This window comes from Mobula birostris, chromosome 3 (genome assembly GCF_030028105.1).
Source record: "Mobula birostris isolate sMobBir1 chromosome 3, sMobBir1.hap1, whole genome shotgun sequence".
NCBI lineage: Eukaryota > Metazoa > Chordata > Chondrichthyes > Myliobatiformes > Myliobatidae > Mobula > Mobula birostris.
In genome coordinates, this window is record NC_092372.1 from 171,572,384 (window position 1) to 171,629,483 (window position 57,100).

At 40.0% G+C, this 57,100-nt stretch overlaps 1 protein-coding gene across 1 annotated transcript; it reads right to left on the bottom strand.

The window, feature by feature from the left end:
* Positions 1 to 15,533: 15,533 nt before the first annotated feature.
* Positions 15,534 to 47,996, bottom strand: ift57 (intraflagellar transport 57 homolog (Chlamydomonas)). Its single transcript, XM_072252016.1, has 11 exons — positions 47,709 to 47,996; positions 46,451 to 46,613; positions 40,280 to 40,398; positions 31,357 to 31,447; positions 27,279 to 27,353; positions 26,684 to 26,806; positions 24,033 to 24,104; positions 21,492 to 21,623; positions 21,347 to 21,409; positions 20,527 to 20,593; positions 15,534 to 16,814 (listed from the first exon to the last, which is right to left on the bottom strand). The coding sequence occupies exons 1-11, from the start codon at positions 47,861 to 47,863 to the stop codon at positions 16,636 to 16,638; spliced, it is 1,239 nt and encodes a 412-aa protein (XP_072108117.1). The 5' UTR covers positions 47,864 to 47,996; the 3' UTR covers positions 15,534 to 16,635.
* Between the last annotated feature and the right edge of the window lie 9,104 nt (positions 47,997 to 57,100).

The following is a 57,100-nucleotide window of genomic DNA, read 5'->3' on the forward strand; positions in this document are numbered from 1 at the left end:
TTCTAGAGCCAGGGTCGGATCAATCTTCATCTGGCATCTTGTCCACAGACATTCCAACGTGGGTGCCCCCTGAGTTGGCATCATCTGATGGGAATCCTTCAAGCACGCAAGCCTCCACACGACATTAGTGTTTTGATCCAGGTCATGGAGGCCTGCATAGACTACAAGGGGCTAAATAAGATCACTGTTAAAAAACCAGTACACTCTCCCTCTCATGAACACAGCCTGGGATTTTCTAGGGAGCTACAATATTTACCAAATTGGACCTTTATAACACCAACAACCTAATCTACGTTTGTGAGGGAGAAGAATGGAAAATGGCATTCGGCACACCTATGGGCCACCACAAATACCAGGTCATGCCTTTCGGGTTGGCAAATGCTCCAGTGGCATTTCAGGCCTTCAACAATAACATGCTCCAGGAGATGCTACACCATTTCACCTAGACGATATACACATTTTCTGAGTCTGAATTAAATTCTAGACCTTGCCCTGCACTTTGGTTGTCCACCATCCAAGCTCTCTCATTATACACAGACTTTGTCTACCACCCAGTCCTTATTAACCTTCTTGATTACTTCAAAATACTCAAAACAAATTCCTCAGACGTGATCTCCCATGCCTAAAGCCATGCTGACTATCGCTAATCAACCCGCATTTCCAAATGCACATATACCTCATCCCTCAGAATGTTGAATACTAGAAGGCAAAGGTTTCAGGTGGGAGTGGGAAGTTTAAGGGGACTTATTTTACACAGATTGGGGTAGGTGTCTGGAATGCACTGCCAGAGGTGGTAGTTGAAACACATACGTTAGTTGTTATTAAGAGAGTTTTAGATGGGGACATGAGTATGCAGGGAAAAGAGGGATGTGGACCATGTTTAAGAAGGGAGGATGACTTTAATTTGGCACAGGCATGGTAAAGAGCCTGTTCTTGTGTTGACTGTTCTGTGTTCTAACCATCTGTTTGGTGTGTTCAAAATCATTTTCAATTTCTCACTGCTGCAGTCAGATATTCACACTTGCTTCAAAAGGGCATCAAGCATACTGGTGACCAAGAAGAGTTGGGTGAGCTGCCTCAATGACTGTTGCCCAGTAGCACTGACATCTACTGTGATGAAGTACTTTGAGAGGTTGGTCATGGCTAGAGTTAGCTCCTGCCTGAGCAAGTACGTGGACCTGCTACAATTCACCTACTGTCACATTAGGTCTACAGTGAAGATAATCTCACTGGCTCTCCACTTGTCCTTGGACCACCTGAATAATAGGTCTGTTGTATATTTATTGATTACAGCGCAGAGTTCAACACCATGATCCCCTGAATATTAATCAACAATCTGGGCCTTACATCTCCTCACTGACAATGACAGGCATCTGTCAAAGATTTATGATAAGCCTACTACCCTACCCTCTCTACACCCACAACTGTGTGGTTAGGCACAACTCAAACACAATTTATAAATTTGCTGATAACGCTACTGTTGTTGGCAGAATCTCAGATGCTGATAAGCAGATATACCATTAATACCATCATTCCAAATAAACTGGTTCCTAAGCTCTAGAACCTGGGCCTTAGAACTCAGATCTACAGCTGGATCTTCAACTTCCTCACAGACAGGACCCAGGCTGTAAAAATAGGGGACAAGCTCTCCTCTACAATCACTCTGAGCACCGGTGCCAGTGCCCCACAAGGCTGTGTACTCAGCCCCCTGCTGTACTCACTGTACACCCATGATTGTGTAGCCAGGTTTCCATCAAACTCAATATATAAGTTTGCTGATGACACAAAAATTGTAGGCCGTATCTCAGGTAATGATGAGTTTGAGTACAGAGAGGAAATTAAGAATCTGGTGGCATGGTGCAAAGACAATAACCTATCCCTCAACGTCAGCAAGACGAGGGAATTGGTTGCTGACTTCAGAAGGAGTAGCGGACCGCACGACCCAATTTACATCGGTGGTGCGCAAGTGGAACAGGTCAAAAGCTTTAAGTTCCTCGGGGTCAATATCACAAATGACCTGACTTGGTCAAACCAAGCAGAGTCCACTGCCAAGAAGGCCTACCAGCTCCTTTACTTCCTGAGAAAACTAAAGAAATTTGGCCTGTCCTCTAAAACCCTCAGTAATTTTTATAGATGCACCGTAGAAAGCATTCTTCTAGGATGCATCAGAACCTGGTATGGAAGTTGTCCTGTCCAAGATCGAAAGAAGCTGCAGAAGATCGTGAACACGGCGCAGCACATCACACAAACCAATCTTCCGTCCGTGGACTCACTTTACACTGCACGTTGTCAGAGCAGTGCTGACAGGATAATCAAGGACACGATCCACCCAGCCAACACACTTTTCATCCCTCTTCCCTCTGGGAGAAAGTTCAGGAGCTTGAAGACTCGTACAGCCAGATTTGGGAACAGCTTCTTTCCAACTGTGATAAAACTGCTGAATGGATCCTGACCCAGATCTGGGCCGTACCCTCCAAATATCCAGACCTGCCTCTCGGTTTTTTTTTGCACTACCTTACTTCCCATTTTTCTATTTTCTATTTATGATTTATAATTTACATTTTTAGTATTTACTAATTTTAACTATTTTTAATATTTTTAATATTTAATATTTGTAATCCAGGGAGTGTGAAGCGCAGAATCAAATATCGCTGTGATGATTATACGTTCTAGTACCAATTGTTTGGCGACAACAAAGACTCTAGCAAATTTCTACAGATGTACTGTGAAGAGTATTCAGACTGGATGCATCACCATCTGTACTGGAGATTCCAATGCACAGAATTTAAAAATTTGAAAAGGTTGGAAACTCAGCCATCCCCTACTTGGGCACTAACCCCACTATCGAGGACATCCTCAAAAGGCGATGCCTCAAGGAGTCAGCATCATCATTAAGGACTCTCACTGTCCAGGACATGCCCTCTTCTCATAACCACCATCATGTAAGAGATACAGGAGCCTGAAGACACACGCTCAACATTTCAGGAACTGCTTCTTCCCCTCCACCATCAGATTTCTGAACAGTCCATGAACCCATGAACACTACGTCCCGATTTTGCTCTCTTTGCACTACCTATTTATTATACTTTTTCTATTTCTTTTTGTAACCTATAGTAATTTTTATGTATTTCAATGTACTGCAGCTGCAAAACAATAAATCTCATGACACATGCCAGTGATGAATCTGATTCTATTTAATATCTTTAAGCTGATGATATATTCTCAGCCTTCTCTGGTCATGAATTTCTGAAGTCACTCAACTAAAATGCTTCATCAAAATTGTTAGACTATCCATACAGGAAACATTGTGATCTATAGCACTAATAAACTACATGATATTCTGTATGTCTAGTTACAGCATGGCCTTGTTGCTCAATTGACTCTCTCCCCTCAGACATTGACAATGACAGGGCGGAGCTACGATGGTGCTAGAGACCAGCTTCTTCAAGCTCATCTGTGGAAACAGCTTAATTTCCAACTTTAATGTCTCTTTTTTTCCCTTTTCAGGGTGGATGGGGTTCTGTCAAAGTCCCTGACCTACAGCTGCACTCTAACTTTGATTCTTTATGGCAATGGTTCCCGCTCCCAGGGCCCACTGACCACCCATTTTTTGATATCCCAAGGATGTGGTCTAGAAGAAAAGCACGTCCTCGCGGTACTGAGGCCCTGCAGCCCTGGGGACGAGCCTATTCTATGCCAGTGTTGCCGACTGAAGGATTATGGGAGAAAATGGAATATCATGAACAACTGATCAGCTGTTGAAGGCCTCTGTACTCGAATCTCTCTCTCTTTCTTTCTCTCATTAGTGATGGTGAGTTTGTTACCAATTCTCAAGTCAGAGAACTCGTGGCAGAAAAAAAAGGACATGGCAGACTTTAACACCGTAAATCAGCAAGTTGTATTTTTGTCTTGTTAGTCTCCCCTCTCAATGTGTGACAACTTTATTAGAGAGAGAGAGCCTGTGGTATGTCGAATTGTTAGGTGAACGATTAATTTCTGTTGTACTGCAGATCATGGTCTTTCTTGGGGGCTTTGCTATTGCTTGCTTGGTGGGCGCGGGTGCTGAAGTGTGGGGGAGGGAAGGTTCGATGCTACGCTGCTGCTTGTGCGTGGGAGGGGGAGTAGGGGGCTTTGGGGTGGGGTTCTAATGTTTTAACTGTCATTCATTCTTTAGGGTACTCGACTGTCTTTGTGGATGGCTGTGAAGAGCAAGAAGTTCAAGCTGTATATTGTATACACTCTCTGATATTAACTGGAACTACTGAACTATGGGATGCCCTCAGGAATACCTCCACCCATCTCAATGTACACAGCATATAGCTGCAAACTCTTTCATTTTACCAGATGTAATCTGTCACGTGCACTAACTTCTTACAGAGAATATCATTCTTCCTTCTTTTGTCCTACTACTTTCTCAGCAGCAATATCCTAATCTTATTTTACAGCAGTGTCCATATGTTCTTCTCTCTGTTGCTAGACAGAAAAGAAGATCAGAACTTCCAAAGTGTTTCCTTTATTAATGGCGAGTCACATTCTACTAAAACAGTCAGTGACAGAAAATATACCAGAGGTTGTCCCCAGGTTGCAGCAGGGTTTCCCTCCAAGAACTGCTTGTAAGCTAGACAGTTCACAAGATGGAAATGCAGCCATAAACCAAGTTCCCAAGCAGCAGGAGACACTTTCAGCTCTGCAACAGCCAGCAAGCCCATCCTCTCAGACTCAATTATGTGACATGCTGTATATCGGCCAGTTGATCATGACCTGAGGAGCCTGTGCATTGTACACATAAGCACATTCTGTACATTACAGTTAATCTCCATTTTCATTAACTTTTTTTTCACTAGACAGCATAAACGTTGTGCTATGCAATATAATTTCTATGACAAGAATACACAGGTGAGAATTGGAAATAAGATTTATGAACTAATGGAGATTATGAAATGGTGACGAAGTTGAACATTATTTAGGAATTAGTAAGTGACAAAATGAGGAAACATTTTCAAAACTATTTTACACATGAATTTTCTGATTAGAACTTCTGAAATAATTGCCAGGTGAATTATTCATTTGTGTGTTTGTAAAACAGTATTGTATAGTTTTATCTTGATTATGCAAAGCCATCTTACCAACTTCTCCTTCTACACCAATGACTTCTTCTTTTAAAGCCCGTGATGATGTATCGAGTGAGCTTGGGAACATTACTTGTAATTTATTGTCATCAGCTCGCTTTGCTCTTGAACTTCTTTTATGTAAACACAGTTCAGCTTTTTTCTGACAGATATTTGCATCTAAATCTGAAATTATGAATATTATGAGTGACTCATTTAGATGCTTTAATTTAAAAATTAAAACACTACAGAGTGAAGCAATCATCAGTTCATTAGATAATCTAGATTTTTTATGCATTGATGATATGTTGCCAGGAAAGTGTAAGTGCCTGGATTCATAAGGAACATAATTTCTTGAATTACCCTAGGAAAGAAGTGTATATTATTGGACAGAGGATTTTCTGAAGGGCATGGGCAAGTTAACAATCTCCTCTTACACATTTTCTCTATGAAGAGCTGTATTAGAAGCTGTTACAGAGGAAATTTATTGAAGTTCACATTAAGAATTAGGGGAGACATTGAGACCTTTTTTAGAGCAGAACGGTTTAAAAAGCAATGTAATACATGTTGTATGTACCTTAAGAGAGTTAATTTAAGTTTATGGAGTCATAGAAAAGTACAGCACTGAAACAGGCCCTTCAGCCCATCTAGTCTTGCCTACCATTTAAACTGCATAGTCTCATTGATCTGCACCCAGACTATAGCTCTCCATATTCCTGGCATCCAAACTTCTCTTAAACATGGAAATGGAGTTCACATGCATCAATTGTGTTGACAGCTCATTCCACACTCTCCCAACCCGAGTGAAGAAGTTTCCACTAATGTTCCCCTTAAACATTTCACCCTTAACCCTTAAACCATGACCTCTAGTTGTAGTCCCACTCAACCTCAGTGGAAAACCCAATCTATACCCCTCATAATTTAGTCTATCTAATCTCCTGTCAATCTTATATGTTCCAAGGAATAAAATCATAACCTATACAATCTTTCCTTATAACTCAGCCCCAGCAACATCTTTGTAAGTTTTCTCTGTACTCTTTCAACCTTATTTACATCTTTCCGTAGGTAGGTGACCAAAACTGCCCACAATAATCCAAATTAGACAACTTCAACATTACATCCCAACTCCTGTACTCAGAACTTTAATTTATGAAAGCCAATGTGCCAAAAGCTTTCTTTATGACCCTATCTACCTGTAATACCACTTTCAATGAATAATGTACCTGTATTCCCAGATCCCTTTGTTCTACCACACTCCTCAGTGTTCTACCACTCATTGCATAAGACGTATACTGGTTTGTTCTCCCAAAGTCCAACACAGCACACTTGTCTGCATTAAATTTTGGTAGTCATTCCAAGGTTTGTATCTCAAAATTTCACTTTTGAAGACTTCCCACTTACCAAGTACACCTTTGCCAGAAAACAGCATGTCCCAATCCACACTTGCCAGAACCTTTCTGAAACCATCAAAATTGACCTTTCTCCAGTTTAGAATCTCAACCCAAGGACCAGACCTACATTTTCCATATTCACTTTGAAATTAATGGCATTATGATCACTAGATGCAAAGTGTTCCTCTACACAAACTTCTGTCACCTGCTCTGTCTTATTCCATTATAGGAGATTTAGTATCGCACACTCTGTCTTTGGGACTCCTGAACACATTTGACAAACTATCCCATCTAGTCCTTTTACAGTATGGGATTCCCAATCAGTATGTGGGAAGTTAAAATCACCTACTATAACAACTTCACTTTTCTTTCAACAGTCTATGATCTCTCTACAAATTTGTTCTTCTAAGTCCTGTGGACTGTTGGGTGGGCTATGATATAGCCCCATTAACGTGTTATACCTTTCTTATTCTTCAGTTCCACCCATAAATGCTTACCAGAGGAGTTCTCCTGTCTCGCCTGAGTTATGTTTATTGTGTTTGTCATGTACTGTGCTGCTGCTGCAAAAAGTTAATTTTCATGGTATTTATGTATGACCATGATATTAAACTTGAACTTGGGTGCAGATTTAGGATAACTAGCAAAAATATCAGAGGGGACCATGGAGAAGGTTTGTTTTCTTCCCTTCCTTGTGAGTTGCTATGACCTGGAAATTGCTGTCTGAAAAGTTAATGTAATCAATGTCAATGTTAATTCAAAATGTACTTAAAAGGGTGAACATTTCAACATTATGGAGCAAGATTATGGCAACAGGAGCAAATGAAAACTCCGCTGTCAATTAACATCAGCACAATATACTGTAAGGTTCTCCAAGTCCATAAAACATAATCTCGTGAAAGCTTTATGGATCCTTGAGCATGTGAAAGGTAAAATTTAACATCAATGGAGACCAAGCAGGGTAGCTGATTATTTGTTTACACTATTAATTGGAAAATTAACTTCAAAGAGTAAGCAGTCTATGGACTTCAATTAATTTGAGTTTAAAATACAGGAAAATGAAATATAATTGCAAAGCAACAAATGCAGAAAAGCTAAAATAAAAACAAAAAATTCTAGAACTACTCAGCGTCAGAAGATATACAAATCTAAAGTGGTAAGAGACTAATGATATCAGATGGTTACAATCTACTTATCGAAACTATTTATGCAGTTGACTTAGTGATTTCACTAGCTGTTAGAGTCAAACAGTAACCCTGGGAAAAGCGTTTGATCATCCATGTTATCCTCAGGATTCTAGAAACTTCTATGACCGTCATTCTCCTGCACTCCAGGAATTTAAGATACAGTCTGGCTAATCTCTCCCTATTACTCATGCCTGTCATCTAGACAACATCGTTGTACATCTCTTCTTCAAGCTTGATCATGTCCTTCCTATAAAAGGGTGACTAAGACTGTACAAAATACTCCAAGTGACACCTCACCTTATTTAGGATCTTCTGCTGCACCTGCCCATTTAATTTAAGGTTTGACACCATTGTTAATGTATAGATATTTGCGTTACGGTCACCTTCTGATCAGCTTGAACAGTCTGGCTATTCTCCTCTGACCACTCTTATTAACAAGGCACTTTCAGCCACAGAATTGCTGCTCACTGAATTTTTTTGTTTGTTTTTTTGCACCATTCTAGAGACCACTGTGCATGAAAACACCAGGAGGTCAGCAGTTTCTGAGATACTCAAACTACCCCATCTGGCATCGACAATCATTCCATGGTCAAAGTCACTTAGATCACATTTCTTCCTCATTCTGAAATTTGGACTGAACAACAACTAAACCTCTTCACCATGTCTATGTACTTTTGTGAATTATGTTATTGAGTAGCTGACATATGATTGGCTGATTAGATATTTGCATTAATGAACAGGTGTACAGGTGTACCTGAAAAAGTGGCCACTGAGGGTAAAACTGCAGCATAAATTCTCTACTTGCAAACTTCATGTCCTGACTGATACAGGCCAGCAGCTAATTGCCTTCTTCTGCTTCCTATCCACTTGAATATTGCTCTCAATTAACTGTGTGCCCGTACAATCAGATCCAACTGTTCCATGGAATCGAGCAAACTAATCACTCTTCTTCATTAAAAAAAAGTCTATAAGTACTTTGGTTGAAGCAGAAGAGGCGGAGATATATTTCCAGATGAAACTTGGCTGGAAGTATATCTCCCCTTGCAAGTAAAATAATAAATGCATTAATAATGTGATTACTCTGAATTTGTTGAAGTCTGTTTCTTTACATTGGAAGACCCAGCTGAATGGTACATGTCAGGCCCCAAGCATTTCGGATAAGGGTACTCAACCCGTTTTTCTTTCTTTTGTATTTGCACAGTTTGTTATCTTTTGCACATTGGTTGTGCTGCTGTGTGTGGTCTCCCATTGATTCTATTCTATTTCTGGGATTTTTTGTATATGTCCGAAAAAAAAAGAATTTTGTATATGACGACATATATGTACTTTGATAATAAATTTACTTTGAACTCAAATCTACAGCCTTACCTTCAACTATCCCTCTAGTCACCTCTTCAAAGAGCTCTAAAAGATTAGTCAGACATGAGTTGCTATGCACAAAACCATACTGATTATTATTGATCAAGCTTTGACTATCTAAGAAAAAGTAGAACTTGTCCCTCAGAACCCTCTCCAGTAACTTCCCTACAACTGAAGTTAGGCTCACCTGCCTGCCCTTGCTACCCTTCTTCAACAATGCAATAATATTAGCTCCCCCCTTGTCTTCTGGAACTTCAGCAAGTTCCAAGGAAATATTTCTAACAAGGGCCTCTGTGATTTCTTCCTTGGCTTCCCATGAGGTCCTGGGGATTTGCCTACCTTAATGTGCTACAAGGCTGCAGATACCTCCTTCCTTGTAAAATGCATCTGATCTAAAACTTCACTACCCTCATTTCTTTGACATTCACAGAACTTTCCTTGGTAAACACCGAGGAGAAATAGACATTAAAAATCTCACCCATCTCTTGTGGCTCCACACTTAGGGAGCTCTAATGCTCTATAAGAGGACCTTATCTCTCCCTAGTCATTCTTTTACTGTTAACATAACTGAGGAACCTTCAATAATTATCTTTAACCCTGCATGCAAAATCCATCTCACTCTCTCTTTTTGTCTTTCTGATTTCCTTACTAAGCCTGAGCATTTTTTTTTACATTTGTCAAGTGATTCCAGACATCCCACCCTGCAAAAACTCATTTCAGGGAGGTAGTAACATCAATTTGTGGGAGACTCCCGGAACTTCCGGGAGAGGTGGGATGCCTGCAATAGAGTAGCTCCTTAGCAGCTAGCCATCTAGTTTAAATAACGTTAGCTATGCTAATGAATGAATGATACCTGTAAAACTCACCTCAACGTCTTTTACAGTCTTAACCCACCATGGGCAATAGAAAAGTCACTGTTGCAAACAGTGCAGCGAGCAACACTGTAATTATTTTTGACCCCTATTAGGCAGGAGTACATTTTAGTGTAGTCTGAGGTGACGTACGTTTTATATTTTCTTTTTTTGGAACACTCTGCCTCTCTGACTTTTTTTGGAACTCTCTTGCTCTTGCTCTCTCGCTCGTGGTTGCTCTCTCTCGCGCTTGCTTTCTCACTCTCTCCCCCTCGCACGCTCTCATGCTCTCTCTCGTGGCCACTCGCGCTTGCTTTCTCGCTCTCTCTCTCTCACTCTTGCTTTCTTGCTCTCGCTCTCTCGTGCTTGCTCTCTCACACGCGCACTCTCACATTCTCTCTCGTGGTCACTCTCACTCGCACTTGCTTTCTTGCTCTTGTGCTCGCTCTCTCGGTCTCTCAAAAAAAACTGATTTTCGTGATATTATATATAATTTGCAGGCATCAGGGAGCCACTATTAATATGCGGGAGACTCCCGGAACTTCCGGGAGAGGTGGGATGTCTGTGATTCAATTGCGCCCAGTTGCCTAAATGAAATGTATGCTTCTTTCTTTTTCCTTACTGGTGCCTTGATATCTTTCATCAGCAGAGCTACCCTTCACCCTAACTGAAATATGATGCCCCTGGACTCTTCACATGTTCCTTTTAAAAGCTCCTCCACTGCCTACTTACTCCAATACAGGTGATGATTTCCAGATGACAAAAGAGTCAGCAGAGAAAAGGTCCAGTAATCAATAGTAGTAAATCCCCTCTGCACACTCTCCACACAACCACATTCCTCCTATAATTGGCAACCAGAACTGAACACAATATTCCAACTACAATACAAACAGTGTCTGGTAAAGTTGAAACACAACATTCAAAATTTCACATGCTATGCCATCAGCTATGAAGGCAATTGTGCCTCCTTCACCATTCCATCTACCTGTATTGCCACTTTCAGGGAACTACTGACTTGAACTCAAGGTTCCACTGATCACCCGATCATTTACTATATGTCTCTTCTCCCTATTTCACTTCTCAAAATGCATAACCTTACTAGGATAAAATTTTATCTACCAAGATTCTACCCAACTTTCCATCTGATCCCTTAGGCAACCTTCCTTACTCCACCAACTTGCATGCCAACTGCAAACTTGCTAATCGTATCTCCCACATTCACCAAGTCGTTAACATGCAGTATAGCACAAACACCAAAGGTCCTTGCAAATCTCTGCGTTACACCATTGTTGATTGATGTCTCATAAGACAAACAGCCAGTAAACACACAAAATGCTGGACGAACTCAGCAGCATCAATGAAGGTGAATAAACAGCCAATATTTCAGGCCAAGACCCTTCCTCGGAATGGAAAAGCAGGGGGAAGAAGACAGAATAAGAAGGTGGGGGGGAGGGGAAGGAGTACATGCTAACAGGTGATAAGTGAGGCCAAGTGAGGGGGAAGGTGAGTAGGTGGGGGAGGGGGGATGAAGTGAGAAACTGGGAGGTGATAGCTGGTTAAGAAGAATGAATCTGATAGGAAAGGAGAATGGGCCATTGAAGAAAGATGAAGAGGAGGGGCACCTGCGAGAGGTAATGGGCAGGTGAGGGGAAAAGGAAGAGAAAGAGGGGATCTCGAATGGGGAACTGAGAAAGAGAAGAAGCGGGGGGAGGGGGAGGAATTACCAGAAGTTAGAGAAATCAATGTTCACGCTGTCAGCTTGGCAGCTAACCATTTGGAATATGAGGTGTTGCTCCTCCAACCTGAGAATGGCCTTTTCGTGGCAGTAGAGGAGGCTATGGATCGACATGTTGGAATGAAAATGGGAAGTAGAATTAAAACAGGTGGCACCTAGGAAAACCCACCTGCTGTGGTGGATGGAGCAAGGGTGCATGACAAAGTGGTCTGCCAATCTACATTTGGTCTCACCAATATAAAGAAGGCGGCAGCAGGACCATTGTTTACAGTAGATGATGCAGGTGAAGTGGTGTTACCTCATCTGGAAGGACTGTTTGGGGCGCTGAATGGTGCTGAGGGAGGAGGTAAGTGCCACGAGGATGATCAGTGGAGAGGGAAGGGTGGACAGGGAATCATGGAGAGAGCAATCCTTGTGGAAAGTGGAGTGGGGTGGGAGGGGAAAATGTGTTTAGTAGTAGGATCCTGTTCAAGAAGGCAGAAGTTACAGAGAGTGATATGCTGGATGTAGGATGGTAGGAAAGGACAAGGAGATAGCTATCCCTGTTATGGCAGCAGGAAGACAGGAAGAATCAGGGCACGCTGTTTCATGCCTGCTGATTACGGAGCTTAGCTCCTCCAGTGTCTGCCTGACATTGGCCTGAGGTGGAATGTACATTGCCACCAGGATGTTTGCAGAAAACTCCCTCAGTAGATAAAAAGGACAACATTTGATCTCTTGATGTTCCAAGTTGGTTGAGCAGGACTGAGAGAGAACCGCCAAGTCTGTGCACCACGATGAGCTAATCATAAAGCATACTCCAGCTTCTCTATCTTTAAGGGACTGAACTGCCTGACTTTGTGAAGGATGGTGAGGCTATTGAGATGCAGCACTGTGTTTAAAATGGCAGGGGATAGCATATTTCCATGAAACAAAGTACACAGCAGTCACCGATATCCTTCTGGTATAGCAATTGTGTTCTGAGGTCTTCAATTTTACTTTCCAGAGACTGTATGTTTGCCAGCAGGGAAGTTGAAATAGTGGGGGAGGGAGGGCATCTCAAGAATCAGCATTTCAATTGTACCTGTAGCCTGCTCGGCTCCACTCTTCCATTTTCTTAAAAGGGAACCGTACTTGCAAACTGAGTCTGCAGTCCAGGATCCGTCGATTATGAGTGTTGATAGATTTTTTTTTAAACATCTTAAATCAATGTTGCTCACTGAAGTACCCATGGCTGTGACTGTGGATATTAGCTGTAGTAGTCCTGAACAGGAATATTTGATCATTCCCATTGGAGCTGCATGCAAATAGTTGCCCCTTACTGGCGCCATCTTGAAGGGATTACATGGACATTAATAAAGATCCCTCATGGAAGTTTGATCAGGAATATTAAAATGCACTGGATCCGTGATGAATTGGTAGTTTGGATTCAGAATTGTCTTGCCCATCCATAAAAGACATACAGAACTGGTGGAAGAGTTATACTGACTGGCAGGAAGGTCAAATATTAGAGGACAAAGGTTTAAGATCAGAGGATGAGCTTGAAGGGGATGGGTGGTGCAAGAATTCTTTTAAACACAGAGAGTGGCCGGTGCCTGAAGTGTTCTGCTAGGACTGATAGTGGAAGCAAATGCAATGGTAGCATTCAAGCAGCTTTCAGATAGATAGTCACATGAAAATACAGGGCATGGAGAGCCAGGGATCAGGTGCAGGCAATTTAATTTAACTTGGCATCATGCTTGATACAGATACTTTGTGACAAAGGGTCTATTCCTGTGCTACAGTCAACATAGCTTTATCAGAAGTAAACCTTACCTGAACATTTGAACATGTAACAAGGTGTGCTGATGAAGGCAAAGCAGTGGATGCCATTTATAAGGACTTTAGTAAGGCCTTTGAAAAGGACACTAGTTCAAAAGGTTAGGGCCTATGGGATTGAAAATAGGAGTCAGGTGGTGGTGGCACAGAGTTTCTGGCAATCAGGTTATATGATTAGTTGTGTCATATAAGGATTAATACTGAAATCTGTGCTGTTAGTAATATACATGAATGACTTGGATCTGGATGTGGATGACATGATTTGTAAGTTCATGAATGGCACCAAGATTGATAGAACCATTAATAGAGTGGATGATGTTCCAGGGCAGTGGATAGGTATTCATGTGTGAATGAAAATGGGTAAAATGGGAGATGAAATTTAATCTAGACAAGTGAACACCAAAGCAGTGAGGATATTATCCATGAAAGGTCAGGTGTTGGGGAACGTGGAATATTGAGTTGCACAGCTCAGCAGCAGCCTCTGAAGCCCTCGATTTCTGTGTCAACACACTGCCAAATGCAACCACATATCTGCCTGCACATAGTCTATTTCCCTCAATTCCCTGCTTTTTCATGCTTCTAAATGTCTCTTAAATATCACTATCATATCATCTTCCACCTCTTCCCAGGCAGCAAATTCCAGTCTCCAATCACTCTGTGTACAAAGAAGCCTCATAAATCTCCTGGGTCAAATGCAACTCCCTTCCTAACAGACATACCCACAACTCAAGGACAGCAGCGATTCAAGTAGGCAGGTTATCGCTACCTTCTCAATTAAATGGTAGCAAGCCCGCAAGACCCCTGAATCAATAAAACTTTTACCCTTTTACTTTAAAGCTTTACCCTCTCCAACTGGGGGGGGGGAATATTTTATCTACCTTTCCTATGCCTCTTCTAACTTTATATACTTCTGTCAGATTTTCCCCCAATCTCTGACACTGCAGAGAAAACAATTCAAATTTGTAATCCTGGCTAATACTCTCTAATTCAGACATTCTTGTGAACGTCGTCGGCACCCTCTCCAAATCCTTTGTTGTGCTGAAATAATTAAAATAGTATATTTTGATATTCCCGATGACAATTGTTTCCTTGCATCTTAAAAAGTTATATCAAAATTGTACAGTTCTGCACAGCCTAACAGCCCTAGCAGAGCTGCTGACGTCCCCCTGACCTGATTTCGCCTCTCCCATTTTTCCAATAAAAAGCAGACAAATATAACGAACAACATGCCGTACTTTTCAACAACATATTCCTGTTCAAATTCACCAAGGTTGTATGTTCAGACGGACAGGAGCTGAACATGAAATAGTTACATACCTGACGTGTGCAAAAAGAGGAACAATCCATAAACAGTCGCCGCAAAGATTATCAAAACCACAAGAGTTTCTTTTAAAACTTTTTGACTAGAAAAATGCGACTTTGAAAGGGAAAGGACAGTTATAATTTTGTGCCGTTCCCACATTTTTCCCCGGGTGGATGGGATGTCTCATCTCACCTCGCTCCGGTCTCCCACCATTTTCAGCACTTGCTGCTCCACTTAAAAGATAACATTCCACGGCCAGAACGCAGGGTGGTTCGCTGTCCGCGCAACGGCCTCCCAGCGTTAGGAACCATATTCATCTCGAACCACACGAGCTTCTGCCGTCAGTGGGAACGAACTAACTATATAGTACTGAGGTTTTAAAAAAAAGCAGAATCGAGTCCTAGCACCTGTAAATAGATATTTTTCCTCTCGCTCTGCAGCATGGATTATTGTAGATATTCCAGGTTCTTCAAATCAACCCAAGTTTTAGTATTCGGTTCAAGTGAATGAAAAGTTGCATCCGAACAGATATTCCATTTTAAGCAACCGTTGCATGTTCTATGACCGTTTCACAGGGAGATTAGATTTGGTACTGCTACACTTGCCTAAAGTGAAATAGCTCTTAATTCTTACTGCTTGGTTTTATAAAGAGCATCCTTACGGCAGTATTACGCCGGCTCTATTTCCAAGTTCAGAAGCTCAATGTGAAGAAATAACTAACAATAAACCCCACATTACAGATTTTAAAAAGCAAATTTGGATAAAATTCCATTTAAATTATTCCATGTTTTATTTGTCAACAGCCCCGGCATGAATGGAAGAACATCAAATTGCGAACTATGAAGACGTGGGGCTTCAGCTGATGATTCAAGCTATTATCAAATACATTTTACACTTTTGAATAATACTGAATACATATTGCATTTTAAATTATAATTGCAGTTTGTTACATGCTGGATTGACTTCCTGAATTTCAAGTTATATAGGTCTCCTTCACAACCAAAAAGTCTTTAATATGATTCCATTTTTGTTTAAAAGTTGGTTAACATGATATTAACATGCTGATTTCAAAAATATGCAATTGGCTCAACAGATAACATTTTATTGATAAAATAACTTTATTCAAAGATTACAAAATTGCAAATACATATTTATAAAATGCTTGCCTAAAACATCTGTAATGCTTGCAGTGTTAAATGCAAGTTAAAACTATAGTTAACTATATACAATTTCTACACAAATTTTCACTGTACAGTTACTTTATATTTAGATCAATTAAAAAACAGTCATGAAGTTAATGTTAAAGTAATAAAGATTATGGATGAAAAATGTATATTAGGGAGTGCGTCAAGAAAGTAATAGCAGAGCTCAAAAATAGAGGTTAATTTTGTAAGTCTGTATGGATTAAACACTGAATTTAAGATAAGCTTCATAATGCTTAAAGAGAGCCAGTGCTGCTGATAAATGAAAGATTAGATTTTGAGGCATTTATTGAAACTCTTTAGAAATATTTATGTTTCTTAACAAAGCTGCAATAGTTCATTGCAATTTGTTGAAAGTCATTTCAATTTTGTTTAGAAAGTGGAGTCAGTAATTGAGGAATGAGAATTTAATAAAACATTAGGAATATGAGCCTAAGAGCAAAAGACCTGCTGATAACATATGAAGTGCAAAATTTGCTGAATATTGATTTTGTAAATGAAAGGAGCTCTGGCATCATCTTAAATTGACTTTGTATTTTGCTTTTGAACATAAATCTATGTAAATATAATGTAACTGTGATTTGTTTAAATTATCTTGCTCCAACAATTCAAAACTTTTGGTTCCTCAGGTAGATCACAAAATTCAATAATTTTCCAATACAGTACTAACAGATAAAGTTATGATTTGTATATAAATATTGAAAGTCAATAACCACCTATTGTGGTTTCTGGAATATTGGTTGCATGCATGTCTCTGGTCATGTTTGACTTCTCTTTGAGTTTGGCTTGTAACAAGGTATGCTCCACAACTCCAATTCGGATATCCATTTGAGTTATCTCTTGTTTCAGCTTAGTCAAAGCTTGCTTGATTTTCACCAATGGAGCTGAAAATAAAAGTGTCAATTAATCCAAGGAATCAATCCACTTAAATTATTTATTTTATATCAGTACATAGCCTTCAGTCTTTCATCATCTTTCTCTATAAATTTCAAACATACAGCACTGTGCAAAAGTCTTAGGCACTCTAGTTAGTTAGAGTGCGTAAGGCTATTGCATAGTGCCGTAGTAACTTCATGTTTTGTTATATGGGTCTCTATTGTGGGCTGAGAATAGTAAGGGGACAGGGAGAGGGGAATTCATGGTTGGAAAAAGGGGAAGGAAGAAGAGAGGCAGCAGGAAGTATCAGAGAGACATTCTGTGAAGATCAATAAACCGTTTGGAATCGAATGACCTTGCCTAGTGTCTCAGGGCTGGATGTCTCTGCACTCACGTAATCTTTCCCACAAAATACTCTGCAGATGCTGGGGTCAAAGCAACACTCACAACACACTGGAGGAACTCAGCAGGTCGGGCAGCATTCGTGGAAACGATCAGTCAACGTTTCGGGCCAGAACCCTTCATCAGGACTGGAGACAGAAGGGGCAGAGGCCCTATAAAGAAGGTGGAGGGAGGGTGGGAAGGAGAAGGCCAGTAGGTGCCTTCCCACCCCTGGCACTCCATTTCAGGATGTATATTGTATACATTTCTCTGACATTAAACTTTACCTTTGAACCTTTGAAAAGGGCTCACGATCTGCTTGCAATCTGACAGAGATTGAGCACATTTGTAAAGAAGAATGGGGAAGAATTGCAGTGTCCAGATGTGCAAAGCTGTTAGAGATCTATCCACACAGAATCAAGGCTGTAATTGCTGCCAAAGGTGCGTCTACTAAATACCGACTTGAAGGGGTGAATACTTACACAATCAATTATCTTGTGTTTTACATTTGTAATTAATTTAGATCACTTTGTAGAGATCTGTTTTCACTTTAACATGAAGAGTCAGTGTCAAAAGAGCCACATTAAATCCACTGTGATTCATTGTTATAAGACAATAAAACATGAAAACTTCCATGGGGGGGTGTGAATACTTCTTATAAGCACTGTATCTACTATCTCAAATTTTAACAATTAATAAATAATTTGCATGTTGGTTAATGTCAGCTGGCAGTAAAATTCCAATACAAGCAATGTAAGCTCAAAGAGCACCTGCAGATTATACAGCCTACGGAAACAAAATGGTCAGGGTTGCTAAAATGTTCTTTCAAAGTTTAATAAGGTCACCTTCTTAAGTTGAAACGTTTTCAAACCTTGCAGGATTCTGAAGTTTTCTGATCTACTAATGAAGTATTACCATTGTTCAGAAGCATGGGAAAGGGGTGAGAGACAAGCAGGAGGGAGGCTGTGGTCCGGTGCTACCCAGCAGGTATATATATGCTTTCATATATGCCAGAGGCCAGATGCTCTGCAGCACCAATAAGTATGCCCACTAATGTGGGAACATTAACACTCATAAAGCAGAGCCTGACCTATAGTAATTTGGGGCCATCTTATAGAAATTAAGATGTTCCTCTGTGTATCCAATGATAGCTGGTGTATACAACAACTACTTGTGTTAAAGAAACCATGCACAGGCAACTACCATTCCGTGATTTGAAGATCAGGACTTGCAATGAGAGGACCCGATAGACATCCCAACAATGACAGAGCTGAACATTGTTCTGCTACCAGTACTGCTCAAGAACTCATCTGCTCTGATATTATCACACTTAGTGTGACATTAAGGACGTTAGCTCGCCAATTTAAAGAACAATGTGGTGAGTACACTTTTTGGAGGAACAAGCCACAAGAGGAACACGATCTTAATTGAGTGTGCTTCACAATAAAGAATAGGCTACAATGGTTTTTCATTGACTCTTTGGCTCATTCTAACACAGAACTTATACACCATAGCCATCAGAACTCATGTCTGACCCTTGACACCTTGGATAAAGTTAAAGAGAACTTCTACTCTGACCTAGACAAAATCTCAATCTACATCCCAAAGGCAGACAAACAATTTTTCTGAGCAGCTTCAGTGTCCATTTGGGGAGGGGCAAACCCCTTAGCAGAGCATGATCAGCAAGAAAGAATTAGGGACTGCTAACCTCTCTTAATAAAATGACTATAAAATGAATTATGTCATTAGTTGAATGAAGAACTGCAAAGAAGTCTACCCCACCCATTTCATGACAGGCAACGATGGCTGGATTGACCATATATTATTTGCATCAACTTGGCTCCGAAAAGGTAAGCATCAGCAGAAGTACTGTCGCAAGAAAATTAATACTGAAGCTCTTAAGGACCTGACAAAGCTGGTTATTCTTATGGTAGCTAACTTCTTGCCTATGGGAGCCGCAAAGCTCAGCAGCTGTTGTAAAGTTTGCCTTAATTGGCAAATGTTAAGTAACTTTTGGCTTCCCTATCAAAAAGAAACAGAATTGATTTGATGAAAATGATTAGGAGATTGAGGGTCTAACCAGCCACAAATATAAGGTGCTGCTTGGTTGGAAGCACCAGGTTGATTCAAGGGAATAGAAACACCCTGCAGATCCTTCACAAAGCCTGTGACCCATAAGAACATATGAAGTGAATAAGTGAATGAAGATGAAATGAATACACAAGGTTCCATCTTTATATTTACAAGAAAGAAGACAGTTTTGATTGCAGCAATTACAGAGATCCCTGCTGTCTGCTGGGAGGAACATGACAAGATCTTTCTCAACCACCTCCTCACAGTCACCAGAACAGCACTTTTGAAGTTGCAGTGTGGATTCCATTAGTCCCAAGGCACAGTGGATGTGATGCCAGACACTATACATGGTGTTCTTTGCCTACATTAAAATCTTTGCTTCCATCAATTAGGAGGCTCTGTAGGACACTCTTCTCAAATTTGTTTGCCCAGAGAAACTTGCCCAAGATGGTATTCAAGCTGAGATGTTAACGAACAGGTCTACAACAATCCGTAGTGTAAACTGGTGTCGAATAAGGCTGTGCCATTGGTCCAGTGCTCAGTTTTTCTCACTGTAATTTTGCACTTAGCTCAACTTTTCAAACTTCTCATATAAGGAAAGATAACTTTCAGAAATAATGGGAAGCAGTTCAACCAATGGCAACTAAATCCCAGGACCTAGCTTACCCAAAGCTAAGCAGTTAAACAGCAATATGCAGATGATTAATGTTTGCATGCCCAACATTGGACTACTGAGCAGACAGTGTCATTTTCAGGCCTTCAAAGGAAAAGATTCAAGAATACTCTCAAAGTTTTCCTGAACAACTGGAACATTCAGGATGGTATGGAGAATCTAAAGGCTATGTATCTGAAGCACACACAGGCCTCTGCCTACATGGCAGAAGGAGTGAACTACGTTACAAAGTACACTCCTACCTGCCAAATTGGCCATCATATGCCCTCTCTGTGAAAGAGTCTCTGGGTCCCATACTAACCTTACTAGACACTTAAGAATCTATGAAATCATAATGAAAATAAATTATGCTGGAAGATACTACTTAAGAAGATGAGCAAAGTTATTTGAAAGAACCATTGGCTGTTATCCTCACAAACATTTACATTTTTCCCCTTTAAGAAATATTGTGGAATTCACTTTTATGAGTGTCTGTTCTTGAGCATTTCATATTCTAACAAGCCTCTCAAAAATAGAATCTTCTTGCTCTTTCTATAATAATTATTTTAAATTCAGTCTGCAAGATTATTGAATAAAATCCAAGGTTTACTAACCTCCATCAGTCATACTACTTCCCTTTTCTTCCATATCTTGTTTCACTTTTTCCAATTCTTCACTTATCTTAAAGAATTGCACACACAAGATATTAAAAAAACAATCTATAGAAATACCTTCATTATTTGAGATGCATTAATATTTTTCAAAATGATTAAAAAGAGCAAAATATAAAGCATATACTTTATTTGCCTAGAAGGACTGGAAATTCTTAACTATTAAATTATCCAACCTTAGCACCACATTTTGTCAATTCATGTATTCTTAGTGTGGTCATCCAAACAGCCATAATGGTACAAATTTTATATGCATTCAAATAAATATTTAGTAGACTAAATGAAAATAAGTAACAGATGTAACAACACCTTAAACATTTCACAATTATAGATAAGTGGTAATGAAAAAATATTGGTCGTCTTTCTTAAGGAGCAATTCAGCAAACAAGAATCTTGTCACTGAACACACATTTTTCAACGTATGATGCTGTGTCATGATCAGGAATTGGAACTCTTAACAGATTTTTTCTGCTTAATTAAGAGCACTGAGAAAAAGAAACATAATGCTGAAAATCACTTCCACCGAGGTATATTTGGGAAGCAGGAGTAAGCCATTCTGCCCTTCCTATCTAGTCTGCCATTCAATGAGATATTGCCTGATGTGTTACCACTTACCATGTCCCTTATTTATTTGCTTGAGTAATATCATGTGTAAAAGCATCATTCTAAACTAAATGAAAGGTATTTGAAGTTGAATGGCTGGAGTAAGTAACTTTTTGATTCAAAAAAATGCAAATATTATTGCAATTGATAGAATTTCTACCTCAGACAGAAGTTTGGTTCGTTCTGTTACTCCTCCACTTCCTTGTTGATATCGGTCTTTGGCCTAGAAGGAAATGAGATTCTTTAAGCAAATATTATCAAGAATTCAAAGTTAAAAATTGATATTAATTAGACTTGTAGGTTACCTCACTTAGTTGAGCCTGAGTAGCTCGAAAATCTTGAATCAAATTCTCCAACTGGTTGTTGATATATTTCTCTCTGCTGCTGACTTTTTCCAGAGTTCGACTAATCTCATCCTGAAGTTTATCCAAGTAGCTCTCCAAATATACAGAATATTTAGCAATTAGATATTAAAAAATAAAAAAACTGCAGAATTAGCAAATAAAGCAAGTAACCATTACAAATGGACAAGTGGCCTGCAACATTTGCTTGCATAATCTTGACCTGGTATTTAAGGTATTTTGGTATTTGGTATTTTTGGCCGTGAAAGAGATACCAAGACGGTGTTTTGCCTCCCAAGTGCTAGCTTCAAGGATGCCTCAGAGTGGCTGCTGAATATTCTCAAGAGGGAGGGTGAACAGTCAGAGGTTCCATTGGCACGACTGACACAGGCAGAAATGGAGAAGAGATCCTATGCAGTGAGTATAGGGAGTTGGGAAAGAGGCTAAAGAGCAGTACCTCCAAGTTGTAATCTCTGGATTGCTCTCAATACCACGTGGTAGTCAAGGCAGGAATAGTATGACCATACAGATGAATAAGTGGTTGCGGAGCTGGCGCAGGGCACAGGGTTTCAGCTTTTTGGTTCATTTGGATCTCTTTTGGGGAAGGGATGACCTGTAGAAAAAGGACAGGTTACACCTGAACCTGAGGGGTGCAGCAGGTTTGCTAGAACTGTTGGGGAAGATTTAAACCTGGGGTCCCAAACTGGGGTCCATGAACCCCTCGGTTAATGGTAGGAGTCTAGGGCATAAAGAAAGTTGGGAACCCCTCGTTTAAACTAATTTGGCAGAGTGATGGGAACTGGAGTGACAGGTCTGAGAATAGGGCAGTTGGTATACAAATAGATGCAGCGTATAATGAGATTGTGAGGAAGGACAAGCAGATGATAGGACAAATTTGTATTCAGTGAAATGTGTTAAAGAGAAAATGGTGGCAAAAATTGAAAAGAGTGATGAATACAGGACTGAAGGTGTTACATATACATGCACACAATATACAGAATAAGATAGATGATCTTGCAGCACAGTTAGAGATTGGCAGGTATGACATTGTGATCTTCACTGAATTGTGGCTGAAAGAAGATCATTACTGGAAGCTTAATATCCAAGGATACACATTGTATCAAAGGACAGGCATGTAGGCAGAGAGGGTGGGGTGACTCTGTTGGGAAAAAATAAAATCAAATCCTTAGAAAGAGGTGACATAGGATAGGAAGATGTAGAATCCTTGTGGATAAAGGTAAGAAACTGCAAGGTAAAATGATAGGAGTTATATACAGGCCTTCAAACAGTAGCCAGGATGTGGGATATAAAGTACAACAGGAGACAGAAAACATGTAAAAAGGGCAATGTTATGATAGTCATGAGAGATTTAAATATATGGGTAGATTGGGACAATCAGGCTAGTTCTGGGTCCCAAGAGGTGAAATTTGTAGAATGCTCACAAGATGGCTTTTTAGAGCAGATTGTCATGAAGCACACTAGGCGAAAGGCAAATCTGGACTGGTATTTAAGTCCAGAATTAAGTACCTTCTGCACCTAATAAAGTGTCACTGAGTGTATACTCATGGCCATCAACTTCAAGTTTCGATATATTGTACATTCAGAGATGCTTTTCAGCATGTCATTGTTTTAGTGCATGGTTATTTGAGTCACTGTCACTTTCCTGTTAGCTTGAACCAGTCTGCCCATTCTCCTCCGACCTCTCTCATTAACAAGATATTTTCACCCACAGAATGCCACTCACTAGATGTTTATTGTTTTTTGCTCCATTCTCTGTAAACTCTAGACTGTTGTGCATGAAAATCTCAGGAGATCAGCAGTTTCTGAGATACTCAAACCACCCCATCTGGCATCAACAATCATTCCACAGTCAACATCACTGAGATCACTTCTCTTCCCCATTCTGATGTTTGGTCTGAAAAAAAAACAACTGAACCTCTTAACCACGTCTGCATGCTTTTATGCATTGAGTTCCTGCCACATAATTGGCTGATTAGATGTTAGCATTAATAAGCCCCAGGTGTACAGGTGTACCTAAAAAAAGTGGCCACTGAGTGTATTTTCCCCTCCTACATCCCACACCTCCACCACAAGTGCATTGTGAATGCCATTTTGTAGCATCTGTAAAATATACGTGTTATTTGCGAAGCTACTCCAATCAAATGTTTTAAATGCTCCATCTTTACATTAAGAAGGATAATGGTGGAAAGCACCTGACAAACCATTATCTGCAGGTTTTCTTCAAGTGACTTTGAACTGGGAGTTCATCATTATAAGGAATGCAGAAATTCAAAATGAATGTTCACTGGTACTTTATTAATGGCAATTAAGGATGGGCAATTGGCTCTTCTTTCTCCAGCAATTATTAAAACTACCAGCGGTGAGCTGCACGTGTGTGCTCATGTGTGCTTTAACTCTGCAACTTCAGCTTGCTAGGTTATTTAACAAAGATCTGTGAGAATTAAGGATTAAGATTTATACATCTGAATTTGAATAAAGTAATACCTTTGTCTCTTTAAGAGCCATCTCAATTCCCTCTTTATGCTGATGCATTTGGTCAACATGAACTCTCCAGTCCTGTTAAAGCAAAGTAATTCACGTTATTAACTAAAAAACATTTCTACACAAAATGCTGAAGGGACTCATCAGGTCAGGCAGCATCCATGGAGGGAACTAAATAGTCAAAGCTTTGGGCTGAGATTATTCATTAGGAATGGAAAGAAAGGGGGAAGAAGTCAGAATAAAGGATAATGAGAAAGAGCTCTTGTTGAACACAAGATGAAAGCACATCCTTCCTTTCCTGTCCTGATGAAGGGTTTTTGCCGGAAACGTAGACTGTTCATTTCCCTCCATAGATGCTGACTGACTTGTGGAGTTCCTCCTGCATTTTATATATTGCTCAGACTTCCAGCATATGCAGAATTTCTCGTGTAAAAAAAAGACAAATATAAACAGTCCCAGTCATTTCAAAGTACACTTGATTTGCCAACTATTTCCAGAAATTCTTTTCAGTTCCATCCACTGCAGTATTTTGATTATGATGTACAAAATTAAAACTTGAGACACTCACTACTTGTGCTATTTATAGAAAAATATTAGATGAATAAATTATAAGGACTCAAAAATTGGTTGAATAGTTCTGTGAAAATCTGATTTTTCATTACAAATAACATAACACAGTTTCTACCAAACGCATCTTTATCTATATTTTGTGTTGCATGAAAGGTAGCTTTTACTATTTCTCTACATTGCAAGGAACTTAAAAAGCAAATTATGTAAAATATGAAATCCTTAGATTACTCATGAATATTCTGCATTCTTATATTGAGGTTTCTTGGTTACGCTCTTGCTTGGCTCAGAGGTTTGCTCTGCTCTAGAAACCTGAATACAAAATACAGGATGATAATCCAGTGAAGGTGTGCTTCATTGCTTTCACATAAAACGTTCTGCTGACATCCCATCTGTTTTCCTAAAGTTTCTTTAAATTATTCTGAAGAGGATAATTTCTGTTCCCGGCCAATCCTGTAATGCTGCTGTAAGCATACTTTTCATTGCAACTGTGTTATGTGCCAATAAGCTCGAATTCAACTTCAATAATCATCCCTTTACAAACATAGATTATTAGTTTATAGGAGCTTGTTGTGTACATAATGGATGTTATTCTTTTTGGATTACAACAGCAATAATATAATCAGTTGTTCGCAAATCCAAAAAGGCTACACACCATTTTATGGCATCACTATTCCCAAGCCTAAAGAGATGGTACTTTTCAAATAAATTGCAGTCTAATCGTTTAATGCTCGGCCTACTAAAAACTTGTGCTTGTAGATCTTGTAGTGTATTCTTATTAACAGTGATATGAATGCTGCTTATATAATGTTAAAGTGAATGCGATGCTGTTGCAAGTAAATTTTTCATTACACCTGTGCGCACATATACTTGAGCACGTGATAACAAACTCAACTTTGACTTTACAATAATTTGTAAACAGAAGAGATATACAGTTATTTGTTGGCAACACGAAGTCTTCATGGAATAGCACTTCGTGTTATTTCCCTTCTCATCCCAGGGACAGCAGATTTAAGTGTATTTTCGAACTAATATGAGCTGGTATTCTGTGAAGTGCTGAAGTGTGACATCTATGTCATCCTTCAGTGGTGCCAACACACTGTCTACCATTTTCAATGTCTGTAAAACACTTGCATCACTGCCCAAGAAGATCAGGCAGTTCCACCAATGAATCTGAACAAATTCATCTTTCAAACACCTAGACCAGATTATCAAGTTGTTTACAGAAATTTGCTGTCAAGTTCCTGACAGTGAAAATTCATCACAAAATAATTTAACTGACTGTAAAGTGCTTTGGGGCACCTTAATATTATGAAAACATTCTGCATAAAACATCTTTTTTTCTGCATTGAGTATTCTGATCATTGATTTAATATCTTGAAATGTTTAATATTTTCCCTTGCAAGCAAAGTCTATCCTTGTTGCATTACAATTAAGTGTTGAAGACCATGCAGCAAAAGTCTTAAAGTATATTTTCACTATTAATAATATTATAAAGGTTTCCATGGATCATGCTCTCTCCTCACTGCTGCTGTCAGGAAGGTGGTACAGGAGCCTCAGGACTCTTACCACCAAGTTCAGAAATGGTTACTACCCATCAACCCATCAGGATCTTAAACCAAAGGGGATAACTTTACTCAGCTTCACTCGTTCCATCACTGAACTGTTCCCACAATCTATGGAATCACTTTCAAGGTCTCTTTATCTCATGTTCTCGATACTTATTGCTTATTTATTAATTATTGTTATTTCTTTTTGAATTTGCAGTTTGTTGTCTTTTGCACACTGGTTGTCTGTCATGTTGGTGTGTATTTCATTGATTCAATTAAACTATGCTGAACACAGCAGATTAAAAGGTCGTCCTCTAAAATACATTTAGGACTAGAACAATAAAATATTAGAATATTAATACTTCAATTGACTGCAATTACAATCAGTTTAAACAGTAATGTAATATTGGATCACTGAAACTGAATAGTTCATTAATTAAGTTTTCAAAAGGGAAGCCCACTGTAAAATTGTAAGTGCTGAAAGCCAGGTTCATGGACTTAAAAGTGAACATTTATTCAAACTTGGAAGTAACATACCTTGTTGTCAGTTCTGATGGTAACCTTAAGTTGTGGCAGAACTCGTTCTACCTCTAGATTCCACTCAGCAGTATCTGTTGTTGATTCCAAGATCTCTTCTGGCTTTGAGCACTCTATTCCCTCCTAAAAATTAAATACATTAAATTGAGGAGTTTCTGTAGTGTAAGCATTTATTCATTGTCACAACATTAGGTCATAATTAAGTATTGTTCCTCTATCTGTGTTAATGTAATTTTCAACAATAAGTCTGCGAGGACTTCAGGATAACAGTTTAGGCTAGAAAATGGTCCTCCTCCAACCAACAATTCTCTAAAGTGTTCTCTGTTCTTCATCACATGATAATCAAGGGTGCAAGCAGAATCTTACCAAAATGATGGAACGCAGTCATTAATTTTAATGATGTACAGAGTGTAATTTCTATAAATTTGCTGAGTCTATTGATAAAAATTTATCTTTGGCTGGCTAGGAGTATGATAAAGAACTGTATAATCTCCATAATTATGAAGACATATGGATAAGAAAACTTAACTTATAATCTTATTTTTACTAAGGCACATTGAAATTAAAAATCTTTAAACAGGGATGAAAATTGTACCATTTTCTGTCCCTGAGCTTTCAAAACCTCCAGATCCAGAAAAGGCTCCCCTTCTTCATAATCTTCTGTTTCCTCCTGAAAAAAAGTTTTCGAAACATAGTTAAAGCAAATAAACCAACCGTTCAAAGAGCAAGGGGTTTAGATGAGGTGGAGTTTGTTAGGTGTGTTCAGGAAGGTTATTTGACGCATTATGTAGATAAGCCTACAGGAGGAGAGGCTGTACTTGACCTGGTATCGGGAAATGAACCTGGTCAGGTGTCAGATCTCTCAATGGGAGAGCATTTTGGAGATAGTGATCACAATTCTATCTCCTTTACCATAGCATTGGAGAGGATAGGAACAGACAAGTCAGGAAAGCGTTTAATTGGAGTAATGGGGAAATATGAGGCGATCAGGCAGGAACCTGGAAGCATAAATTGGGAAAAGACGTTCTCAGGGAAATGTACAGAAGAAATGTGGCAAATATTCAGGGGATATTTGCATGGAATTCTGCATAGGTACGTTCCAATGAGACAGGGAAAGGATGGTAGGGTACAGGAACCGTGGTGTACAAAGGCTATTGTAAATCTAGTCAAGAAGAAGAGCTTATGAAAGGTTCAAAAAACTAGGTAATGATAGCGATCTAGAAGATTATAAGGCTAGCAGGAAGGAGTTTAAGAATGAAATTAAGAGAGCTAGAAGGGGCCATGAGAAGGCCTTGGCGGACAGGATTAGGGAAAATCCCACGGCATTCTACAAGTATGTGAAGAGCAAGAGGATAAGACATGAGAGAATAGGACCAATCAAGTGCGACAGTGGAAAAGTGTGTATGGAACAGGAGACAGCAGAGGTACTTAATGAGCACTTCGCTTCAGTATTCACTATGAAAAAGAATCTTGGCCATTGTAAGGATGACTTACAGCGGACTGAAAAGCTTGAGCATGTAGATATTAAGAAGGAGGTGGTGCTGGAGTTTTTGGACAGCATCAAGTTGGATAAGTCACCAGGACCAGACGAGATGTACCCCAGGCTACTGTGGGAGGCGAGGGTGGAGATTGCTGAGCCTCTGGCAATGATCTTTGCATCATCAATGAGGACGGGAGAGGTTCCAGAGGATTGGAGGGTTGCGGATATTGTTCCATTATTCAAAAAAAAGGAGTAGAGATAGCCCAGGAAATTCTAGACCAGTGAGTCTTACTTCAGTGGTAAGTTGATGGAGAAGATTTATGAACATTTGGAGAGGCACAGTATGATTAGGAATAGTCAGCATGGCTTTGTGAAAGGCAGGTCGTGCCTTATGAGCCTAATTGAATTTTTTGAGGATGTGACTAAACACATTGACGAAGGTCAAGCAGTAGATGTAGTGTATATGGATTTCAGCAAGGCATTTGACAAGGTACTCCATGCAAGGCTTATTGAGAAAGTAAGGAGGCATGGGATCGAAGAGGGCATTGCTTTGTAGATCCAGAACTGGCTTGCCCACAGAAGGCAAAGAGTGTTTGCATACGGGTCATATTCTGTATGGAGGTCGGACACCAGTGGTGTGCGCCTCAGGGATCTGTTCTTAGACCCCTACTCTTCGTGATTTTTATAAATGACCTGAATGAAGAAGTGGAGGGATGGGTTAGTAAATTTTCTGATGACACGAAGGTTGGAGGTGTTGTGGATAGTGTGGAGGGCTGTCCGAGGTTACAGCGGGACATTGATAGGATGCAAAACTGGACTGAGAAGTGGCAGATGGAGTTCAATTTAAGTGTGAGGTGGTTCATTTTGGTGGGTCAAATATGATGACAGAATATAGTACTAATAGTAAGATTCTTGGCAGTGTGGAGGATCAGAGGGATCTTGGGGTCCGAGTCCACAGGACACTCAAAGCTGCTGCGCAGGTTGACTGTGTGGTTAAGAAAGCATATGGTGCATTGGCGTTCATCAATCGTGGGACTGAGTTTAAGAGCCAAGAGGTAATGTTGCAGCTATATAGGACCCTGGTCAGACCCAACTTGGGAGTACTGTGCTCAGTTCTGGTCCCCTCACTATCGGAAGGATGTAGAAACATAGAAAGGGTGCAGAGGAGATTTACAAGGATGTTGCCTGGATTGGGGAGCATGCCTTATGAGAATAGGTTGGACGAACTCGGCCTTTTTTCCTTGGAGCAACGGAGGATGAGAGGTGACCTGATAGAGGAGTATAAAATAATGAGAGGCATTGATCATGTGGATAGCCACCAAGGCTTTTTCCCAGGGCTGAAATGGCTAGCACAAAAGGGCACAGTTTTAAGGTGCTTGGAAGTAGGCACAGAGGAGATGTCAGGGGTAAGTTTTTTTACGCAGAGAGTGGTGAGTGCGTGGAATGGGCTGCCGGCGACAGTGGTGGAGTCAGTTACGATAGGGTCTTTTAAGAGACTCCTGGACAGGTACATGGAGCTCAAAAAAATATAGGGATATGGGTAATCCTAGGTAATTTCTAAGGTAAGGGCATGTTCGGCACAGCTTTGTGGGCCGAAGGGCCTGTATTGTGCTGTAGGTTTTCTACGTTTCTAAATTATCTTTCATCATTCCATAGAAAAATGTTGATAGATTGCCTACAATTCCCTTTTCTCAGTGCAGTAGATCAAATATTTTCATCACAGTGACTTAAGCAAATGTAGGAACAAAACTGATTCAGTTCACCTTCCACAATCCTACTCGTCATATTGAATATCTTAGCAAAGAATCATATCTGTCAGCATTTATTGACGGTGCCTTGTAAAGATAATTCTTAGCCTGTAGAATTTTTTTTTGAAATACCGGAAGACTGTAAAATGTAGTAATTTTGTGCTTTCTTTTGTGTTGTCATTTTTGTTAACTGTCAAAACAGTGCTCAAAACAAGAAAAATCTTTTTAATCAGTAACTATATCACAAAGCATTTAAAATTCTTTGCTAAAACTGCAGTTCTGGTCACTAAAATAAAAGAGGTTTGAGAGGATGCAGAAACATTTCACAAGGATATTACCAGGACTGGAGGGCTTGAGTTGTAAGGAGAGTGGACAATGGAGGGAGGGAAAGGGTGGGGGGGAACACCAGGGAGGTGATAGGTTGGTGAGGAGAAGAGGAGAGTTAAGAGGGGAGCCAGAGTGGGGAATGGAAGAAGAGGGAAGAAGGGGCGGGGAATTCCTACAGAAGTTACAGAAATCGTTGCACATTCCAGCATGCTGGAGGCTACCTAAACGGAATACTAAGTGTTGCTTCTCCAACCTCATCATGGCAGTAGAGGAGGACATGGATCAACATATCAGAACGGGAATGGGGATAGAAATTAAAATGCTTGGCTACTAGGAAATCCTGCCTTTTTGTGGATGGTGCAAAGGTGCTCGACAAAGCAGTTGGGTCTCATCAATGTAGAGGAGGCCATATTGGGAGCACCACATACAGTAGACAACTCCATCAGAATCGCAGGTGACGTATTACCTCACCTGGGGCCCTGCACAGATGTGAGGGAGAAGATGAATGGGCAGATGCAGCACTTCTTCCACTTTCAGGGATAAGTCCCAGGAGGAAGATTAATCGTAAGTGACAAATGGATAATGGAATCATGGAAGGAGCGGTCCCCCTGGAAGCACAGAGTTGCGGGGGGGGGGGGGGGGTCATCAAAGACGTGTTTAGTGGTAGGATCCTGTTGAAGAAGGTGGAAGTTGCAGAGAATGATGTGTTGTATGTGTTGAGGCTCAAGGGTCAGTAGGTGACGACAATAGGAAGTGACAAACTGTCCCATTTCTTTAAAAGCAACAAAATTTTTTTAAAAAGCCATCTTATTTTGATAGAAACTGCAAGAAAATTAATGTTCCATGTAATATCTTCAAAGGTTATTAGAAATATCTGTAATTATAACTTAAAATTTCCCACCCAAAAAGAACAAATCCATCTTTATTCATATAAATTTCACTGCAGTTTCTCCTACTTCATTCCTTCCATCCATTTTTATTCTCAATAAGGTTTATAGTTAACTACAATTTATGATGGTTTAAGTTCATATAAAAATAATACTCATTTTTGTGGGAAAAAAGCTTGGTCTTTAACTGCTAAAATTAGAGTAAGTTTGCTTATATTAGGTTGAACATACGATCAATTCATCTTCAAGTTTGCTTAATGTTAATTCGGCATCATCTTCTATTAATGCTTCTTCTTCCATCTCTTCTGCTGGATACACAGGCCTAAAATTGAATACAATTCAGATTTAAAGCAAGTTTCTCATGAATATTATACATAAAATCATGAAAAATATCATAAAATATAATTTTCAAACAACTTAATTTCTATAATGATATTTTTACCAATTTAACTTTATTCAAAAAATTCTTCACCGTAGTAATGTTTCTGATTCAAAATATTACTTGCAATCTGTGTAGAAACATTACATTAGTATGTATGAATTGATGGGGTTTCCAAATTCCTAAAGATCTTTTCAGTTTTCAAGATGTTGACCTGAAAGTACGAGCATTCCCTGAACATTGAATTTTAGTCAATGCAGACAAGACAAAAAGTAAAAGATACTGAACTTAACCTTTAATGACTCTGATTTGTTGTTAATATTTACATAACATACACAATCTTATAACATAAAGGTAAACCAACCTTTAAAAATACTTTTACGGAATTGATTCAACCTATTGACTGGGGAATCAGCTGTTTTAAGCCAAGTTACCATTTCTTTCTAGTGCATCTAAAATTCTTTTATTATCATTAGCATCTAATCATTGCCTTTCATTTGAAAATGCACTGAAACCTGTGATTTCAAATCATTCTGTTTCCACTGGCAAAAGTATTCACAATACCTGAAATATTAGTTATATCCTAGGTGCATTGTGTTACTTTCCCCAACATTAAATTCTTATATACTTTTTCAAATACAGCCCATATTTATAAATTAACTTACATAACAAAACATTTAAATAGAAAATAGCAAAAACCTTGCGAGAAGTGAATTTCTTAAAAGAAAGTATAATCAGAATATATGCAAAACTTGTAATTAATTATTGCAACAACCCATATCATAAAAATGTTGCTTCGTAGAAGTTGCTTAGTATGCCCTGAAGTATCAGCTCTAGTAATTTTACAGCAATAACATAGCGATTAAACTAGACTCGCAAACAGTAATAAGGATGTAGTCTACCAATTTCAATGGGTGATAGAAAATGTATGCCAAAAGGACAATGTTGCAATAGTCAAGGGGGATTTCAATATGTAGGTAGATTGTCACAAAAAACTGTGGGTCAATTGTTTAAGAAAAATAACAAGATGGCTTGAGTCGCAAAACTAGATTGAGGTGCTTTTATTTACCTCAAAACAAGACAAAAACTGGGAAAAAAAACCATATATATATATAGCCACGCTCAGACTAAACACAAAAGAAAACTAACCCCAAGCCTTGGTAACCTGAGGCTAACTGCTAAGCCCCTCCCCCTAGACCAACCAAAAGCTAATTAACTCAATTATCCAATTAAAGATGGTATCCTCCACCATCAGCACACCTGTGCAGGTTGCTGCTGCCTCTATATGAGACAGCTCCATGCAGCAGCTCTGTTTCAGACCCAGTGATTATTACAGCTGGGGATGAGTGTTTTACCGAGTGCGCCAGCTGCTGTCCGTAGTCAGTGATGGGCCTTCGTCACACAGATTCTCTGGAAAAATCAAGTTGGTGCTGGATTCCACGAGGAGGAATTTTCAAAAAGCCAATGAGATAGCTTTTTAGAGCAACTCATGGTTGAGCCTACTAGGGGATTAGTTATTCTTGATTGGGTGTTGTGCAATGCATCAGAATTGATTAGAGAATCCTCAAGGGACGGTGATCATACTATGATCGAATTTACCCTGAAATATGAGGAGAAGCTAAACTCAGTTGTATCAGTATCAGAATCAGATTTAATATCACTGGCATATGTCACAAAATTTGTTAACTTTACAGCAGCAGTACAATGAAATACATGTTAAATAAGTATAAAGAAAAAAACGGAGTTATATATATATAACATATATATATGTTACATATGAGTTACATATACACACACACACACATATATGAGTTAAGTTAAAATAAGTAGTGCAAAATACCAGAAATAAAACAAGTAGTGAGGTAGTATTCATGGGTTCAGTGTTTAATTAGAAATGACAGAGGGGAAGAAGCTGTTTCTGAATCACTAAGTGTGTGCCATCAGGCTTCTGTACCTCCTTTCTGATGGTAACAGTGTGAAGAGGGAATGTCCTGGGTGGTGGGGCTGTGAGGTTCTTTAATGAAGGCTGTGAGGTTCCTAAGGCACCTCTCCTTGAAGATCTCTTGGCTACTACGAAGGCTGGTACCCATGATAGAGCTGACAAATTTTACAAGTTCCTGCAACTTATTTCGATCTTGTGCAGTATCACCCCCCCCCCCACCCGCCCCATACCAAATGGTAATGCAGCCAGTCAGAATGCTCTCCATGGCACATTTGTAGAAGATTTCAAGTGTTGTAGTTGACAAACCATATCTTAAACTACCAATGAAATATTGCCACTGTCTTGCCTTCTTTATAGCTGGATCACTATGTTGCATCCAGGTTAGGTCCTCAGAGATACTGACACCCAGAACTTGAAGTTGCTCACTCTCTCTATTTCTGATCACTCTGTAAGGATTGGTTTGTGTTCCATCATCCTACCCTTCCTGAAGTCCACAATTGGCTCTTTGGTCTTGCTGACGTTGAGCGCAAGGTTGTTGCTGTGACATCACTCAACTGGTATATCTTGCTCCTGTACGCCCTTTCATCATCACCTGAAATTCTGCCAACAATGGTTGTATCATCAGCAAATTTACAGATGCTGTTTGAACTACACAGTCACAGGTGTAGAGAGAGTAGAGCAGTGGGCTAAGCACACATCACTGTGGAGCGCCAGTGTTAACTGTCAGTGAGATGGAGATGTTATTTCCAATCCACACAGATTGTGGTCTTCTGGTCAGGATCCAGTTGCAGAGGGAGGTACTGAGGCCTAGGTTCTGTAGTTTTTCGATCAAGACCGCAGAAATGATGGTGGTAAATGCTGAGTTACAGTCAATAAACAGCATCCTGACAAGTATTTGCATTGCCCAGGTGATTCAAGGCTGCGTGGAGAGCCACTTAGATTGTGTCTGCTGTGGACGATGATGGCAAGACACAAATTGCAGTAGGTCCAGGTCCTTCCTGAGGCAAGTGATACAGTGAGACAGTATTACAGTGGAGTAAAGGCAATTACAGAGGCATGAGAGAGGAACTGGCCAGAATTGATTGGGCCTCGTGCAGGTGAAGCGGCAAATATAATAAGAATTTTGGAAGAGATAAAGGAAGTCCAAAATGATATAAAGCAGCAACTCAATGATATAAAGTCAGAGCTCTCTTACGTCAATCAGAAAATAGCGGTGCCAGAGACTCGAATTGAGAAGGTGGAAGATCGCATGCAAAACGTGGAACAGATACTAAGTAAGATGATAAAAATATTAAATCACCAGGAAAGTAAATTGCTTGACCAGGAGGGAAGATCGCGACGGAAAAATATCAGGATTTATAATGTTCCCGAAGGAGCGGAGGGATTGTTGATGATGGAATTTGTAGACAAGCTGCTGCGAGAAGCACTGGAGATTCCCCTGACTATGGAGATTGAAACTGAGAGGGTGCACCATTCGCTCGTCCAGCGGCCTCCCGGAGACAGACAAAGTAAACCACGCTCAATAGTACTTAAATTCCTTCGATTCAAGAGCAAGGTGGAGATTCTACGAAGGGCCTGGGGTAAAAAGAGGGTTTTATGGAATGGGAAGTTAATATACTTTGATCATGATTACCCTCCCAGCAGTCCTACAGAAACGGAAGGAATATTTTAAAGCGAAACGAATATTAAAGCAAAAAAAGATTAAATTCCAAACCCCGTACCCTGCTAAACTGAGGGTATTTTACCAAGAAGGGATACAACTACACCAGATGGTGGAAGAAGTGACTACAGACATGAACAACAGAGGACTGTCCATTAGCGTGGTCAAACCAAGGGAAAATCTGGCTGAGCAGTTATCCCAAACCGCTTGGGAAATAGTAAGAGAACCTAGAAAGCAGGGGACAGGAGCAGGACGAGAGAAGGGTATTAGGGAGAGACTGTCAGTTCTCTGAGGGCAACCCTCACCTCCTCCAGAAGAGCCATAAGGTTTGGCTCACTTTAAAAGTGCTGATAAACTAAAGAGAAGCAAAAATAGACGGTGATATACCTATCTTGAGAAATACGTATTATAATGTGGATTTTATAATACTCAATTTTTAAAAATTCATTTATTTATTCCTTTTTCCCCACCTAAATGAGAATATATACATGGGAGGAATACACAGAGAAATCATTTCTGTGTAATGGACATAGTTTTTTTTACTTACTTTTATAGGTACTACAACAGGGGCCCTCAACCCACAGGTGGGAGGGACTATCCCCCACGGCTAGACTTTTCTTCTAGCCCAACCCAGCCCAGCCTTGGAATCACACCTTCGTTACCCTTTTTTTTAATTATTCGCATTCCTTGGCTCTTATTTGTTCAGGGAGTAGATCGATTAAGTTATATTCTGCAAATTTCAATGATATACTAACAGATAAATACACAGGGCTAAGGACAAAGTAAAATTCATTTCTTTTAATGTCAATGGGTTGTTGAATCCAGTCAAGTGCAGTAAAATTCTATTAAAAATGAAAAAAGAACAAGCCCATGTACTATATTTACAGGAAACTCACTTAAGTGATAATGAGCATGGAAAATTAAAGAGAATGGGCTTCATTAGTTTGTTTTTCTCCTCATATAAATCAGGACATAGAAGAGGAGGTGTTATTCTCATCTCAAGTAAGCTAAATTTTGAAAAAGTATTCGAAATGGGAGATAAGGAGGGCAGATATATTCTGGTAAGGGGGAATATAGATGGAAATCCAGTTACTTTATTGAATATATACGTACCCCCAGGAAGTGATAATAATTTCTTCCAGAAAATTACTAATATTATGGTAATGGAAACAGCAGGTCTCTTGATATGTGGGGGAGACTTAAATTTACAATTACAACCTAAGTTAGACTCTTCCAATTGAAAAACTTATGAAACAAAGTCTTTACATAAGAAAGTTAACACTCTTTTTGAGGATGTTGGTCTAATTGAAAGATGAAGGGATTACACTCATTATTCTGCCCCCCCCCCATTCTGTATATACAAGAATAGACTATTTCATAGCATAGAGACAAGAAGGGAAAAGATAGAGACAAAATCATCACCTGTGGAATTGGAACAATAGATGTAAGTGACCATGCACCTATATATTTATCTGTTGATTTTGACCTACAACCAAAGAATACTATTTGGAAGATAAATTCAAGTCTACTCAATGATCCCTATTTTAAGGAACAAATTAAAAAAAGAAATTGTTCTTTACTTAGAATTCAATGATAATGGAGAGGTTTCACCTCCCTTTCTATGGGATACTCCGAAGGCTGTCTTAAGAGGGAATATTATAGCGATATCTTCATATAAGAAAAAAATAAGGAATAGAACATTAGAGGAATTACAAAATAAGCTGAAGGAACTAGAAAAAAAACACAAATTGAGTTTGGCACAGGTTACACTAGAAGAAATTAAAAAAATTAGGAATGAAATTAATAGTTTGGCTACACAAGAAATTAGAAAACATTTAATGTTTCTGAAACAGAGACACTATGAAAATGGATCTAAGTCTATGAAAATACTGGCCTAGAAACTGAAAAAAAAAGATAGCAGACAATACAATTCATAGAATTAGGGATCCAAGAACAAAAGTGATAAAAAAAATAAGCTAAGTGAAATTCAAGAAGCTTTTGAAATGTTTTACAAAGTTCCAAGGGGAAGCATACCCAAATTGACACCTTCCTGAATTCTTTAGAGTTACCCACTTTAAGCAAAGAACAAAATAGAACAATGACTGCTGACATAACTGAAGCTGAACTAAAAACTGCAATTAGTAGGCTTAAATTAAGCAATTCACCAGGATCAGATGGATACATGGCAGAGTGGTATAAGGAGTTTAGAAGTGAGTAATCCCTGTTTTGCTCCCCACACTGAACTGAGCTCTAAGAAAGGCGCAAATGCCACCCAGCTGGAAGGAGGCGATAATCCCAGCTATACCGAAAGAAGGCAAGGATAAAATGGAATGTGGGTCATTTAGACCAACCAACACACATAAAAATTGCTGGTGAACGCAGCAGGCCAGGCAGCATCTATAGGAAGAGGTACAGTCGATGTTTCGGGCCAAGATCCTTCGTCAGGACTAACTGAAAGAAGAGATAGTAAGAGATTTGAAAGTGGGAGGGAGAGGGGGAGGGGGAGATCCGAAATGATAGGAGAAGACAGGAGGGGGAAGGGATGGAGCTAAGAGCTGGAAAGTTGATCGGCAAAAGGGATATGAGAGGATCATGGGACGGGAGTCCCTAGGGAGAAAGAATTCCAGCATCTGCAGACTTTCTCATGTTTGCATTTAGACCAATATCTGTTCTTAATGTGGATTATAGAATATTTACCTCCATCATGGCCAAACGATTAGAAGAGATTCTATCCACACTGATACATAATGATCAGACAGGTTTTATACAACGCCAAACACTAGACAATATACGAAGGACACTTCAGATTTTGGATCATATTAAAAAAATGAAATTGAAGCAATAGTGATAAGCATGGACGCTGAAAAGGCATTTGATTCGGTTAATTGGACTTTTCTTTAGAGTTTTACATAGATTTGGTCTATATGACACAATTATTAAAACCATACAGGTACTATACGACAATCCTACTGCCAGGATTAAAATCAATGGATATTAATCTAATAGTTTTACCCTACAAAGGGACATGAGACAGGGTTGTGCATGGTCACCGCTAATCTTCACATTATATCTGGAACCATTAGCTCAATACATCAGACAAAATGAAGGTATCAGGGCAATTACTATTAAAGGGACAGAGCATAAATTGGCCTGTTACGTGGATGACATTTTGATCTACCTAGAGCAACCAGCACTCTTTACCTAAACTGATGTAATCCTTTGAACAATATGGCCAATTATCAGGATACAAGATCAACATAGATAAAACCCAACTACTTTCATATAACTTTCATATAGCCCACCAAGAGAAATTGAAAGTAGATACCCTTGGGCATGACAAACAGAATCTGTCAAATACTTGGGCATCATTATGCCAAAAGATTTGGCAAAATTATCAGAATGCAATTATCAGTCCATATATAAAAAAATTAAGGAAGATTTAACAAGGTGGAACCTAATTCCTTTTCTTGGTCTCAGTTCAAGGATTGAATCTATTAAAATGAATATACTGCCCAGACTACTATATCTCTTTCAGACCCTACTAATACAGATTAACCAAAATCAATTCAATGAATGGAACAAGATGCTATCAAGATATATATGGCAAGGTAAAAGGCCTAGGGTTCATCTCAAAACTTTGCAATTAGCCAAGGAAAAGGGGGGATGGGCCTACCTTCTCTTAGAGATTATTATTTTGCAGCACAGTTGAGAGCTGTGATATGCAGGTGCAATCCATCATATGATGCTCAATGGAAAAACATTGAGGAGAGGATACTTTCCATCCCCATACAGGCAATTTTGGCTGATAGCAACCTACAGAGTTACATAAATAATATTGACAACCCACGGGTGAAATAGACTCTTAAAATACGGAAAACTATTATAAAAGAATATAAACTAGAGAGAGACATTGCAATTCTTAAATGGTGTGCATATGACTCGGATTTTACGCCGAATAAACTGGATGCTAGATTTAAGGACTGGACTGCTAAAGGAATAACAGCTATTTGCAATATAATGAAAGAAGGAACACTGTTCAGTTTTGAAATGCTCAAAGAGAAACACTTATTAGATAAACAAGGCTTTTACCGGTATTTACAGATGTGACAGTATGTTAATAGGACAGTTAAAAACGTAACCAAGGCAAGTACATGTCTGATAGAGCTACTTAGAAAAGCATATAATTCAGACAACAGTAATAGAATAATTTCAAGCGTTTACAAGGGTTTGTCAAATCTTAAAACACATTCGACTTCATACATTAAAACAAAATGGGAGAAGGAAGGAGGGATAATAATATCTGAGGAAGACTGGACAATAATATGGAGGTATCAATGGAAGTGTACCAGTTCACAGAAATGGAGGGAGCTTGGGTGGAAAAACTTAATAAGATATTTTATTACACCGTCTCAGAAATCCCGTTATAATAGTAACCCCCCTGCTTGCTGGAGAAATTGTGGAAATCAAAATGCAAACCATTATCATATTTTCTGGGAATGCCCCGTTATCAAAGACTATTGGAGTGGGATACATAATGCCCTACAAGACATCTTTAAATGTGAAATACCCTTAGAGAGTAAGACCATATATTTTGGGTATATACCTCAAGAATGGTTGAAAGGGATAAATATTTAATGATTGTACTGCTGGTGGCTGGTAAAAAGACCCTTACCAGGAAATGGATATCTGAGGAGAGCCCAACTTTAAATGGATGCATGGAAATTACAATGAACATTTACAAAATGGAGAAGGTAACAGCATCTGTTAATCATAAGTTGGAACAATTTTATTCATACTGGAAAAAATGGTTTAACTACATAACACCTCATAGGCCTGATTTTATTCTCCAAGTCAATGAATATGTTGTAAAAAAAAAATCACCCCCTACTCTGTACATAGTTTTCTTCTTTCGAATGTTCTTTCTTTCCTCTTCTTTCTATAAGTGTATACCTCTGATAAATATTATGTGGGGATTTGTGACAAATATGATCATATGATATATATGTACAGTATCTGAAATACATCTTATGGAAATGTTTGTTTGATGATGAAATTCAATAGAAAATAAATTACAGAAAAAAGTATCTATTTTAATGGTAGAACTATCACCAAAGATTGTACTTTCCAACAAGAAAATTGCAATGCAACTCACATGTCCCTCACAGAGTCTTACCTCTTCCAATTAAAACCAGTATATTTTAGGGCTTCTTCAGCCAAACGATCCAGGACATAACAGACCTGCTCCCCATAACCTTGCTTTAGTTTGGAAGGAGGAAAATCCACTGAGCCACCCTGAAACAAAGTTTTAAAACAATCACATTATTAAAACTTAATGAAGGGTCTTTCACAAATGTTAAAAATTATGGGAATATTGGATTATCAAGGTGGAAACCTTTTCACCCAACTATACAGAAGGAGATGAAATAAAATGGCAAAGCTGGACCATAAAGAGTTCCAGCTCTTATCTTTGAAAGTGTAATATAACTCTAGATTACAAGTGGAGCCCTAAAACCAACCTGGATTTTACCTTCTCTTAGCTCAGACAAGGTAAAATTAGCACAGAGATTGCTGAGACTCCAGCAGTCACATTCTCACTAGCGTCAGGTGAAATTCTATAAGATTGTGGAATTAATTATGGATAAGGATAGGTCTGGTCCTCGAGTTAAGGTTCTAAATTGGAGAAGGGCCAATTTTGATGAAATGAGAAAGGATCTAGGAATAGTGGATTGGGATAAATTGTTTTCTGGCAAGGGTGTGTCCAGTATGTGGAAGGAATTCAAAGGCGAAATTTTGAGAGTGCAGAGTTTGCATGTTCCTGCCAGGATTAAAGGCAAAGTTAACAGGCATAGGGAACCTTGGTTTTCAAGGGATATTGGCGATCTGGTTAAGAAAAAGAGAGAGGTGTATAGCAGGTATAGGCAACAAAGGACAAATGAGGTACTTGAAGAGTATAGAAAATGTAAGAAAATACTAAAGAAGGAAATCAGGAAGGCAAAAAGAAGACATGAGGTTGCTTTGGCAGATAATGTGAAGGTAAACTCAAAGGGTTTCTACAAGTATGTTAAGAGTAAAAGGATAGTAAAGGACAAAATTGGTTCCCTAGAAGATCAAAGTGGTCATCTATGTGTGGAGCCTCACAAGATGGGGGAGATCTTAAACAATTTTTTGGCATCAGTATTTACTCAGGTAACTGGCGTAGCGTATATGGAAGGAAGGGAAACAAGCAGCAGTGTCATGGAACATATAGAGATTAAAGAGGAGGAGTGCTTGCTGCCTTACAGCAAATAAAAGTAGATAAATCCCCCGGGCTTGACATGATATTTCCTCGGACCTTGAGAGATACTAGTGTAGAAATTGCACAGGCCCTGGCAGTAATATTTAAAATGTCCTTAGCCATGGGTATGATGCCGGAGGATTTGTGGGTAGCTCATGTTGTTCCGTTGTTTAAAAAAGGCTCCAAAAGTAAACCAGGTAATTACAGTCCGGTGAGCCTGACATCAGTAGTAGGTAAATTATTGGAAGGTGTCCTGAGAGATCGGATATACAAGTATTTAGACAGCCAAGGGCTGATTAAGAATAGTCAGCATGGTTTTGTGTGTGGTAGATCGTGTTTAACGAATCTTGTAGAGTTTTTCGAGGAGGGTACCAAGAAAGTAGACAAAGGAAAGGCTGTGGATGTTGTCTACACGGACTTTAGTAAGGCCTTTGACAAGGTCCCACATGGGAGGTTATTTCAGAAGGTTCAGACACTCGGTATCCATGGAGAGGTTGTAAACTGGATTTGAAATTGGCTGTGTGGGAAAAGACAGAGAGTGGTCGTGGATGATTGCTTCTCAGACTGGAGGCCTGTGACTAGTGGTGTGCCTCAAGGTTCTGTGCTGGGACCATTGTTGTTTGTTGTCTATATCAATGCCCTAGATAATAATGTGGTAAATTGGATCAACAAGTTTGCTGATGACACTAAGACTGGAAGCGTTGTGGACAGTGAGGAAGGCTTTCAAAGCCTGCAGAGGGATCTGGATCAACTGGAAAAATGGGCCAGAAAGTGGCAGATGGAATTTAATGCAGACGTGTGCGAGGTGTTGCACTTTGGAAGAACAAATCAAGGTAGGACATACACAGTAAATGGTAGGGCACTGAGAAGTGCGGAAGAACAAAGAGATCTGGGAGTTCAGATACATAATTTCATTAAAGTGGTGTACAGGTAGACAGGGTTGTAAAGAAGGCTTTAGGCATCCTGGCATTCATAAATCAAAGTATTGAGTATAGGAGTTGGGATGTTAATGGGGAGGTTGTATAAGACATTGGGGAGGCCAAATTTGGAGTACTGTGTACAGTTCTGGTCACCTAACTATAGGAAGGATATCAGTAAGATTGAAAGAGTGCAGAGATTTACTAGGATGTTGCCGGGTCTTCAGGAGTTGAGTTACAGGGAAAGATTGAACAGGTTAGGACTTTATTCCTTGGAGCGTAGAAGAATGAGAGGAGATTTGATTGAGGTTTACAAAATCATGAGGGGTATAGACAGAGTAAACGCGAATAGGCTCTTTCCACATAGATTTGGAGAGATAAATATGAGAAGACATGGCTTTGGGGTGAAAGGGGAAAGGTTTAAGGGGAACATTAGGGGGAACTTCTTCACTCAGAGAGTGGTGGGAGTGTGGAACGAGCTGCCATCTGACATGGCAAATGCAGGCTCACTCTTAAGTTTTAAGAATAAATCGGATAGGTACATGGATGGCAGAGGTCTGGAGGGTTATGGACTGGATGCAGGTCAATGGGACTAGCGGAATAATATTTCGACATAGACTAGAAGGGCCGAATGGCCTGTTTTCTGTGCTGTAGTGTTCTATGGTTCTATGGTTCCCTATTCAAAAGGGTAGTAGGGTTTAGCCAGGAAACTACACGTTGGTGAGCCTTACATGAGTAGAAAAGAAAACGGAAAAGAAATCTAAGGAACAGATTTAATGTTCACCTGGAAAGGCAGGAACTGATTAGAGGGACTCAGCACAAAATTAATTGAGATTTGAATTGGGCCAAACGGCCTGTTTCTGCAATATCCTAGTACCAATAGCAGTTCATATTGGAAATGTGCTCATGGATATTGAGGTAAAATAAAGTGGTAATCAGTTATGGCATTAGGGTATTAGAGACTCAAAATTCAGACAGTCAATACCATCAGAAGGCAAAAGAATTGAGCCTCTGAATAGTCATTTGAATCTTTGAATGTTGCTCAAGTTGTGAAGCATTTAATCAGAGGTTGATCCATTTTCCTGGGAACAGTGAATAGAATTGAACATCGCAAAATTAATAAATAACCCCAGTTCTTACCAGAAAATAAGGTCACTGAAGAAGAATATAAAAAATTATAAACAAGAGAAAATCTGCAGATGCTGGAAATCTGAGCAACACACACAAAATGCTGGAGGAGCTCAGCAGGCCAGGCAGCATCTATGGAAAAACGAACAGTCCACATTTCGGCCCAAAACGCCGACTGTACTTTTTTCCATTGATGCTGCCTGGCATAAAAAATTATAATGAACTTTTTAATTAAAGAGTACCAGCCATTTATACAAAAATCTCTAAATTAGGAGTAATAGTAAATAACAATATTTTCTTCTGCAATATGTTCTCATTATTGGTGTGGGAAAATTATTTGTAAATATAGAAACATAGAAACATAGAAAATAGGTGCAGGAGTAGGCCATTCGGCCCTTCGAGCCTGCACTGCCATTTATTATGATCATGGCTGATCATCCAACTCAGAACCCTGCACCTGCCTTCCCTCCATACCCCCTGATCCCCATAGCCACAAGGGCCATATCTAACTCCCTCTTAAATATAGCCAATGAATTGGCCTCAACTGTCTCCTGTGGCAGAGAATTCCACAGATTCACCACTCTCTGTGTGAAGAAGTTTTTCCTAATCTCAGTCCTAAAAGGCTTCCCCCTTATCCTCAAACTGTGACCCCTCGTTCTGGACTTCCCCAACATCGGGAACTATCTTCCAGCAACTAGCCTGTCCAAGCCCTTTAGGATTTTATACGTTTCAATCAGATCCCCCCTCAATCTTCTAAATTCCAACGAGTACAAGCCTAGTTCATCCAGTTTTTCTTCATATGAAAGTCCTGCCATCCCAGGAATCAATCTGGTGAACCTTCTTTGTACTCCCTCTATGTCTTTCCTCAGATTAGGGGACCAAAACTGCACACAATATTCCAGGTGTGGTCTCGCCAAGGCCTTGTACAACTGCAGTAGTACCTCCCTGCTCCTGTACTCGAATCCTCTCGCTATAAATGCCAGCATACCATTCGCCTTTTTCACCGCCTGCTGTACCTGCATGCCCACTTTCAATGACTGGTGTATAATGACACCCAGGTCCCCTTGCACCTCCCCTTTTCCTAATCGGCCACCATTCAGATAATAATCTGTTTTCCTATTTTTGCCACCAAAGTGGATAACTTCACATTTATCCACATTAAATTGCATCTGCCATGAATTTGCCCACTCACCCAACCTATCCAAGTCACCCTGCATCCTCTTAGCATCCTCCTCACAGCTAACACTGCCACCCAGCTTCGTGTTATCCGCAAACTTGGAGATGCTGCATTTAATTCCCTCATCCAAGTCATTAATATATATTGTAAACAACTGGGGTCCCAGCACTGAGCCTTGCGGTACCCCACTAGTCACTGCCTGCCACTCTGAAAAGGTCCCGTTTATTCCCACTATTTGCTTCCTGTCTGCTAACCAATTCTCTATCCACATCAATACCTTACCCCCAATACCGTGTGCTTTAAGTTTGCACACTAATCTCCTGTGTGGGACCTTGTCAAAGGCCTTTTGAAAATCCAAATATACCACATCCACTGGTTCTCCCCTATCCACTCTACTAGTTACATCCTCAAAAAATTCTATGAGATTCGTCAGACATGATTTTCCTTTCACAAATCCATGCTGACTTTGTCCGATGATTTCACCGCTTTCCAAATGTGCTGTTATCACATCTTTGATAACTGACTCCAGCAGTTTCCCCACCACCGACATTGGGCTAACCGGTCTATGATTCCCCGGTTTCTCTCTCCCTCCTTTTTTAAAAAGTGGGGTTACATTAGCCACCCTCCAATCCTCAGGAACTAGTCCAGAATCTAACGAGTTTTGAAAAATTATCACTAATGCATCCACTATTTCTTGGGCTACTTCCTTAAGCACTCTGGGATGCAGACCATCTGGCCCTGGGGATTTATCTGCCTTTAATTCCTTCAATTTACCGAACACCACTTCCCTACTAACATGTATTTCGCTCAGTTCCTCCATCTCACTGGACCCTCTGTCCCCTACTATTTCTGGAAGATTATTTATGTCCTCCTTAGTGAAGACAGAACCAAAGTAATTATTCAATTGGTCTGCCATGTCCTTGCTCCCCATAATCAATTCACCTCTTTCTGTCTGTAGGGGACCTACATTTGTCTTTACCAGTCTTTTCCTTTTTACATATCTATAAAAGCTTTTACAATCAGTTTTTATGTTCCCTGCCAGTTTTCTCTCATAATCTTTTTTCCTCTTCCTAATTAAGCCCTTTGTCCTCCTCTGCTGAACTCTGAATTTCTCCCAGTCCTCAGGTGAGCCACTTTTTCTGGCTAATTTGTATGCTTCTTCTTTGGAATTGATACTATCCCTAATTTCTCTTGTCAGCCACGGGTGCACTACCCTCCTTGATTTATTCTTTTGCCAAATTGGGATGAACAATTGTTGTAGTTCATCCATGCAACCTTTAAATGCTTGCCATTGCATATCCACCGTCAATCCTTTAAGTGTCATTTGCCAGTCTATCTTAGCTAATTCACGTCTCATACCTTCAAAGTTACCCCTCTTTAAGTTCAGAACCTTTGTTTCTGAATTAACTATGTCACTCTCCATCTTAATGAAGAATTCCACCATATTATGGTCACTCTTACCCAAGGGGCCTCTCACGACAAGATTGCTAATTAACCCTTCCTCATTGCTCAAAACCCAGTCTAGAATAGCCTGCTCTCTATTTGGTTCCTCGACATGTTGGTTCAAAAAACCATCCCGCATACATTCCAAGAAATCCTCTTCCTCAGCACCTTTACCAATTTGGTTCACCCAATCTACATGTAGATTGAAGTCACCCATTATAACTGCTGTTCCTTTATTGCACACATTTCTAATTTCCTGTTTAATACCATCTCCGACCTCACTACTACTGTTCGGTGGCCTGTACACAACTCCGACCAGCGTTTTCTGCCCCTTAGTCAGACACATATACCTAAATTAATTAAACCTCCACCTGCATTATGAGTTAATGAACTTTCAGAACTTACCAACGCACGGAGCTCTGTCAGAATATTAGTTATTGTTGCATTGGGATCGTCATACTCTTGTGGTTGCTCAAATAAGCGTCCTGCCTGGTTTAGCAGCCAAGCTGCGATAGATGTAAACATGTAGAATTGTTCGCCAGGATTTGTAGGGAGAGCAAAGTAATGTCTGTTTAAATAAACATTTTTATTAATAACTCCAAGATCTGAAATATATTTATCATAATATATATTGATGTGTATTATGTAGTATTTATTTAAAATGATTCAGATGTCTGCACACTCAAATACTTCTTCGCTGTAGATATTGATTATCATTTATTAGTCCAGATGCAGTCCAGATACGAGTATGAAATGATTCACAGAAATATTATGAAACAATGAAACAAGCTGTTGGCCAGTTTGTCATACATTTGAAAACTTGTCATTGATTTGTGAATCAATGGAAATATTCACTATTTACCAAGAAACATTTCCAGAGCATTGTAAATGTCGTTTAGTTTTGCCTTTAATTTCCTTTGATCTTCTTTTATTCATATTATAATCCTTCAGCCTCAACAGCAATAACAATGTCAGAGTTAAGGGGGTGAGCTCAACCCTCACTCTCAAAATCTTAGTGATTTGTTCTAAGCTGACATTTTCAGATGGTATTGAAGGAATGCTGCATTAATAAAGAAGTTTCTTTCAGAGCATGCATATTCAACCAAGGCCACGTCTACCACCTTATGCTCCAGAATTGCAACTATTGAACACGATCATCTGGCCAACAATGTGGATAAGTGCCCATATCAGTCACTTCACAAATTACAGACAAATCTAGCCATGAGTAATAAGGTCATCAGAAAAATGATGGAAGATGTTAACTGCAATGCCATCAATGTATTTAATCAACATTAACCCGCCTAATTGTGATTTGCCTGAATCATTTGGTTGTAAATGGTTGTAAATAAAGAGCGAAATCGGTCACAACATCCATACTATATAAATTGTTGTTACAATCGTATGCCTTTCCCCACAGAATATTGCATAGAAGTCTAAGCGATGCACCATACAAGTTGCTTTGTCTTCACAATCGCAGCTCTGAAGTACAAAACTATTAAGACTGGGGAATTAAAGCAAAGATAAACGTTATATGGCCTTCAGTGAAGGGAAGGGAGGCCTATAACAGACAATCCTCTGATAAGGACACCAAACCCAGAGACTGGACGCCCAGAGCTCACCCTCCCCGTGTTTACAGCAGCAGAGCGGCGGGACCTCTGCAGACCTGGACAGAGCCTTCATGTTGTTCTTTCGGATCAGATTCTCCTCGTAGTTCATCAGCTTCAGTTTGTCCAGCAGGTCCTCCATGGTAACAAACATCTGGTACAAGGCGCCAGGGCCCCGCTCCCCTTCATCACCTCGCCGGCCGTCCTCGGCCATCGGGCTGCGGCCCCCCGGGAAAGAGGTGGAGACACCGACCCAAACCCCGGAATTCTGGCGCTGCTACGCCGACCGAAAGCCAGCAAAAGGCTTGACAGTAGCAATTCTGAGGGGGCTCCAGCTGCACGGGCGCCTTGTATCCAGGAAGTGACGAATAAACCCCCGCGATCGGAGTCGTTGCTAAGGAGAGAGAGAATCCTGAACGCCTGCGTCGCTGCTGGGAATTAGCAGTAGGCAGGGATCAATGCCGTGGATTGGTGGCAGGATAGCATTTAATTCTGAGCAATGTGAATTGTTACATTTTGGTCAGAAGAACGAGAATGAGGTAATATGTACAGTAGTACACTGGTGATATGTACAGTATCACCAGTGAGGAACAAGAACAACACATACACACATATGCCAGAGGAACTCAGCTGGTGAGGCAGCATCTATGAAGGAAAATGGACACTCAAAAACTTGGACTCAAAACGTCGATTATTCATTTCCCTCCATAGATGCTGACTGACCTACTGAGTTCCTCCAGCATTTTGTGTTTTGCTTAGCATTTCCAGCACCAGAAGACGCTCATGTGTCTCAGAGGAACAAGATATGCAGCTGCTGGACACAAACACAAGAAGGTGCAGACTTGGAGTCTACGTAGATATGTTGTTGATTTTTGATCAGCGCAGGGCAGCTTAAGCATGTGTCACAAGGCTTTATAAACAGGCACAGAGTGCAAGAAAAGGGAATCGTGGTAAAGTGGAAATGTAGGAGCCTGCAGATGCTGGAACCTACAAGCACACACAAATCGCCAGAGGAACTCCGCAGGTCAGGCAACATCTATGGAGGGAAATGTATAATCTTGGTAAAACACTGGTTCAGCTGGTTCAGCCATAAGAGGAGGGGACTTTGATGATGCCAGGCTATCAGAGATCAATGGATTTTGTTAATTTTTTCACATATTACACGGTAGATAAATAATTTGTTCAGTGAACTTGTTAAATTTATAAGGACTTTGGGAAACATGGTCTCAGCAAGTCTCAAAGGAGAGAAGGGATGAAGTGAGGTGAGCTTCAAAGATAAAAATAAAGTCAGAGATAGTACTGCACAGAAATGGGCCCTTCAGCCAAACTCATCCATGCCATTATACCTTTCTACACTAATCCCACTTCCCCACATTAGGCTTGTATTGCCCTGCTCCTTCCCTATACAAGGTCTGTCCAAATGTATTTTAAATATTGTACTTTTATCTGCCTTTACCAGACACAGTCCATGGATGTGCATAGAAAAGAGGGGTTTAGAGGGATATCGGCCAAATGTGACGAGCTTGTTGGACACCATGGCGGGCATGGATGAGTTGGGTAGAAGGACATGTTTCCATGCTGTATTACCCTATGATTCTATCACTTCCCATGGCAAATACAGTATTGCATGTAACCACCAATCTCTGTGTGAAAAACTCGCCCACCGTTCTTGTTTAAATTTCTCTCCTCTCCCCTTACATCTTTGCCTTATCACCTTATGAAAAAGATTTTTACTATCTACTCTATCTGTACCCCTCATAATTTTATAAATCTCTATAAGATCAACCCTCAGCTTCCTATATTCCAGGAGAACAAACTCAGCCTCATCGGGCAGATGGGGCTCGTCTGCCATAGTTGGCAGCTCATCGAGAAGGAAAGCTCCGATCTCAACACCTCTGCTGCCTTTCAACTACACCCACTCATGGAGAAGGTTTCAGGGGTAAACTCCAAGGAAACATATGGAACTGGAGTCCCTAAGGCAGTCCAATGTTGAGCTCAACACTGACTGGCAACTCCTGTGACACCACTGGTGCCAAACTGTATCAGTCTCTGCCATTCCTTTAGATTCATCAGCTGCATGGAGAAGGGGTGCCTGCTACATGAGCAACAGCTTGCTTTCTATATGGTATTGCCCTGGCTTGTGTACTGGCCTGCTTATCATGTAGACAGCCGTGGCTCAACATCCATGGTCGACTTCGACCAATGGAGGGCCTCAAATCTCAGCCTATCCATTCTCTCTTTCCAGAAAATATCTTGGCAAATTTCTTCTGCACTCTTTATTCTTCATATAGTGTGATGACCAGTATTGTACACAAATCTTCAAATTTGGCCAATGTTCAGTACAGCTGCAACATGATATCCTGACTTTCATACTCAATACCTTGGGTCTGTGAAGGCAAGGATACTGAATGCCTTCTTCTCTATCCTCCCCACCTGTGTTGTCATTTTCAAGGATCTGTAAACATTTACCATATGTTTCTCTGTCCCTACCATTTATTCTACATATCCTGTACAGTATTTGACGTCTCAAGATACATTATTTGACATGTGTCTGGGTTAAGTTCTGTCTGCCACACTTCCAAGGCATGTTTGACAATAACTGTAAGTGCATTAAATGAATCTTGTGTCTCACATACCCCACAACATGGGAAGATGGTGCTTGATGTACATCACTGTTTTGTTGTTTAAGTCCAATATACCATCTCTACAGATAATGTAGTTTTGAAAGCAGGTGTTAAATCTAGGGAATAACAAACAGTTTTTCAGAGGGATGTGTAAATTTTAAAAAATCTAAACTTATCGCAAGAGGAAAACATTGCAAATCCTGGAACCGCAATACGGGGCTGGAATAGCTGATTAGCTGATATTGTTGAATTCAATGTTTAGTTCAGAAAGCTTAATATACCTAGTTTGAGGCTTTATCCAGCTTTGCTGTAACAGTATAAAGGCCAAAGGCAGAGAAGGTGGAAAGGAACTGGAAATAAGAAGAAAGGCTATTTGGAACTCAATGTCTTTCTTGCAGATTGAAAGAAAATAGTCTGTAAAATAGAAGAAGCTATGTTGTGAGTACTCAAAGCAGTAAATTACTGGAAGGCTGGAAAGAGAAAGGGCAAGTACTGCATCACTTGTAGTTGTATAAGATGGTACCATGAGAAGAGGAACAATTTTTTTTGGATATAGAAGTGTGGACATGAGTGTTTAGGAGAGGACCGTTTCTTCAGAATATTCAGTAAGTTCTGTTCTGATGAAAATTCATGTTTGAAATGTTATTTATATTTCATTTTCCACATATAGTGGTTAATTTGATAAATATTTCCACATTTTCAATTTTTATTTCAGATTTCAATATTGTTTAACATTTTAATCACCATTATAAATGCTTATCATTGACTTCTGAAGGAATAACATCAATTGAATGGTTGGATTAAAGCAATGAAATTATAAACTTGTTGAGAAAAATGTCAATGAATAGATTTCAGCATTGCGATGAAATGAGATATGCAAGATACCTTTTGCAAGGCACTTCTATATCTGAGAGAATATGCTAATGCCTATAATATATTGAGAGATTTGATGTAAAATTTAATCTTTCTCAATTGCTTCATAGAGAGTAACAATTTAATTTTTGGTCATTTGATATGTTGAATTTCATCTGGAATAAGAACTTTACTTAAATTTTGCCTGATGTAACATCTTGTTATTCTTTTCTAGTGGTGACATCAAAGGACATTAATATACTTTTAATGAAGCAATGCTGTATCATCAATGCTGGTTAACCCCTACAAGGATAGGCTCTATTTTTTTTGAAAATCCTTGACTAATATGAAACCTCCATATAAACCCCATATAAACTCTCTCTGTGTAAGCTAGACAATTGTTTTTTTTAAACCAACATTTAATGTCCTACTGTGAAGATACTGTCAGTATGAATCTAGATTATTTTTCTTGAAACAAGTAATTGTCCCCTCTCTACATTGCTAATTTTTTTCATCCAGCTTGTAGAATTTTGATGAGAACTTTAATTGCATCTGCAACATAGAGTACATAGAGTAAAACTGACTAGAGGCTGGGTCCTGCCGAAGGTTTACAGCCCGAAACGTCGACTGTATTTTTTTCCATAGATGCTGCCTGGCCTGCTGAGTTCCTCTAGCATTTTGTGTGTGTCGCCCAGAGGCTGGGTCTTCTGCAAGATCAGGCATAATTGAAAACCAACTAAGTGGTTTGTTTTACTGGAGACGCCGAATCCCTCACTTCTAATATCCTGGGGAATTAACTTTGGCCAGAAACTACTAACCTCATAACTCCCCAAAGCTTCTCCACCATCTATAAGGGTCAAGTCAGGAGTGTGGTGGAATGTTCTCCACTACTTACCTAGGTAAGTGCAGCTTGAAGAATATTCAAAGACAGAGCAGTTGCCTGTCAGGGACCCCATCCACAATTATTCACTCACTCCACCGCCATTGCACAGTAGCAGGAGTTAGCACCATCTACAGGTGAACTCACCAAAGACAATGCCTTTCAAACCCATAATGTCTACTAGCTAGAAGGACAAGCACAGAACTGATTGGGATTAACACTATCTGGAAGTTGCTCTCCAAGCCACACACCATACTGACATGGAAACATATAGTGGACTCTGGTTAATTTGGACACAGCGGGATCAGAACATCTTGTCCAATTAAGCAGCTGCCCAAATTAGCTGAAGTTTCATGAAATAAAGTCATAGAACACACTAGCACAAAAACAGGCACTTTGGCCCATCTAGTCCATGCCAAACTATTATTCTGCCTAGTCCCATTGACCTACATCCAGACCATAACACTCCAAATCCCTCCCATCCATATATCTATCCAAATTTCTCTTAATTGTTGAAACCAAACCCACATCCATCACATCTGCTGGCAACTCGTTCCACACTCTCACCACCTTCTGAGTGAAGAAATTCCCCATTATGTTCCCCTTAAACATTTTGTCTTTTAACCTTAACCCATGACCTCTAGTTCTAGTCTCACCCAATCTCTATCAAATCTCCCTTCATTCTTCTAATCTCTAGGAAATGAGCACCTAACTTATTCAACCTTTCCCTATAACTTGGGTTCTCAAGTCCTGGCAGTATCCTTTTAAATTTTCTCTACACTCCTTCAATCTTATTGACACTTTTCCTTTAGTTAGGTGACGAAAACTGCACACAATACTCCAAATTAGGCTACACTAACATCTTATACAATGTCAACATAACATCCCAACTCCTGTACTCAGTACTCTGACTTATGAAAGCCAATGTGCCAAAAACTTTCTTTACGACCTTACCTACCTGTGATGCCACTTTCAAGAAGCTATGAATTTATATTCCCAGATGCCGCTCTTCTATCAGATTCTTCACTGCCCTACCACTCACCATGTAGGCCCTACCCTGGTTCGTCCTCCCAAAATGCAACACCTCACACTTGTCCGCATCAATCTCCAACTGCTATTTTTCAGCCATCTTTCCAGCTGGTCCAGATCCCACTGCAAACTTTGATTGTCTTCCTCGCTGTTCACTACACTACCAGTCTTGGTGACATCCACAAATTTGCTATATTTAAGTTTGCTGACGACACCACTGTCGTTGGCCAAATCAAAGGTGGTAATGAGGGAGACTGATAATCTGGCTGAGTGGTGTCATAACAACAACCTTTCACTCAATGTCAGCAAGACCAAGGAGCTGATTATTAACTTCAGGAGAAGGAAACTGGAGGTCCATGAGCAAGTACTCATCTGGTGATCAAAGGTGGAGAGGGTCAGCAACTTTAAATTCTTCAGTATTATCATTTCAGAGGATCTGTCCTGGGCCCAGTATGAAAGTGCAATTACAAAGAAAGCACAGTAGTGCTCTCCTTCCTTAGAAGTTTGCAAAGGTTTGGCATGATATATAAAACTTCAAACAAAAGTTTTAAATTTGTGGTGGACAGTATATTAACTGGTTCAATCATGGCCTGGTATGGAAACTCCAATGCCCTTGAATGGATAATCCTACAAAAAAGTAGTGGATACAGCCCAGACATCATGAGTAAAGCCCTCTCCACTTCTACATGGATCCATCTTCAAGGACACTCACCACCCAGGTTCTGCTTTCTTCTTGCAGCTGCCATCAGGAAGAAGGTACAGGAACCTATTACCCCTCAGCTATCAGTCTCTTGAACAAGTGGGGATAACTTCACTGTACTCCACTCGCCTGATCACTGAGCCTTTGGACTCACTTTCAAGGACTCCATCTCATGTTCTTGATATTTATGCTTATGTACTTATTATTATTATTATTTTGTTTTTTTAAATGTATTTGCACAGTTTGTTGTCTTTTGCACACCTTGTTATTTGTCCATCCTGTTGGGTGTGGTCCTTAATTAATTCTATAGTGCTTCTTGGTTTTACTGTGCATGCCCACGAGAAAACAAATCTCAGGGTTGTATATGGTGACATATATGTACATTGGTAATAAATTTACTTTTGACTTTGGATATAGCTTACCACATTATCATCCAAATCATTGATATAGATATCAAAACCCACTAGTCACAGACATCCAGTCAAAGAAACAACCATCTACTACCACTTTCAAGCTTCTCCTGTGAAATTAATGTCTAATCCAATTTACTACCTCATCTTGACTTTCTAACTCATTGAACCTTCTTGACCAACTCCCATGTGATACCTTATCAAAGGCCTTGCTAAAGTTGCTGTAGACAACATCCACAGCCTTGACTTCAGCAATTTTCCTGCTTTCTTCTCAAAAAGCTCCATAGGATTGGTTAGACATGACCTACCATGCACTAAAACATGCTGACTAGTCCTCATCTGTCCCTGTCAATCCAAAGACTTATATATCTGGTCCCTCAGAATATCTTTCAATAACTTACTCACTACTGATGTCAGACTCTCGAGCCTGTAATCTCCTGGCTTATTCTTAGACCCTTTCTTAAAACAACAGAACAATATTGGCTATCCTCCAATCCTCTGGCAGATTTTAAATATCTCTGCTACAGCCCCTGCAATTTCTGCACTAGCATCCCACAAAGTCTGAGGAAACACCTTGTGGGGATCTCTCCGCTCTAATTTGCCTCAACAAACATCTTCTCCTTTGAAATCTGTATATGGTCCATGATCTCACTGCTGCTTTGCCTCACTTCTACAGATTCCATGTCCATCAAGAAAACCATTTAAGATCTCCCCCATCTTTTTCAATTCTATGCATGGATTACCATTCTGATCTTCCAGAGGACCAATTTTGTCCCTGGCTATCTTTTTGTTCTTAATATATTCGTAGAAGCCCTTTCACTCTGCTCATGCCTTCTTTTAGCACTCCTGGTTTCCTTCTTAAGTGTTTTCTTGCATTTTGCATACTCCTTAAGTACCTCATTTGCTCCTTCCAGCCTTTTCCTACTATGCACCCCCTTCTTCCTAACCAGGGCATCAATATCTCTAACAAACCAAGGTTACCCTAACCTATTATCCTTGCCTTTTATTCTGAGAGGAACATACAAACACTGTCCTGTCAAAATTTCACTTTTGAAGGCTTCTCACTTACCAAGTACACCTTTGCCAAAAAACAACCTGTCCTAATCTAAACACGAGGAAATCTGCGAATGCTGGAAATTCAAGCAACACACACAAAATGCTGGTGGAACGCAGCAGGCTAGGCAGCATCTATAGGAAGAAGTACAGTGGACGTTTCGGGCTGAGACCCTTCGTCAGGACTAACTGAAAGCAGAGATAGTAAGAGATTTGAAAGTGGAAGGGTGAGGGGGAGATCCAAAATGATAGGAGGAGACAGGAGGGCGAGGGATGAAGCTAAAAGCTGGAAAGTTGATTGGCAAAAGGGATACAGAGCTGAAGAAGGGAGAGGATCATGGGACGGGAGGCCTGGGGAGAAAGAAAGGGGGAGAGGAGCACCAAAGGAAGATGGAGAGCAGGCAAGGAGTTATTCTGAGAGGGACAGAGAGAGAGAGAGAGAGAAAAGGAATAAATAAATAAAGAAAGAAAGAAAGAAGGGATAGCGTAAGAAGGGGAGGAGGGGCATTAACGGAAGTTAGAGAAATCAATGTTCATGCCATCAGGTTGGAGACTACCCAGACGTTGTTCCTCCAACCTGAGTGTAGCTTCATCTTGACAGTAGAGGAGGCCTTGGTTTGACATATCAGAATGGGAATGGGACGTGGAATTAAAATGTATGGCCACTGGGAGATCCTGCTTTCTCTGGCGGACAGAGCGTAGGTTTTCAGCGAAATGGTCTCCCAGTCTGCATTGGATCTCTCCAATATATAGAAGGCCGCACCGGACGCAGTATGTCACACCAGCCGACTCACAGGTGAAGTGTCGCCTCACCTGGAAGGACTGTCTGGGGCCCTGAATGGTGGTGAGGGAGGAAGTGTAAGGGCATGTGTAGCACTTTTCCGCTTACAAGGATAAGTGCTGGGAGGGAGATTGGTGGGAAGGGATGAGGGGGACGAATGGATAAGGGAGTTGCATAGGAAACGATCCCTGTGGAAAGCAGAAAGGGGGGAAGGAAAGATGTGCTTGGTGGTGGGATCCCATTGGAGGTGGCGGAAGTTACGCAGAATTATATGTTGGACCCAGAGGCTGGTGGGATGGTAGGTGAGGACAAGGGGAACCCTATCCCTCATGGGGTGGCAGGAAGATGGGGTGAGAGCAGATGTGCGTGAAATGGGAGAGATGCATTTGAGAGCAGAGTTGATGGTGGAGGAAGGGAAGCCCCTTTCTTTAAAAAAGGAAGACATCTCCTTCGTCCTGGAATGAAAAGCCTCATCCTGAGAGCAGATGCGGCGGAGACAGAGGAATTGCGAGAAGGGATGGCATCTTTGCAAGTGACAGGGTGGGAAGAGGAATAGTCCAGGTAGCTGTGAGAGTCAGTAGGTTTATACTAGACATCAGTAGATAAGCTGTCTCCAGAGATAGAGACAGAAAGATCAAGAAAGGGAGGGAGGTGTTGGAAATAGACCAGGTAAATTTGAGGGCAGAGTGAAAGTTGGAGGAAAAGTTAATGAAGTCAATGAGCTCAGCATGCGTGCAGGAAGCAGTGCCAATGCAGTTGTCGATGTAATGAAGGAAAAGTGGGGGACGGATACCAGTATAGGCTTGGAACATGGACTGTTCCACAAAGCCAACAAAAAGGCAGGCATAGCTGGGACCCATACGGGTATCCATGGCTACACCTTTAGTTTGGAGGAAGTGAGAGGAGCCAAAGGAGAAATTATTAAGAGTAAGGACTAATTCCACAAGACGGAGAAGAGTGGTGGTAGAGGGGAACTGGTTGGGTCTGGAATCCAAAAAGAAGCGAAGAGCTTTGAGACCTTTTTTGAGACCTGTCCTAATCTACATTTGCCAGATATTTTCTGATACCATTGAAATTGTCCTTTCTTCAATTTAGGATCACAACCTGAGGACCAGACCTATT

Coding starts and splice junctions, on each gene's coding strand:
- ift57 (XM_072252016.1), bottom strand. CDS start 47,863: ATGGCCGAGGACGGCCGGCGAGGTGATGAAGGGGAGCGGGGCCCTGGC. Junction 40,399..46,450: donor TGACAGAGCTCCGTGCGTTG/GTAAGTTCTGAA, acceptor ACTTTGTTTCAG/GGTGGCTCAGTGGATTTTCC. Junction 31,448..40,279: donor ACTGGTTTTAATTGGAAGAG/GTAAGACTCTGT, acceptor ATTCAATTTTAG/GCCTGTGTATCCAGCAGAAG.